The 72,089-nt window shown below is 47.0% G+C and overlaps 3 protein-coding genes and 2 non-coding genes across 5 annotated transcripts; 2 read left to right on the top strand and 3 right to left on the bottom strand.

The window, feature by feature from the left end:
• Window positions 1–13,527: 13,527 nt before the first annotated feature.
• On the top strand, window positions 13,528–13,601 carry TRNAN-GUU (transfer RNA asparagine (anticodon GUU)). Its single transcript has one exon. It is a non-coding gene; the product is annotated as a tRNA-Asn (tRNA).
• Window positions 13,602–17,924: 4,323 nt separating this feature from the next.
• On the bottom strand, window positions 17,925–18,027 carry LOC125511703 (U6 spliceosomal RNA). The gene has a single exon (XR_007285065.1). It is a non-coding gene; the product is annotated as a U6 spliceosomal RNA (small nuclear RNA).
• A 6,968-nt stretch (window positions 18,028–24,995) lies between these two features.
• On the top strand, window positions 24,996–28,438 carry LOC125510230 (ras-related protein Rab11A). The gene is made up of 2 exons (XM_048675351.2): window positions 24,996–25,658; window positions 27,815–28,438. The coding sequence occupies exons 1-2, from the start codon at window positions 25,396–25,398 to the stop codon at window positions 28,293–28,295; spliced, it is 744 nt and encodes a 247-aa protein (XP_048531308.1). The 5' UTR covers window positions 24,996–25,395; the 3' UTR covers window positions 28,296–28,438.
• A 179-nt stretch (window positions 28,439–28,617) lies between these two features.
• Window positions 28,618–32,175, bottom strand: LOC125510231 (Rhodanese/Cell cycle control phosphatase superfamily protein). The gene is made up of 6 exons (XM_048675352.2): window positions 31,866–32,175; window positions 31,717–31,763; window positions 31,330–31,422; window positions 30,792–30,930; window positions 30,600–30,702; window positions 28,618–28,874 (listed from the first exon to the last, which is right to left on the bottom strand). The coding sequence occupies exons 1-6, from the start codon at window positions 32,053–32,055 to the stop codon at window positions 28,763–28,765; spliced, it is 684 nt and encodes a 227-aa protein (XP_048531309.2). The 5' UTR covers window positions 32,056–32,175; the 3' UTR covers window positions 28,618–28,762.
• Window positions 32,176–32,416: 241 nt separating this feature from the next.
• Window positions 32,417–33,770, bottom strand: LOC125510229 (Phosphoenolpyruvate carboxylase family protein). Its single transcript, XM_048675349.2, has one exon. It carries the CDS (start codon window positions 33,636–33,638, stop codon window positions 32,616–32,618), a length of 1,023 nt encoding a protein of 340 aa, XP_048531306.1. The 5' UTR covers window positions 33,639–33,770; the 3' UTR covers window positions 32,417–32,615.
• Between the last annotated feature and the right edge of the window lie 38,319 nt (window positions 33,771–72,089).

A 72,089-nucleotide genomic window follows, 5' to 3' on the forward strand; every position in this document is an offset into this window, starting at 1 on the left:
CTGTTTTGCACCCGTTGTATTTGAACGTAGAGCCTATCACACCCGATCATCACGTGGTGTCTCAGCACGAAGAACTTTCGCAACGGTGCATACTCAGGGAGAACACTTATACTTTGATAATTTAGTGAGGGATCATCTTATAATGCTACCGTCAATCAAAGCAAGATAAGATGCATAAAAGATAAACATCACATGCAATCAATATAAGTGATATGATATGGCCATCATCATCTTGTGCTTGTGATCTCCATCTTCGAAGCACCGTCATGATCACCATCGTCACCGGCGCAACACCTTGATCACCATTGTAGCATCGTTGTCGTCTCGCCAAAACTTATGCTTCCACGACTATCGCTACCGCTTAGTGATAAAGTAAAGCATTACAGCGCAATTGCATTGCATACAATAAAGCGACAACCATATGGCTCCTGCCAGTTGCCGATAACTCGGTTACAAAACATGATCATCTCATATAATAAAATTTAGCATCATGTCTTGACCATATCACATCACAACATGCCCTGCAAAAACAGGTTAGACGTCCTCTACTTTGTTGTTGCAAGTTTTACATGGCTGCTACGGGCTTTAGCAAGAACCGTTCTTACCTGCGCATCAAAAACAATAACGATAGTTTGTCAAGTTGGTGCTGTTTTAACCTTCGCAAGGACCGGGCGTAGCCACACTCGGTTCAACTAAAGTTGGAGAAACTGACACCCGCCAGCCACCTGTGTGCAAAGCACGTCGGTAGAACCAGTCTCCGTAAGCATACGCGTAATGTCGGTCCGGGCCGCTTCATCCAACAATACCGCCGAACGAAAGTATGACATGCTGGTAAGAAGTATGACTTATATCGCCCACAACTCACTTGTGTTCTACTCGTGCATAACATCAACGCATAAAACCTGGCTTTGATGCCACTGTTGGGGAACGTAGTAATTTCAAAAAAAATCCTACGCACACGCAAGATCATGGTGATGCATTGCAACGCGAGGGGAGAGTGTTGTCTACATACCCTCGTAGACCGGAAGCGGAAGCGTTAGCACAACGCGGTTGATGTAGTCATATGTCTTCACGGCCCGACCGATCAAGCACCGAAACTACAGCACCTCCGAGTTCTAGCACACGTTCAGCTCGATGACGATCCCCGGACTCCGATCCAGCAAAGTGTCGGGGAAGAGTTCCGTCAGCACGACGGCGTGGTGACAATCTTGATGTTCTATCGTCGCAGGGCTTCGCCTAAGCACCGCTACAATATTATCGAGGATTATGGTGGAGGGGGGCACCGCACACGGCTAAGAGAACGATCACGAAGATCAACTTGTGTGTCTAGAGGTGCCCCCCTGCCCCTGTATATAAAGGAGCAAGGGGGAGAGGCCGGCCGGCCCTTGGGGCACGCCAAGGAGGGGGGAGTCCTCCTCCTAGTAGGAGTAGGACTCCCCTTTCCTAGTCCAACTAGGAAGAGAGAAGGGGGAAGGAAAGAGAGGGAGAGGGAGAGGGAAAGAGGGGCCGCGCCCCCTCCCCTAGTCCAATTCGGACTCCCCATGGGAGGGGCGTGCCACCTCCTGGGCTGCTGCCCTCTCTCTCCCCTCAGGCCCACTAAGGCCCAATACTTCCCCGGGGGGTTCCGGTAACCCTTCCGGCACTCCGGTTTTCTCCGAAATCACCCGAAACACTTCCGATGTCCGAATATAGCCGTCCAATATATCGATCTTTATGCCTCGACCATTTCGAGACTCCTCATCATGTCCGTGATCATATCCGAGACTCCGAACAATCTTCGGTACATCAAAATATATAAACTCATAATGAAACTGTCATCGTAACGTTAAGCGTGCGGACCCTACGGGTTCGAGAATAATGTAGACATGACCGAGACACGTCTCCGGTCAATAACCAATAGCGGAACCTGGATGCTCATATTGGCTCCTACATATTCTATGAAGATCTTTTATCGGTCAGAGCGCATAACAACATACGTTGTTCCCTTTGTCATCGGTATGTTACTTGCCCGAGATTTGATCGTCGGTATCTCAATACCTAGTTCAATCTCGTTACCAGCAAGTCTCTTTACTCGTTCCGTAATACATCATCCCGCAGCTAACTTATTAGTTGCAATGCTTGCAAGGCTTATGTGATGTGCATTACCGAGAGGGCCCAGAGATACCTCTCCGACAATCAGAGTGACAAATCCTAATCTCAAAATACGCCAACCCAACAAGTACCTTCAGAGACACCTGTAGAGCACCTTTATAATCACCCAGTTACGTTGTGATGTTTGGTAGCACACAGTGTTCCTCTGGTAAACGGGAGTTGCATAATCTCATAGTCATAGGAACATGTATAAGTCATGAAGAAAGCAATAGCATCAAACTAAACGATCAAGTGCTAAGCTAACGAAATGGGTCAAGTCAATCACATCATTCTCCTAATGATGTGATCCCGTTAATCAAATGACAACTCATGTCTATGGCTAGGAAACTTAACCATCTTCGATCAACGAGCTAGTCAAGTAGAGGCATACTAGTGACACTATGTTTGTCTATGTATTCACACATGTATTATGTTTCCGGTTAATACAATTCTAGCATGAATAATAAACATTTATCATGATATAAGGAAATAAATAATAACTTTATTATTGCCTCTAGGGCATATTTCCTTCAAGGTGCACCCGACATATGGGCTTGGGTAGCACGATCAATGGTTAGAATGGTGATTTGTTATCCAATACTCTAAGAATGAATTGCGACCATTATCTCCAAAGTAATAGGGTTGCTAGGAGTACAGAATCCAAGCAACACCGTTCACTTGTTGGCATTCCGGTTAGAATCAACATTGGGACCAAGAAAGAATGGTGATGGTGAGAAGTATCACCTATATCAAGAATTCTTAAGAGGTGGTGAAATTCCCACAACATTCTTGACATAAAAAGAAGGTGATACTTCAAGGTAAAGGAGAATAAAAGCTGGATAGCAAGGATCTCCAGGTATACCCAAAACACGAACAAGTTTGTGTTGAACAGAAGGCAATAAAGCGGTCGATGATAACACCAATCATCGAAGACAAGGATGTTATTTATCATCATGAATTCAATTGATATCTTGGAAGACCTCGGAATGTTGATGATGATCATGACACAATTGTCGAGGGGTTTCCAGTAGTTGTAACCGATCGGCGATGACATCAACTCAACGGAATGATGAAGCAAAAAGTTATTGAAACCATAGGTACGACACAAACTTTAAATCAAGCTTGTTGTTCGAGGTGAAACGATAAGACAAGGAGGATCGACGTAAGATTTGCTCATCGCTGAAAGTTATGCTCCGGGAACAAGGACCAGGTAGCACAATTAAAATCAGCATGGTAATGATATAGCCAATTAGGCTAGGAATGATGTGATCGAGTATTAAATTTGTAAGCAATGAAGAGTTCTAATACTTGTTGAATCGCAACGCGAGCTCGATTCAGTTATCGATGTCTTTGAGTGTTTAATAACTCAGAGCCCGTGAAAAAAAATGAATCAGTGAGAATGTAGTAAGTGATGAAGAACTCATAAGAAGTTATGCAGTTTCGTGATAATCTCGAGATACCAGGGGGTAATACTCAACGACGGATCAAAGTAGAGGTTGGACCGGGGTATTGATCCACAGAAGTCAAGTGCTTAAACTTGCGCGAGAAATGGGATCAAAGAACATATGGTTGGAAGCACGATTGCAAAGGATCAATTCACCGATACCAAAGCATATTATATCAAGGAAATAGTTATTATTACAAGAAGCTTTCATGATAGGATCTACATCGTGTCCATGGGCATGAACACAAAGTTCAAGGTCGACTCCCACTTCTTCAATGCATAACCTTTCATTCACTGCTCTCGATAAAAAGGATTTCAGTGTCAAAACCTACCTGGTGAATTACCAGAGGAGTATGACCCGTGAAAACTTTCGGGTTCACACAGATTAAGGAAGGCATAGGTTCAACCCATCAGGGCCTCTTAGGAACATATACCACAAACTTCAGGAGTAAATAACACAAGCTCGAAAGCAGAGCATGTTCGACAAAGCAGAGGATACAATTTACCAAAGGAATTATGTATCCGAGAAAATACTCATAAAGTTATTGAATATGAAGGACATTGTCGGATAAAATCTAATAAAGGATCTGGTGGTCCACAAGGGATCTGATGTGAGCATCGGTACTCAACCAGAAGAAGAAAGAAAGCTAGGAGATTAGATTATCGAAACAACTGACTAATTTGAAGCTCAAATGCAAAGGAATTATGAGCTCCAAATCAAGGGATCAGAACAAACGCTCTGGTTAAGGATGGATAAGTTGAATAGACTTAGGGGTACGATCGACGACAATTTGATTGGTCGAGAACCAGCTCTTCGTCAAAATGACGTCTGAGCCGGAAGGATAAATTCGAGGATTCGACTGAGGATTGCGTGCAATCACGGCATATTGTATCAAGGAGCTCGAAATTAAAGTGACGAAGGATACTAATGAATATTGCCTAGTCATATGGAACACAATCCTAATGCAAGCAAACATGTATTTGCAGAGCAATAGCGGGCAGAGGATTACCAGATGATCAGATAGTATTTCAATGTATCTTGTGAATCCTATGAACAATGGGGAAAGAACGGATACTCAGTAAGTGCGAGGAATTATCCGTAGGGGGTATTCATGTGGCAATAACTACAAGGCGGTAATCTCAAAGGATTCTAATAATAGAGAGAATTTCGGCATCTTGTAATAACAAGATCAACTGGGAATAAAAGTAAGAACGACAGGTGTATGTATTTATCCATAGGGATATTTCGATGGTAGGGAATTGCAAAGGCAACGAGCACAAAGTCTCGAGATAACATTGAGAGTATTTTCGAAATCCTTCGGTGCACGAAGCAATCATCTGGAGTAAGAGGCTCTCTGGTAGGAAGTAATTACGAGAACCTAGAGTTAGAGTTAGCAAAATCATTTAACCCGTATAGAAGAGAGATCAGAGTCCCAGAGTATAGACGAGGAGTAAAAGATCCTAATACCACCCAAATGGCGACGTGGGCCCGTAAGACACACAGCCATGTTAGTAAAAAAATTGTAATGTCTAGACTCGACTTCGGCCAAGGAGTGTGGAAGGGGGATTCCTACAGGCAGTCTGCTCTGATACCAACTTGTGACGCCCCCGATTTGATCGTACACTAATCATACACGCAAACATGTACGATCAAGATCAGGGACTCACGAGAAGATATCACAACACAACTCTACAAAAAAAAGTCATACAAGCATCATATTACAAGCCAGGGGCCTCGAGGGCTCGAATACAAGAGCTCGATCATAGACGAGTCAGCGGAAGCAATAATATCTGAGTACAGACATAAGTTAAATAAGTTTGCCTTAAGAAGGCTAGCACAAACTGGGATACAGATCGAAAGAGGCGCATGCCTCCTGCCTGGGATCCTCCTAAACTACTCCTGGTCGTCGTCAGTGGCCTGCACGTAGTAGTAGGCACCTCCAGTGTAGTAGGAGTCGTCGTCGACTGTGGCGTCTGGCTCCTGGGCTCCATCGTCTGGTCACAGCAATCGAGTATAGGAAAGGGGAAAAGGGGGAGCAAAGCAACCGTGAGTACTCATCCAAAGTACTCGCAAGCAAGGAGCTACACTACATATGTATGCATTGGTATCAATGAAATAGGGTAGTATATGTGGACTGAACTGCAGAATGCCAGAATAAGAGGGGGATAGCTAGTCCTGTCGAAGACTACGCTTCTGGCCTCCTCCATCTTGCAGCATGTAGAAGAGAGTAGATGGTAAGTTCACCAAGTAACATCGCATAGCATAATCCTAATCGGTGATCCTTCCCTCGTTGCCCCGTGAGAGAGCGATCACCGGTTGTATCTGGCACTTGGAAGGGTGTGTTTTATTAAGAATCCGATTCTAGTTGTCATAAGGTCAAGGTACAACTCCTGGTCGTCCTTTTACCGAGGGACACGGCTATTCGAATAGATAAACTTCCCTGCAGGGGTGCACCACATTTCCCAACACGCTCGATCCTCTTTGTCCGGACACACTTTCTTAGGTCATGCCCGGCCTCGAAAGATCAACACGTCGCAGCCCTACCTAGGCACAACAGAGAGGTCAGCATGCCGGTCTAAATCATATGGCGCAGGGGTTTGGGCCCATCGCCCATTGCACACCTGCACGTTGCGAACGCGGGCGGCGAGCAGACCTAGCCTCCCTTATACAAGAGCAGGCGTTCCAGTCCAACCCAGCGCGCGCCGCACAATCGCTGACGTCACGAAGGCTTCGGCTAATACCACAACATCGAGGGCCCATAATTGTTCCCGCGTAGTTGGTTAGTGCGTATAGGCCAGTGGCCAGACTCAGATCAAATACCAAGATCTCGTTAAGCGTGTTATGTTGAAATAACCGCAGACGTCGACCAGGGCCAGGCCCACCTCTCTCCTAGGTGGTCTCAACCTACCCTGTCGCTCCGCCATAAAGATCCACTCAGAGGGCCGTCGGGACAAACGTCCTTTCGGACCCAATCCGTGAATCACTCGCGGGTACTCTACGAGCCGACCCGTCTTTAGTCATCACATGTATCATGTATATGTATATAAGTATATACCCGTGATCACCTCCCTAGTGATCACGGCCCGATAGTATAGCACGGCAGAAGGACAAGAATGTAGGGCCACTGATGATAAACTAGCATCCTATACTAAGCATTTAGGATTGCAAGTAAGGTATCAATAACTGTAGCAACAATGACAGGCTATGCATCAGAATAGGATTAACGGAAAGCAGTAACATGCTACACTACTCTAATGCAAGCAGTAGAGATAAGAATAGGCGATATCTGGTGATCAAAGGGGGGGCTTGCCTGGTTGCTCTGGCAAGTAGGGGTCGTCAACAGCGTAGTCGATCGAGGCACCAGCAGCGGCATCAGTCTCGTAGTCTACCGGAGAGAAGAGGGGGAAGAAACAATGAATACAATGCAAACAGATGCATATCGATACATGACATGACAAGTAACGGTACTAGGTGTGCCCTAACGCAGTAGGAGGTGATACCGGCCAAGGGGGAAAACAACCAGGAAAGTATCCCGGTGTTTCGCGTTTTCGGACAGATGAACCGAAGGGGGAAGTTGCATGTTCGCTATGCTAGGGATATGTGGCGGACGAACGGGCTGCGTATCCGGATTCGTCTCGTCGTTCTAAGCAACTTTCATGTATAAAGTATTTTCATCCGAGTTATGGTTTATTTTATATTAATTTTCAAAGTTTTAAATATTTTCTAAAATTTCCGGATTTAAATTAATTTGAAAACTAAAATACCTAAACTGCTACTGGTACACAGAGAAGTGTACCCAATAGTGTGCAAGAGGCTGACATTTGGGGTCCAGTGGGCTGAGTCAACATGTACAGTCAGCAGTTGACCAGGGTCAGCGGGGCCCGCATGTCATTGACTCTTACTCCCTCCGTTTTGAATTACTTGTCACAGGTATGGATGTATCTAGATGTATTTTAGTTCTAAATACATCCATTTCTGTGACGAGTAATTTGGAACGGAGGGAGTACTTTTTAACAGGGTTGTGTTTTAATTTAATTTATCCTAATTAGTAGGTGGGGCCGTGTTATTAGTGTCTATTAGAAGTTAGCTAATTTGATTAATTAGATTAGTTCCTAATCTAATCTGTTGGGGCCGTGTGTCGGTGGCACGTGCCAGCCACTATGTGGCTGTGCTCACGCACGAGCACACCCTGAGGCGGGGAGCCGGCGGTTGGCGAACATGGCATCCGGCCACGGCGGAGCGGCTCTGGGGACTACGTGAGCAGCTGCGGCTAGAGCCATCGCGGGCGGGGCCAGTGGCAGGCGGTAGCGGCATGGGCGTGCGGTAGGGGCGACCAGCAACGGCGGGGGCGTACACATGGCAAATGGATGTATTGTGCGTGCAGATTCTAGAATGTTAACTCTAGCTCAGTAAGAACATGAAAGTTGTACGACAGGATTAAAACCTGACTCTCCTGTACACCCTCATGTTCATGTTCTTATTAAGCTAGAGTTAACATTCTAGAATCTGCATGCACAATACATCCATTTGCCATGTTCTTTTCTGCTATGTTTCACTTCCAATATGATATGTGTTTACTTATGTATCATACACCTTTCGTTATATGGATTTATTCATTTGATATCCAGCATCCGGCAGATAGCTTTAACCTAAATGTTGTGACAAGTGCCTCGCATTGCTACCACTATTTTCTCTTTAGTATTTTATTAGCGCATCAAACTTTGTTCCCTAGATGATCAATTTGTTTCTACTGTTTGTGAAATCCCTTATTTTGTACTCCCTCCATCCCAAAATAATCAGATTAAAGTAGTCTATTATAGCCCATGGGCCAGAAACTTATTTTGTGACGGAGAGAATATGTGACTCACTATCGTACTATAGTACATATTTTCAAATATGTCAGTGTATAGCATGAAGTTGATACTTGTTCGGTTGTAGGATTCAAACAAAATATGGTACTTCTTTTTGCAGGTTATTTGTTTGACATACATGACAAATACTCGCTCAACGACCTCTCTTTGACAATTTCCGGCCCATGGGCTATGATAGGAGATTTCAATCTGATTCTGCGCCCTGCTGACAAATCAACTGCGAACTTCAACTCGAGTGAGGTTCTCCTTTTTTCTGATGCTATTCAGACAATGCAGATGCAAGACCTCCCTCTTCTTGATCGGCTGTTTACATGTCTAACCAACAGGACTTGCCCACTTTAGTGAGACTTGATCGTGCGTTGGTTAACATTGCCAGGGTTCAAAAATTCCCAGATAGCTCTCAGACCTTTACTGATCCATGTCTGACCATGTTCCCATCCAACTTGCTGCCGCTACTCAAATCCTGAAACCTGCGATTTTTCGTCTTACCAACGCTCTTCTTGCAAACTCTAGTTTCTGGAATCAGGTTGCTACAAATTGGGCCAGCGTCAGTTCGCGGCACTGCTTGAGGGGTTTGGTAGCCAAAATGCTAGACTTACGAAAGAAACTACGTACGCTTACGTAACTTGACTAACAACTAATCCCTCCGCCCCCCTATTTCAACTGGGTGGGGTCCCTCCCCTAATTCCCTTCAACAGAAAAAGGACACCTAAGCTGTTACGTTAGTTTACGTACAATAGCTACGTAGGTGTAGCATTGCTCGTTTGGTAGCTATGCTTGCCTTATGCCTCAAGCGCACTCATGATGGGACTGAAAAATGGTCGGCCAACTATTGTCTCCCTTCCATCCTGGCCAAGAATTGCCATACAACCATCAATCTCCTGGACAAGCTCCAGGAATCTCGTCTGCTTTCTGTCCTTGAGCTTTAGCTTAGGACGGCCGTGAAACTTGCTCTCCATCGCCTTAATGCTGAATTGGTGGCATACTTGAGGCAAAGGGCTAAGATTAGAGACTACGTTCTGGGGGATGAAAATTCTGCTTATTTGCACGTTTGCGAGTTGGTTCGATACATTAAAAACTAAATTAAATCTCTAGTAGTGGCTGGCTCCACCTTCACCTCTCACTTAGACAAAGAGCGCATCATTTTGGACTTTTACAAGAACCTAGTTGGGATCACTCCGTCACGTTCTCCTTCGATCTAGCTAATCTGATGACCGGCTCCTCGCTCTCTGTTTCGCAAGCTAGGGACATCGTGAGACCTTTCACGATGGACGAGATCGAACTTTCTCTTTGGGGTATGAATGACAATGTTAGTCCCGGCCAGGACGGCTCTGTTCATGCGTTCAATCTAGTCAAGGAAGACTTGCTTAAAAATCTTCTACTCCCTCTGTTCCTAAATATTTGGTTTTTTAGACATTTTAAATAGACTACAACATAAGGATGTATGTAGACATATTTTAAAGTGTAGATTCACTCATTTTGCTTCATATGTAGTCACTTGTTGAAATCTTTAGAAAGATAAATATTTGGGAACGGAGGGAGTAAGTGATTTTCATAATTGTTCGGCCGGCTTGCGGCGCATCAACAAAGCATATATTGTGTTGTTGCCTAAAAAGTTGGGTGCTAAGTTGCTAACCAACTTGAGAACTACAGACCGGTCTCCCTCCAGAACTGTGCGGTCAAGATTGCATCCAAATGCTTAGCTAACAGAGCGCAAGGTTTCATGCCTGATTTTATTCACCAAGGCCAAACAGGTTTTCTCGGGGTAGAGGAATAGCTGATGATTTCCTCCATGCTGCTGATATCGTTCAACCTTGCTTCGAAAGAAAAATCCGAACCATTGTTTTAAAGCTGGACTTTCATAAAGCTTTATTTTCGAGAAAACGCAAAAATATTTTGTTTTTCATTTCATTGAAAAGAAGAGGAGTTCAGTACAGCCTCCCATGAGGGGAAGATACATGATAGTTGTTTAGTGTACATCCCAAGTTGTCGGGTAACAGCATTCGGAGACCAAGGGCTCCAGCCCTAGACATAGGGTAGCTTCCTCCTTGATGCGCGCGATGGGTTGGAGGCAGAGGGGATGGTGCCATCGAAGACGCACGCTTTCCTTTGCTTCCAAACCATCCGTGGGTCAGAAGCGCGGCTGAGGCAAGGCCCTTGCGCAGCGGCTTGGGGGTGGAGTGCTTGGCGATTTCCCACCAACTATCGAGGGTTGCGTCAGGCTAGGGGGGTGGCACGTCAATCGCAGCCAGGAGAAGATGTCGTGCCAGACTTGACATGCAAAGGGCCAGCTGACAAGGAGATGCTAGATGGTTTCCATGGCCTGGTCGCATAGGAGGTATTTGGGGTGGTGTTGCAGTTTGCGATCCAGCAGCGATCTTTATTGGCCAACCAGTGGAAGAACTTGACGCGAGGAGGCGCCCAACTCTTCCAGATCAGTTTTCAAGCATCGCATGCAGTGAAACCGTGGAAGGTGGCGCTGTAGCGGGAACTAGCGGTGTAAATGCCTTCGGTGCTCCTTTTCCAGGTGTCCACAAAGCTTTTGATTTCGTCTCTTGGGATGCTATGACTGCTATTTTACTTGCCAAAGGCATCCCTTTGCTTTGGGATCACTGGATCAACCTCATAAACAACACTACAAACTCTGCTATTCTGCGAAATGGGAAACCTGGCCCATGGTTTCCTTGCCGGCGTGGTCTAAGACAAGGAGACCCTCTATCACCCTTCCTTTTCATTGTGGTCGCTGACGTGCTCCAACGCGTGATCATCCATGCCTCTGAATATGGCATGCTCACTCATCCTCTCAATAACTCTTTGTCGTGTCCGTTCCTTCAATATGCTGACGACACGTTGATAGTTCTTCCGGCGGTTGCGAAGCAACTTCATCACCTAAAACGGCTGCTCTTACAATTTTATGAGGCCATTGGGCTCTCTATAAATTTCCACAAAAGTACTTTCTCTCCAATTCACATCGCCCCGGCTACCTCTCTTAACCTTGCTGAGATCTTAGGATGTCTTGTGGCCGGTTTCCCTCAATCTTACCTAGTTTGCCCCTCAACTTCCAAACTAAACATTTATGTTTTCCTTTTTATCATTGATAAAATTGATCTCCGCTTGGCGGGTTGGCGGGGCCTTCTGCTTACGTTGGCCGGTAGGGCCATCCTTGTTCGTGCGGCTCTTCGTGCCCTTCCTATATATGCTATGAGTGCGTTGCTGCTGCCAGTTGGGACACTCCAGGAAATCGACAAAAGTTGCCATGCATTTTTTTTGGTCTTGGCAAGACACCACTACGGGCGGACAATGCAAAGTAGCGTGGGACCTTGTGTGTGCTCTGTTTTCAAATGGGGCGCTCCAGGAAATCGACAAAAGCTGCCATGCATTTTTCTGGTCTTGGCAAGACACCACTGCGTGCGGACAATGCAAAGTAGCGTGGGACCTTGTGTGTGCTCTGTTTTCGAATGGGGGTCCATATGAATGTGTGCCTTCTCCCCAGACATCTTTCTAGACTTCATGACTCTGGTTCCATGCCTCCTCCAAACTACATCGTTAACAAGTATGGATGGTCCCCTATTTGTACGTTGGGCAACGCCGCCACGCCGGTTTGTAGGATATTTTCAAAAGCCTGAATTTCTTCCGGTCCATCACCTCTGTTAAAATCGGCGATGGGGTACCACCTCATTCTGGAATGATCTTTGGCTACCCAACCACCAATTCATGCTCTCTTTTCACACTCCAACAAACAGTCTGCCTCCATTGCTTGGGTGCTTGCTTCTGCGAAGCTGAACCTTGATCTTACCCCTAGATTATCCCATGCAGTGAAAAATGATCTGGCTACATTATGTAGTATTATGGCTTCAGTTAATTTGAATTTGCAGGTTCCAGACAACATGGTGAGCAGGCGAGAGGGCAAGACCCATTCGACAAAATTAGCTTATAAAGCGATCTGGCATGAGCAACCAACCGACTAAATGGTGACTACAATATGGAAGAACTATGCGTTGAACAAATGCAGAATCTTCATTTGACTACCACACAAATATCGTGTTTAAACCAACAAGAGGAGACTTCGTAGATCAATCGCTGCCTCTGATGCTTGCTTATTGTGCGGCGCCTACGATAGCATCACACACCTCGGCTGTGCCTTGCTTCGACCTCTCTGGGACGAGCTTGACAGCCTATATGATGGCATGCCCGGCAGCCTCGGTGACGTCTGGCTGCGAGCTCTGATGGACAAAGTTCGCTCTACCGTTCTCATTGCAATTCTCTGGAACACCTGTAAGTGTTGTAATGCTAAGATTATTTGAAATAAGACTCTTCACGCACCACATTGCTAGGGTTGCGGCTGATGACCTGGCGCTATGGTCACACAGATGCAAGAATATCCAACGACAAGCTCTACTACGGGACCGGGGCTCTATGTTGTCACACCTTGCTGTGAGATTGTAATTTCCCCCTCCCACCCACCCCACCCCCTAACTCAAATCTTTATTAAGCCCGGCGCAGACGAGTCAAAAAAAAATACTCACTCAAATTGGACCTTCAATTCTTTCATGGTCCGAGGTCAACTGATGCATCTTTGTGGGTTTCCGTTTCTTCAATATCAATTTGAACCTTCAATTCTTCCTTTGTTTTTGTTTCCTCATGAACGAGAATGGACAACTTGATTGTTTCTCGGGCCTAACTGATATGCTATGATGAGCCAATATTAAAATTGGAATTGGAATTGGTATTATAAGTTACATGTTGAGATGCTCTAGTTTGTTATTTTGCATTGTAACTTATCATGTATATGTGTGACCCATACAAAACAGTATGCGACAGTGGATCAAACATTCAAACTTTTGTGAGCATCCAAAGGTTTTTTATTACAAATGTTTAACATAAGTAAAAGGTTTATGTGTCTGGTGGGTGTATTATGTCGATCTCCAATCTCATGGATTGACATCAATATTTAGAAAATTGATACATTTTGCAATCACTTGAGATGGAATTCGCCATCGAAGAGATCACATAGCTTTTGTATGTTATATATCTTGCCTTAGTGATATTATGTAGAGTTAAATACTTTTTATATCAAAATAGCTGGAATAGCTCAGTTGGCTAGAGCGTGTGGCTGTTAACCACAAGGTCGGAGGTTCAAGCCCTCCTTCTAGCGAGTTTTTTCCCACTAGGTGTTGGATTCGTCATAGCTATTTATCCCATCATGCCTTGTATGGTTCTCCCTACTATATTCTCTGCTCCGGTCATGTCATGTGCTTATTTCAACATATAAACTCAAGATTGTTGGGTAATCTATTTATTTTGTATGAACAAGACAGTATGCAGGACTGCTTGTATAATGATCAATGCCTATAATTAAACATGCCTTTACAGATACCTTTTATTGGTTCTTATGGGCCTTCTCTTCCTTCAGATGCATCAAACACTCTGCATGTTGAAAGTCTCCCATCAAATTGTACTAGACAGGAAAATTGCACGTATCCTTTTATGTATATGATCTTTTGCTATTTTATTTTGAGTTTATTTGTCATTTTGTTCATAAGTGAACTATATTTTATGTTTATGTTCGTTCCAATTTATGTCTCAATCTTTTCTTTTGTGTTTTTGTTTTCGCCATTTAGTGCTTCAGCTCCTTGAGTCTTGCTTCTCTAGATATATTTCGCCCTTTTACCGGGTTCTCTGAAGGCTGGTCAAAGAGGATGTAGATGTGTAATAGCTTATGTTGTCTAAGAAACTCCTGCCTTAGTGTTTTCTGTCATGAAGTCTCTGCGAGGTGAATATAACATTTTTGTTAGCCTAAGTTGTGTCTTACATTCTAGAAGTAATAGAATGGAAAGGTCCATTATTGCTAGATCACTCATGGCGTATGGTTATCTGGTTGGCCAAAGTGTGGGGGACACAGCTGTGGCAATTTTAGCTAAAGAGCATGACAAGTGGGCTAGGTGAAGTGTGTATGAACTGAACACAATCGATCTTGCATTCTTTGCCTGAGTAACCAACAACAGACAACATCTTTGGACAAAGCAGAATTTAGCCTATCTTCAAGATAACCACCTAAAAAGAGCACATGCACATGCCATGTCATGGTCCTTGCATAATTAACAATAAAACTATATTGAGTGAGTATTGGTCATGTATGTCGAACAAATAACCTGCAAAAAGAGGCATCATATTTTGCTTGAAGCCCACAACCGAATAAGTATCAACTTCATGCTATACACTGACATATTTGAAAATATGTACTATACATAGTTGGTACAGCCACTGAAGTGTTGTTCGTCTCTGTTTTTCGCAGATGCGGAGATGTCCATGAACTCGTGTCTCTGTTTTGCAGACGTGGAGATGGAACAAACTAAATCACACTTGTCGAAAATTAACTGAGACCTGTAGGTGTTGATTCAAACTTCAGTCAGCTATGAGTATTGCCCTGCTGGTGCTAGAAACAATTGGTGTCTTGCTGCTCTGTGGCAGTGTTGTCTGCAACACAGTTGCTTGGACAGTTGGAGGCTCATTTTAGTGTAACTGAAAAGTGCTACTGAAGTATGGAGAAATTGCTCACTAGAGATAGCCTGGTTAAAATGCATTCACTTGTTGATTTATCTTGTCTGTTCTGTGAAGAACCAGAGCCTTGCACTGTGCTATCGCTACTGAAGTATGGACAAATGTGAGTGCTTTTGACTGGGATTAACCCAGATGTTACATGCGAATCCATTGCTAGATGGTGGGTTAGTAACAAAAAGCACCGAGCTATAAATCTTTTACATGCAGCAAACTCTCTGGTTTCTTTGGAAAAATAGGAATGGGCTCTGCTTTAACAGAAGTTCGGGGACTAATTTGCAGGTGATTCTGATGAGAAGCATTGCGGTAGCATGCTCTCAATGAGCGATCTAGTGATCAGGGCTTGCAAAAAAAAAACGCATGGTGGAAATCATTTGCATCTTTTTGGTTGCTGGCCAGGAGCACACCTCCGATGATGTGGCCGGATCTCGGTTGAGGAAGACAGACTCATGGCTTGAAAATCTCCTCAGCGACAAATTTGCTATAGAAGATGCTGAATCTTCAGACTGGGAGGCCATCATAGCTGGTCTGGTGAAATATGCAACGGAATCATCTCTGAAGTAAGATGGCCCAGGGTTGAGAGATTGTTTCAAAGTTGTAGTGTGTGTGCTATTATATCCCATAACCCTGTCGGACGGTTTTTGTTTTCCTTTTATTGAATTTGCATTGGCTCGGATGGGCATGGGCGCTTCGGCCTGCTGCCGCGAACGCCCATGCATGTAGTATAACTGAACGATGGTTGGCTTCGTTTCTGTGAAATGGAGCCGGGGCTGGAGGCCGCCTTCTCTTGAAAAATGAGGCATAACTTGTGTGAGATTCACGTGTCATGTCCGTCGATTTCATGCTTTTTTAGGGGCACGTACGTTCTATGTATTAGAAATTCAGAATAACTGGACTCCCGACTCCTCCCGTGTCGCCCCTGCGCGGGGGGAACCCTAGCGCCGCCGCGTCCTCGTCCCTCCCCCGACCTCTCCTCCTCGCCGCCGCCAGGGCGCGCCGCCGGGCAAAGCCCGGTCGGTGTCGGCGGCGGCGGGATCTCTTCTCCCACGACTCGCTGAATCTGGTGCGGGCGGATCGCGGCGGTTGTTGGCGGGGTGCGTCGGCGCGGGCTTGGGGGCGACGGCAGGACTCACGCTCGCGGTTTCCCTGGTGTGTGTGGGAGTCCGCTCAGGGCGCGCCGGCCCTCGGCAAGCGGTGGCGGGCGCTGGGCTCTCGGCGGCGGTGGTCCCTGTGCGCGGTCGGCGGCTCCGTCTCTAACCCGGACGGTGCGGGGGATGGCGGCGGCCCGGCGTGGCCGGCGATCTGGATGCGGTGGTGCCAGCGGCTCGCTGATGTACCGGTGCTCCAGGGTTCTGCCTGGTGGTGCTGGTGGTGACGGCGGCCCGTGCACGAGAGTTGGATCCCTTCGAACAGATCTGGGTGAAAACTTGCCTTCGGCGTCTGCTAAGGCCGACGGTGGCAGCGCTATCTGCGTTGTTCCCTTCTTGAAGGCATCGCCGTGGAGAAGTTCAAAGCCACTCTCTGCTACCTCCGGGGGAAACCCTAGATCGGATGACGGCGGCACTCTGGTGTTGTTCCTCCCTTGGGGGCGTCATTCTTGAAGGTACACACGTGATTGAGGGACCAGAGGACGGATTCTTTGGTGAAGCGGTGATTCATCCTACACACTGATGGCGACGGATCTTGACGGTGTGGCGCAGTGTAGACTCGGAGTTCATTGTGAGAGGATGGACTCGTGCAGGAGGACGACGCTGTCGGGCGTCGTGGTGGCGTCGATGGCAGAGAGACCTGACACGGTACATGCAACTGTACAGCTCTGAAGATGGATTGGTGGCAGGTGGCTGCGGCGGCCTCCTACCCGGCAGGCGTCCTGGTTAAGGAGTGCGACGGACTGGTAGGTGCCTCATACCAGGCAGGCGTCCTGGTTGGGACCTCAGGTCTTAGATGTTTAGGTTTGGCTGCTGTTTGGTATTAGGTTCAACTATATGTGCCCCTTCATCAATTGGATAGGTGTAGTAACAGTTGTTGTTTAGACGGTGGATTTAGTCTTGCTGTTGTGTGGCTTTGTAAGGTCTTATGAAAATAATTAATAAAGTAACCGTATGCATCGTCCAGATGCAGAGGCTGGGGTCATTTTCCTTTTCTTAAAAAAATCAGAATAACTGTAGGGTCCTTGTATATGCGTGATAAGTAGCTTTGCTAGGCTAGGTAGGACGCTGAGCTTTAGTGGGGGTGAAAAAATTGATCCACGTACAATATGAGAGGCACATTGCTCGAACACGGCCGCACAAGGTTTTTTTGGGACCGCAAGAGGGTGAGAATGTGGCCATCTATACACATGGTGATAAAATAAAACATACAACTACTCCTGGGTCAAGTTGGTCTTGCTGTAGCACCATACACAAGAAAACAAAATCAAAGACAAAATGATATACAGGTAATAAGATGTGATTTAAAAAGAGATTACACAATGTAAAAGCAGATATAAGTCGTTGCAAGAGAAATGGACTGATTTACAAATGTATTTTACAAGATTAGACTGATTTCTGCCCAAAACGATGCGGATGTTCGAGGGCGTGTACTTTTATGAAGGCGGCCTAACGAACAAGTAAACACACCAACATACAAGTCCAAAGACTTGGTTAGCAGAAAAGGGACTAGTGAAAGGACCTGCTTGTAAAGATATTGAAGAATGGAAGGACATAAATAAAGGCCTGACCGCCTGGGTGTATATCTGCAAGATAGCAGGGACCTTCGCCCGAAAACAAATCTGTACGCCAAGGACTTGATAAGAAGAAAGGGGGGTGGTGGAAGGACCTGCTTGTACAGAGAAAGACCAGCTCGTAAGGTAATAACTACAGAAGAGGAAAGGCCAGGGGCCTATCTGTAATATACCGGGGACCGGCGCGCAAAATCTCGAAAAAATTTGGACCATTTCTCGATTTGTGCGTGTCATCCTTGCGCAGGGGCCATGCTAATCTTCTCTGTATCGTTCCAATTTTATCGGATGTCCCCGAAGGGACGATGGGGCTGCAAGCGTCGGGCTTATAAACTGGTCGACCCGTCTTTCGCTAGGCGAGGTGGTACTAAACAGGGTTGTTCGCTGCGCTCAGCAACCACCAGGACCGCGGGACGCCACCAAACGGCCAGTGGGCTGTATCCTCGTGTAGACTTGATCCTCCCTCAGCCGGCCCACTTAAGGAATCGAGCCGGAGCATTTCCCATATGGCCTGCTGCGGGCCCAACTTGAGGAGCCGAGCCGGAAATCAAAAATGAGGATTTGCTCGAAAAAACAAATCGAAATGAGGTGTGCTCACGTGAGGTTCATGTGTCATGTCGATTGATTTCATGCTTTGGGGGCACGTAGGCGCGATGTATCGTCTCGACCGTACATATATGGTAGAGTAGAGTACATGGGTGTCGTCTACGGCAGGCATGTATATGTGGTTGTTTTTCACGTGAAGAAAGCTACTACTGCTGGTGGTGCTTGTTGATGGAGTGAATTCTGTCCGTGGACGGTTCTGTGCTTCCGGTGCAAGGACTGGGCAGTCTATCTAAGTCTAAGGCATCATCGGGGAGAATGTCTGGTACTCCCACTTCTAGGATGCTCCTGGTGCTTCAAACTCACCAGCATATTTTTAAATGGTTGAAAAAATTTAAAAATAAAAATCTAGCACATAGACACGACATCAATGTATGTTGTCAAAAAAATTCAAAACATTGCTCGAGATACAAGAACGACAAAATCGACATCAATGTGATAATGTGCCAAATCTAAAGCCCAACTTATGTTGTGTAGTACTCTCTCCGTTCCTAAATATTTGTCTTTCTAGACATTTCCGATGACTACTACATACGGATGTATGTAGACATATTTTAAAGTGTAGATTCACTCATTTTGCTCCGTATGTAGTCATTTGTTGAAATGCCTAGAAAAATAAGTATTTAGAAACGGAGGGAGTATTTACTATCGAATTTGTCATTTATGTTTCTAAAGCTATGTTTTGAATTTTGATTTCGAATTTTGTGACAACATATATTGGAGTTGTGTCTATATGATGGATTTTTTTCAAAAAAATAAAATATTTAAAAATGTGCTACCGAATTTGAAACATCGGGAGCATCCTAGGAATGGGAGTACCAGATATTCTCCCGACATCATCGGTCGTACTCGTAAAGAGAGGCTTTTTTTGCGGGAACTCGTACAGAGAGGCTGCGCTGGCTCCATGCGCATCGAAACGGTTAGCTAACCAACGACGATGTGTCAGAAATTCAGAATGACTGCAGTGTCCTTGTACGTGCGCGATTGACACTACTACTATAGTCGCTTTGCTAGGCTAGGCTAGGCAGGGCGCGGAGCCTGACGGGCATTGATTTGCCGGCACGGTGCACGTACCATACCATGCACGTACATGTATGGATGAATTGCATATGTCTCCCTCACCATGGCGCCACTGCAGCCTGTTTTTTCTTTTTTTTTAAGAATTTTTCATTTATATGACGAATCAGTACAAAGCAGTTGACCCGCAGCGATGTCTTTTCTGAAAGCGGCAGTCAGCGGTTAGCAACTTAGCATTTGCTTGCTTGCTTGTGCAGTGTGCTCGTAACTAACAAGGGTCCAAGTGTGTCGACACGATCGACAGACTTAATACGTCCTGAAAACACGTCGCTCTTCTCGAATCGTTCGTTGACGAGAAGAAACGAAGAAGGAGAAACCCCGGCACGGTCTTGGCTGCTCGTCGGCTTCAGAACCGTCGTCGCCGGCTTCAAACCCCTGAAAAAGCTGTTGCACCGTTGATTCCGCCGTCCTGGCGACCATGCACCTCGCCTACACGCGCTACGCTACGCGGGCTGATTTTTCCACCGCGACTGGCTGCTGCCGCGCGTACGTGACGCATAGGCGCACGCACGGGGACCCAAAGCGAGAGACAGGGACGGGACGGCAAAGCGAAGAGCCCCCTCTGCGGTCCAAAGTGCGACCCAAAGCCGGCCTGCTGTGGCCACGAGAGGGAGCAAAAGAAACTCCGGCAGAAGCCTTTTTCTTTCTGTTTTGTTTACCTGAACTCCGGCAGAAACCTTAGCCTGGAAGCGAACGAGCCCGCGGCCGGGCGACGTTTCTTCATCGGTCGGTACACGGCAACGAACGGATTTGTCTGTCTGTCTGTCAGTCACCACTACCGGACCGTCTTGCATGCCAAACCACATCGTAGCTACTGAGTACGTTAGGGCATCTCCAGCCGCGTCCCCAACAGGCCCTCTCCAGGCCCTCTCCAGACGATTTTGCTGCGCCGGCGCTAAAAAAAGGCCTCAGTCGCGTTTCCAGAAGCCCGTTTTTCGCTGGCTCGGGCCAAAACTGATGCCGGCGGACCCAGGCCGAACCCGGCGCCCTGGGGGGCGCTTGGGGAGTCGGCACAAGCGAAAAAGGCACGTGGGCCCACCCTGAAGGCGAACCGAGGGCCTTTTCCCGCCGTTTCTTGACGTTTTTCCCTCGCATCTCTCCCGCTCGCTCGCCTTCCTCCCGCCATTCTCTCCCTTTCTCCTGCCAAACCCCCTCCCGCTCGCCTTCCAGTCGCCGCCATGCCGCCGAAGAAGTACGCCATGCCGCGCGCGGCGGCAACCGCGACTGGCGCCGTGGCCCAGCCGAAGCAGAGGAAGCCGAGGGCGCCGCCATCGAAGCCACCGAGCCTGTCGAACGCCGAGTGAAGGGTGGAAGTTCAGCGGCACGAAGCAGTCACCGCCGACAGGCGGAACAGGGCCATAGCTAAGAAGGCCCGCGACAACGCGGCGCGCGCGGCGGCGTCTTCCTCATCGGTCGACCAGGCGGGGATGAATCCACCCGTCGTCAGCCACGCCCAGTACGCGCCCTGGGGACAGCAAGGCGCCGGATCTCCATGGGGTTCATCGTCGCCCGGCTACGCCGACGGCGACGCGCACGGTGGGTTCAACCCAAACGTGACCTTCCCTCATGGTCACCCCGCTACGCGCATGCCCTCGCCCGCCTTCGTCGGCGTGCAGTACCCTCCATACAACTACTCGCCGCCCGCCGCCTACGCGTCCACGCCGACGCCCCATCTCTACCGTGGACCGCTGCCCTTCTCGCACCTCGGCGACGCCGACGACACGGGAGCCGACATGGACGACATCATCGCGACAGGATCGACCGCGGCCGCCACGTCTCCCGGATTCGCCACCCAGGACGAGGTAGTGGATCTCAGCGGCGACATGGAGGCTGAGCTCGGCTACGTCTACGGCGAGGACGCGCAGGAACCCGAGGAGGAGGAGGAGGACGAGGACGAGGAGGAGGAGGAGCCGGCTCCTGTTCCGACGAAGGGGCGCCAGAAGAAGAAGAAGCGGGCGGCTAGGTCAGGCGAACCGCGCATCAAGTGGACGTCCAAGGAGGAGGAATGCCTCGCCGAAGCATGAAAAGTCGTCTGCCTCGACCCGTCCACCGGCGTGAACCAGAGCTTGGAGACGTACTGGGACCGCATCAAGGCCGAGTTCGACGAGCGGAAGCTCGTCGACCCCTACTTCAAAGGCGTCTACATGCAGCGCGGCTCCAAGGCGATGGCGAACCATTGGGGGTGTATCCAGTTGGCGTGCAACAAATGGCATGGAATCGTCGAGGAGGTCGCGGCTCGCCCGGAGAGCGGCGCCAGCGTTGAGGATCAGGTACGCACGCCGTTCGCCCGCATATCTTCGTCGTCTACGCCCGCCGCCCGTCAACCGTTCGTCCCTCCGCGCAGCTGCTGCGTATGTTCGCCATGTATCGGGGCGACAACCAAGACGCCGACTTCAAGCACCTCCACGTCTACAAGCGCATTGACAAGTGCGAGAAGTGGGCGGAAGTCCGACGTGCCGTCGACAAGGCCAAGGAGACATACAAGCCGGACGCGACGACTCCGGGCGCGTCAGAGGGGCGGCCGGACGGCCACAAATTGGCAAAGAAGGGGAAAAACGCCGACGCGGCAACCGCGCGAGTGCAGGAGTCCATCGAGCATTGCCTCGCCGACGCCCAGGCCCGGGCCGTCCTACGCGAAGAGAAGACCGAGGCGCGGTGGTCGTTGCTGATGAAGGACAACGCCATCAAGCTCGACCTGCTCCGGACGAACGTCGCCGCGAAGAAGAGGAACACCGACATGGCTTTTCTGATGGGCGGGGCGGACATGCTCCAGAGCAACGACGAGAAGCTCAAGGCGTGATACCTGGTGTAGCGCGGCCTCATCCTGAACGAGCTGCCGACGGCAACGCCGACGACGCCCACGACCACACGGACGCCAAGCCCGAACGACGCCTCTACATCGCCACCCAGCAGTGCCGAAGCCGCGCCGACACAGCCCAGCACCGAAGCAGCTCCGACACCGCCGAGCCCGCGCACGCCGACTCCATCAACACCTGGAGCCGACCCCGCCGAGTGAATCATTGCGCACGCGAACTTGCGGCGGCGGCGCTCTGTTTTTTGTAACGCCAGACTACGTCCGATCGCCGGATTTGCGGCGTCTTTTGAGAGCGGGAACGACCAAGTTTAAATTTCCCGCATCCTGGGGCCGGCGCGTGGGGGCGTGACTGGGAGCTAGGTCGCTCCCAGGGGCCGAACTAGCGCCGGCACGCCCCCAGGCCGCTCTATTAAGGCGCCCTGGGGGGCCGAACGGCTGGAGATGCCCTTAGAGCAACTCCGATGAGGCGATCTATTTCGTCCGTCTGCGTCCGTTTGAATCGGCGCGGATAAAAGTGACAGTCCAACGTGCTGATCCAAGTTCAAATCATGTCCGTTTTGCGTCCGCGCAGACGCATTTGCGGCTCAAATTTGCGCCCCAAATGCGTCGGCGCGGACGCGGAACGGACGCCACGCGCGCCTTCTCGACGTCCGCCGCGTCTCCACCTGGCGGCTGTCCAACTACCTGCTGCCCACACGGTCAGCTTAATGTATGACCATGGGCCCATGCGTCATCGACGGCGGTTGTCCTTTTTTAAGCCGATCGTGTGGCGGGGTCATCCTCATCCAAACTCGGTGTCCACATCTAGCCAGCTCTACTCCCCCGTCGCCAGCAAACCCTAACCACCACCACCACAAAGAGATGGGGCTCTTCTTCGGTGCCGACAGCAGCAAGGCCAAGGGCAAGGCCCCCACCATCCCTTTTCCCTTGGAGTTCCTCCCGCCGCCGGCTCGCCTGCAGAGGCAGCGCGTGAACATGCCAGTGCACCAGGCGAAGTGGCGCTGGCAGCACCGCGTGCCTCTGCCGTACCCCGACGTCACCCTGCCGCACGGCTGGCATCTGGATCCAGAGAGGATCCCAGTACCGGCGGCGCCGCGGTCGGCTAGGGCGCACGCGGAGGAGGTGCGACGCTGACGGGCGTTGCTGACGCCGGAGCAGCGTCGCGACGCCACCTACGCCTCCGACTCGCCGAACTGGAAGAGATGGTTCGCCTTCGAGCACGAGGAGGCGAGGCGCCGCGGCGTGCGCGAGGTCGACCGCAGCCTGCCGCCGCCCCCACTCGTCGTCCGCGAGGAGGACCAAGCGACGGAGGACGCCTACCAGGTGGCCCTTGCAGCCGTCTACCGCGAGAGCGAGGAGGACGAGCGGCGCAGGATGGAGGCGGCGGAGGAAGAGGAGACTCGGTACGAGGCGGCCATGGCGCAGGCCATTGCCCTCTCCGTGGCCGGCAACTGCGTGCTGCCGCCGGTGGCCCCGTCGTCCCCTCCCCGACGCCGCGTCAAAGGCCGCAGCCGGAGCCCGAGCCGGAACCGTCCCCCATCGAGCGCTACTCCTGGATGGGAGTACTGCATGAGTGGTTGTCCGCGCCACCGGTTTGGGGGCGGCGCAGGCGCAGGAGGCGGCATACCTCGAGATGTGGCGCCAACGACGGCTGGCCAAGGAGCATCGTCGCGGCGAGTACGAGGAGATGCTCGAGCGCGACCTCGAGGAGGAGCGGCGTGAGGCTGAGGAGGAGGCGCGCCAGGGCGTGGCTGCATAGGTGGCCGCACAGTTCCCCACGTCGGCATTGCCCGTGCCGGAATAGCCCCCCGCGCCGGAACAGCTGCGCGCGGCCTGGAACACGACGTTCCCCTGGGCCGGCCCTGCGCCAACGCTCATCGACCTCACCGACCCCGAGGAGGAGGAGGAGGAGGAGGACGACGCCGCCGCCTAGGGCAGCGCCGCCTTGTAGTTTAGATTGTTTTTATTTTTCTTAAATGCTAATGTAGACGCGTGGACTCTCGCCGACCTTCGTGGCCGGCTGTAATGTTTAATTAATGTTGTTTTTGTCAATATGCATGTGTTTTTTTTTCTTAGCACTGTCAAAATGGGTCGGGCCAGCATTGGACGCACACGTTGACACAAACGCGAAAGCGGACGTCCGTGTCCGCCTGGCTGACCCAAGTGTGAGTGGTTGTCCGCGCCCGTTGGAGTTACTCTTAGGTGCCGTAAAAAAAACCAGGTGCTAGAAGACATTAAGATCTAGACATGGTAGTGCTTTGCGTATTTTCTGATCGTAGCATGAAGGCGTTCATGGCGCACTATCGTCTCTTTCTTTTTATGCAGGGAAGTACCTCGCCGGCCGGCACCGTTTCGGTTTATTATCCGTAGTGTGCTCCGGCTGCTCTGCATGCTACGAAAGGGAAAGGAGCCAGCAGTACCATTTTTTATTTTTATATAGAAAAAAAGGAGTAGTACTCCCCCCGTCATTTCCGGACGGACGGAGTAGCACCGTAGCAGTTATCGTTCTGCAGAGCGGATTGATTAGAAGACAGTACTAGTACTTACTGAATTAAGAGACTGATTAGAAGAGGGTGGTACTCTACGTAGCGTGCGTGCAAGCTTCGCGTACACCGTGGCGCCGTGCGGCCGTGGACACTACAGAGAGGTGCAGTAGCGTACGTACCCTCCCTCAAAAAGAAAGCAAGGAGATAAACAGAGGAAATTGATTAAATCATAAAGAGAAAAGGAAGGAGTAGTACGCGGCAGGGTGCCCCAACCTCGCGCAGAGATCCTCCCTTCCCTCCGAAAGCGGGACACGCACGGAACACAACGGGCAAAGGCTGCTGGTGCACTAGAGTAGGAAGCAGTAACCCTCCCTCATCAAAAGCAGTACTGCATGCCACGCCATGCCCCTGTCCTCCTCCTCCTCCTCCTGCATGCCATGCCACACCAGCACCACATACTAGATATCCCTCTGCCGGCCAAGCCAAGCATACTGGATAGATACTGATTGGGATTTATAGACACCTTTTCCCTCACACAGTGCGCACATCATATCAAGAATCGATCCAGAAGAGGCCATCATCAGAGGATAAAGGGGTGACCAAGACAGGCGAGGGAGCTGGGATCAAGAAGGCTTCTTCATTTGCTCGATCATCGAGAAGAAGAGCTGCAGTCAGCGGGAGGGAGCTAGCCATGGTGTCTCGGGGGAAGGAGGAGGAGGAGGAGGCGGCCGCCGGGTGGGAGGGGGAGAAGGAGGGGGAGATCGACTACGTGTTCAAGGTGGTGGTGGTGGGCGACTCGGCGGTGGGCAAGACGCAGCTGCTGGGGCGCTTCGCCAAGGACCAGTTCTTCCTCGACTCCAAGTCCACCATCGGCGTCGAGTTCCAGACCCGCACCCTCACCCTCCACCACAAGCAAGTCAAGGCGCAGATCTGGGACACCGCCGGGCAGGAGAGGTACGTACGCCCCTAACCCCGTCTTCCTCCTCCAGCCCGGTCGCCTAACTCTGTTCTTCTACTACTGTTTTGAATTTCTCGATCGCAAACATGCAATCCTCGTTCCCGGGACATGAAATTCTGGGCGGCACGCCTAGTTTCAACTTTCAAACTACGTGACGTGCTGGTCATCTCGTCTTAGCGTTAGCTGCCCGACACCCTCCGCAACAATCTCTTGTTGGTGCCAGAGCAAGCACGCAAACTTTGCTGCATACATACATACACTTGCTTAATCTTTAGCACTAGCTAGCACCTTCTTTCCAAAGCTTTAGTTTTACAAACATTGGGTGGCTCTGTAGTTCCGCCAAGGACAAACAAAAGTTTGCGTGCGTGTTTTCTGTATTTGGCCGCGTCCACACATGATTAGTGGAGCACATGCAGCCAAGAGCGATTAGTATTTTACCACTTAGAATAAGCAGTTAGCTATCTCAAAAACAATCAACAACTAAAAAAAGCGATCAATATTTTGGACCAGTGACTTGTTTCCGGATCAGGGGATCGGTCGATCGAGGCACGATGCCGGTCGGCCTCATCCCCCATCACATGCATTTAATCCGGCGATCACCAAATGGATCAGCGCAGCACGCAAGCTAGATAAGATGGAAATGCCGAGTGGTAGGCAGCTTTCTTCCTTTGGGGAAGGGAGAAGGCGAAAGCTACGGCTGCATTCAAATGCGGCGGCCACATGTCGATCCTGCTGCTGCTGATGCTGCTAGTAGTAAGGACGATTCTTCAGGCCACTAGAGCACGCCGACCTCTGAAAGCGATCTCTTCTCAGAGGAGAAGGAAAAGAAAAGAAAACTCTACTGCGCCTTTTCCTCCTTTCTAGGAATAGACCATCGGCGTAGTGGGGCGATCATACGTGCCCCAATTTGCGCCCGGATTATGACCTCTTTTGTACACGTAACGCCCGCAGGAGCTTTAGTGGCATGATTTTTATTTACATGGTTTCTCTAGATGTCACTGGAGTTGCTTTTGAGACATGGGTGCATTTTGTTCTATTTTCCTAGATTTAGCTTTAAAAGTCCTAGTTTCTTGAAATCTTGAAAATTATGAAAATACTTACGGAGGAAGGTCTAACAGATAGAAACACGCCCCTATAAACTAAAATAATTTATGACAATTTTTGTAACCCGCGCGTAAATCAGAAACGACTACCATACTAAATCAGAAATGTGCTGCAAAAAAAAAACATTTTATGACTTTCACACTAGTAGTGATTTTTCATCGGGTTTATAAGACTTTATTTAAAAACTTATTTGTGCCTATGACTAGAGTACCATTTCTCTACATATTATTCTATCTAGTCTGAAACATATGATGTTTTTATATGGTTATTTATCACACTTTGTATTACTTTTTCTACTACTATATTTAAGTAAAGTTTTAGAAATATCAGACTACAAAACTGTTTATTATCTCTGACAAATACAATATTATTGATATCAAACTAATCAAAGTATGTTTTGATTAATTAGTCATCAAAGATAGAATCTGTTTGTCAATGTGGCAACCACATTAAGCTTCCATTTTCTCAAAGGAAAAAACATCGCATTCGTGAAAGAAAAAGACATCAAGATGACCAGGTTCGCATAGACCGAAAACATCGGCGAAGACCGCTTTGAAGCTAGTTGAAAATTGTTTTAGAACCATTAGTGCATGCCGACCTCTGGAAGTGATCTCTTCTGGAAAAAAAATTCTACTCTCTCCGTCCCATAATATAAGAGCATTTTTTACACTAATAATGCTTTTATATTATGGAACGGGGGGTCCAAATTTGCATAGACTAAGCATCGGCGAAGACCGCTTTGAAGTTAGTTGAGGTTTCAAAAGTGAACAGTCTCGTGCTTAATTCTAAAATTCTGTTAGGACCGCTTGTGTGTTCTAGGGTGAAAACTGAACCGGAAGCGAAGTCCAGGGTTGAGGGTTCAATAGTCAACGCTGGACTTTTCTTCCAAACCAAAAAAAAAACACGTAGACTTTTCCAAACAAGGAATTTTCTTCACAAATTCGAGCACTTTGACATGTTGAAATGCGAAATGTTTGACTGATTTTTTCTTACTGAAAAACAGAGTGCGTGTGACTGACAATTGTGCATGCGCGTGTGTTGGGAGCAGGTACCGGGCGGTGACGAGCGCCTACTACCGGGGCGCGCTGGGCGCCATGGTGGTGTACGACGTGACCCGGCGCGCCACCTTCGACCACGTGCCCCGCTGGGTGGAGGAGCTCCGCGCCCACGCCGACGGCTCCACCGTCGTCGCGCTCGTCGGCAACAAGGCCGACGCGCCGCCGCACCGCCGCGAGGTGCCCGCCGACGAGGCCGCGCGGTTCGCCGAGGAGCAGGGGCTCTTCTTCTCCGAGGCGTCGGCGCTCACGGGCGACAACGTGGAGCGCGCCTTCCTCGCGCTCCTCGAGGAGGTCTTCGCCGTCGTCTCCCGCCGGGCGCTGGAGCTCGACGAGGCGCGGCGGACGCGCAACGGCGGCGGTCACGACGGCGAGACGCTGTCGCTGAGGGGCACCACGGTGGACCTGCACGACCCCATCATGGAGACCAGCGCCATGAAGAAGACCGCCTCCTCGCAGTGCTCCTGCTCGTGACCGGCGGCGACATGATCGACGACGTGCAATGATTCATACCGTATTACACCATGCGTTCCCGAAGACAGAACAAGTTTAGACATGTAAAGCATTTGTTGTACATACATTGTGATAAGAAATGGTTGGATTCATTTGCCTCTTCATCTGTGAGACTGTGAGATTGATCAGAACTTCTTTTCCTCCCAAAGATCATTCACAGGGCTTGTTAGGGATGCATGGGATTCACATGAATTTCGCCAAAAACAGCAGCTCAATTCAAACAACACTGAGCGTAAGTTCGACATCCGAGAGAAATCTAGCGCACCTTCATACCAGCAAAAAGTAAAGATGGGAAGGATATGAGATTTTCTCAAAACTAGTGCGGACAATTTTATCCGTAACGCGCAACATTACAACTCATCGCAAACTGCTGCCGTATGAACAACAACAATATCGGAGCAACTAATAACTGACAGGTCATTTCCTGCTCAATCTTCTTCAGATGGCAGGTCTTCCTTGAACCATGTGTAGAGGCCTCCGTCCAGATGGAACACGTTCTTGTAGCCGTTTAGCACCAGCAGGTACGCCGCTATCAGAGACCTGCCAGGGTCGAAGCATAATCAACTAAATTAAACATCGGTGCTCACAAGTTTATCTATGAGTGTCCACGCAGAGCAATGCATACTTCTAAAGAAAATGCCGTTTTCTTCTTAAAGTTGCAATTCAAGAACTAGAAAATGATCTCAGCGTGGCTTTTCAAACTACAGGAATGAAAAAGCTGAATGACAATTCTCCAGCTGCCATCATGAATTTGCATCAATTATTATAAATTTGAAGTTTATAGCATTGCAGTTGCAAGAAATTAATACTGCTGGTTCTCAAATGTGATTTACCAACCTGGAAAAAGAAAAAACTACTCCCTCCATTCCAAAATAAGTGTCATGGTTTTAGTTCAATTGGAACGGAGGGAGTAATATCTAAATCTCAATGGTCAAACACATCAAGAAATGAGAGCAATCCAGAAATGGGGGAACAAGCGAAAACTATCTACTGGGGTTAACAACCACTTAACAAGTACTAGCCCCCTCAACTTTGCTGCATATGGATGTGCAGTACGGCATGGATTGAAAACTGTGTCTGGTCTTAGCCTGACTGACTACGCTTGACGTAAGCAAATTCACGATACTGAATTTGGTGCATTTTACACAAAATACTTTGCAGATTTTTTTAGAAAGAATGCTGTTAGCATCCATTCCTGGATAGATTTTTTTCCAAAACACTTTCTCAAAAAAGACCGGTAGGGGCAGAGCTATTTTTTCGAAAAGGAGGTTCAACCCCCGGCCTCTGCATCATATGATGTACACAACCATCTTCATAAAAAATAGTTCTCGTTAACAATCGCAACAGTACACAAAAGATAAACAAGGCCAAAACACAACTGGCTGATAACAGGATTACATGACTCACACACATAACCTATCATTGGATCGCCATCCTAACCGATTGAACGTATCTTGTGCGACGGTCTCCCAAGGGAGACGGAGACCGTAGCAGAGAGCAGGGGAAGAGCCTGGTGGCATTTAATTAAGTAGAGGCTGCGAGACGCTGAATTCTACCACTGAGATTTGAACACGTGTCAGCTTGAAGATGACACTGCCCTCCCAGGCTCCCACTACTTGGCCAAGAGCACATCCACAAATAGCATGGTTTTTAATACTTGGTTAATTTTATTGGTCGAGTAACTGGACCAATTAACAAATATCTGCTTAATATATCACAGAATCATCTATGCTTGCTCACAGGATAATATATTAGTAATAGTATTGAAAATTCAGTCATGACCAATCAACCACCAGTGTTGACAGTAAGAAAATAACTAAACAAAACCCATGGTAGAAACAAAGAGAATGTTCAAATTGCAAAACAAATTTTCACTAACAGAGAACCCCGACAACAGAGAATATCTTTTAATGCGAAGATTGGTTAAACCTAGTAACAAAATATGCACAGATCTCATTTCACGGAAGATGCAAGAAATTTTGCTTAAGCCAAATCACATTAATAAACAGTATCAGCAGTTCAGCACGTTCATGACAATTGGAAAAGGACCGACAATCCATGGAAATAAAAAAAGTTTAACAATAAATAATACTCCCTCTGTTCTATATTACATGTCGTGGTTTTAGCTCAACCATGACAAGTACTCCCTCCGTTCCAAATTACTCGTCGTGGTTTTAGTTCAAATTTGAACTAAAACCACGACGAGTAATTTGGAACGGAGGGAGTAACATGGAACGGAGGGAGTATATGGGCAACATAATATACCTAGATTGCTTCCCATCAGGTAGATTCTGTGTTGGCTTCATTGTTCCTCCTGCTGAACATGCTACAATTATCTTTGAATCTTTATTAAGTTTTTCTTCAACGCCTGCACAAAGATGGCATATGCGTCTGATTGCCAGTACATGTATAAATGGTGAGGACACAGCAAACAGAAGTACAAAAAATGTTACGTACTTTTTATGAACTCAGGATTCTCTTCTGTTCCTGCAAATATGCCAAAGAAAGCAAATGCAGCCCTCCTTGCAATATCCCATGCTGTCCACTCCTTTATTAATCTGTATATTTGTACATTAACAGCACCAGGTGGGTGAGCCTGCACAAAAATAAATCCATAACTGTGGTGCAACTTTCCCAGATTGAAATATAAAATTTCATTGTATGAAGCAGCACAATATGAAAACAAACTTTTGACATTTTTTTAGGCATCATTGGAGAGGATTTGATCACTGTTAGCCGTTTAGGTCCTACTAAGCAGACTTCTAAATTTATGTTGGCTATTTGCATCAGCAACATATATTATATCTCCAGTTATTATATAATTGTGCATTGTACTCATCATAGTGCTGTCGATTCAATACATCATCATTGATACACAATTTGCTTCAGCTATCATTTCGGGTTGATAAAAGACACAAAAAAGATAAGTAGGCAACAATGTAAAAGTAAGTTTCTGCCCTAAACCCAAGAGCTTGAGACAGCAACTTTAAGATACCTGTTTGAACTCTGCTTCTGGTCTGACATCGAGAATTACAAAGTTGTTTTCGTTTTGAAGGCGCAGTGCTTCCTTCACATCAACACTACGTACCTGCAAAAACAAACAGGAGAAACACCTCTGATGTAAATGGCGGCTGCTAAGCATAGAATGCTCATCTTCAGTCAACAGTAAATTAAGCTAATAAACATATGAATCAACAGGAATAGGTAGGTAAGTCCTCATAAATGTCACAACAGTGCCTATTTCACATATAATCTATAATTGTTCTACACATACATATGTTACTCTAACCCTCTTCATAAGACTTAAGGTTAAGAAGTTTGCAGCAACCTTTCATATATGTTTAATGCAAAAATAGTTAACAGTCAGAATGGAGGTTATTACCCGCTTCTCTACTAGGAGTTGCCGTTTGATCTTCCATTCTTCTTCAGCTGCAAAAAAAAGGGGGTTAACATGCCAAGATAGCATCATGCATAAACAGAGTAACGAACAGTTCCATATCAAGTAAAAGGAGCCAAGCGTATTCACAGTACCTGGAGATTTCGCAGTCTTAGTGGCAGCACATGTTATCCGCAGCGAGCGCACACCATGCGCCCGGTAATGTTTTGCCGCCTCTAATGGGCGCCAAGAATGACCAGATGAGAAGTCTGAGCTGGAGGATATCCTTGACGAGCAAGGAAGGTTGGCTTTCACTATGGAGCTAGCTGCGATCATCGTGGTCATGAGATAAAGAACAGCAAAACTTGGGGGGGAATCAGAAGAGAGCCTAGCTAATCCTAAGGCTGCATCCTGTTGCTGGAAGGAGATATTTTTTGGATGTGCAAGTGTCCAAAGGACCTAAATGGTTCTGGATGGGATGTCCCAGCATATCTGAATTAGTGGTTGAGGTTGAGCAAGTGTTGAGATGGACAATCTGGAGTCTGGCTATGGGCTTGCCCTGACCCCACAAAACAAATTCACCATCAATCTTTTATTGGAAAAACTTACCACTGCTTTTCACTTGCCATGAAGTAATTTCTGGTGTTTGGCTCATACAAATTTCTAGCTTTCCACAAATAAAATGGAACAGACGGACACAGCAGCATTTCACTAAAATCCAACTCTTTATTAGGTACTCGCCAATTACCACCTACAAATGGGAACAGTAAGGTGCCCAAACAGATTTGCTCCCTAAAACCCGAATCATCGACTAAACAAGAGTACACCAAAGTCCAGAAAATGGAGACCCTAAAAGTTTCAATTCAGAACACAAGCAAATGAAGCCATCACCAGTTCCCCAGTGCTCATTCACTCCAGTATCCATCTTCCTTCTCATCCTCCTCCTCACCCTCTGCTTCACCAATCTCCATTGACGCCTCCTTGAACCGCTTGACATCCTCCAATGCCGCCTTCCGGAACAACCCAATGTCCACTGCACCTGCAACCATATGGTATCCCCTGTGCTTGAGCTGCTCAGCTGGGTCATTGGGCATCGCAAACCCACCCAAGTAAGCCGCATTGGTTTCCGGAGCAGCATCCTTCTTCTTCCTGGCCTCCAGCACCTTCCTCTCAGCCTCCCTCAGCGCCGCTCGCACCTTCCTGTTCCCGGGATCCCACAGGTACCCCATGCTCGCCGACAGGTCGAGCGGGCCCATCTGGACGACGTCGACCCCTTCGACGGCGGCGATGGCGTCGATCTCCGCAACGCCGGCGGCAGTCTCGACCTGGCAGATGATGAGGGTGTCGTCCTCGCAGCGGGAGAGGTAGGAGTCGTCGAGGCCGTAGGCGGATGCACGGACGATTGGGTAGGCAGCGCCACGGACGCCGCGGGGCGGGTAGCGGCAGTGGGATACAGCCTCCGCGGCAGCGGCCGGAGACTCGACGGCGGGAAGCATGAGGCCCGCGGGGCCGAGGTCGAGCGCCTTCTTCGCCCAGACGGGGCAGGCCTCCGGGAGGCGGAGGACGGCGGGGGTGCGGGCGGCGTCGAGGGCGCGGAGGCAGGCGAGGGCCTCCGTGATGCCGCCCGGCCCGTGCTCCATGTCGACGACCACGTAGTCGTAGCCGGCGAGCGCGGCGATCTCGGCGAGCGTGGGGGAGAAGGAGAGGAGGAAGAGGCCGTAGAGGGTGTCGCCGGCGGCGAGGCGGGACTTGAGGGACGGGACCGGGGCGAGGAAGTCGGAGGCCGCGGACGCGGAGGCGGAGATGGCCCCGGCGGCTCCGGAGCGCCTGCGGGGGAGGAGGGAGAGGCGGGGCGGGGTTGTGGGCTTGGGTTTCGGCCCGAGGAGGAGGTGGGAGACGGACGCGGCGGCGGCGATAGAGGCGGCCATGTGGGCCAGTCGGCGGTGAGCGGCGGCTTCGCTGGTGGTTGGGGGATCTGCGACTGACGAGGCCGGCGGCGGCGGCCGGGGAGTGTGGGGGGAGTGAGCGAGCGTCGTGTCACTTGTCACGTGCCGCGTGGATCTGGCTCGGCTGGATCCGCGGAGCACGCGCCGGTGGGCGCTAGCCGTCGGATTTTGGCGGTCCTTGGTGCGATCTACGGACAGCAAATGTCCAACAACTCCCCTGAAGAAAATGGTTGGTAAATTGATGCTTGTTTCTCCTTGATCTATTCAATGCTCCCTTCGCTCCATAATATAAGACGTATTTTGACACTACTAGAGTAGTAGTCATATAATGTAATTCCTTGATGAGTTTGTTCGAGCCATTCGCTCACATGGACATAGTCAAAGCGGTATTTGACCTGCAAATGGGTCCTGCGCTGCTACTCGGGCTCATCTCTAGCCGTTGCCGCCTCCTCCTCCTCCACAAAAAAGCTAGGGTTTTGGCCTCCCGTCGGCGCCGTCGCAGGTCCGCCTCCTCTTCGGTGGCTAATGTGGATACTACGCCAGGTTGATCTTTGTTTTCTGCATGCAATACTCTTATTTACAATGGATGGCAGCGCACATGATTTCTCTACTGTATTGTCGGTGAAACTGATCATCTGTTGCATTTGACTGGCTGATAGGCCCTGCACTTGGCCTTTTCCGGACGAGGTGGATGCCACATACAACGTAATGTGACGTGAAGCCATCAGACTTTGGGGAGGACGTTTGTCTCCCTGGAATATGACTTTGTGATTCAGACGTCTGCATGGTAAAGTAGCACCCAAAGTTTTAAACAAGAGAGTAAAGTGGCTGAAATGTGTTGGCCATGGCATTTTGGCCCACCATAAAGGCGGGATAGCGCAAATGTGCATGTTGGCGCGGCGAACAGGCACCAACGCCAGACCAATGAACGAGAAAACAGAAATGGACGTACCGTGAAGCTTCTAGAAGGTTTCGAAGGATCCCGGAGGGGTCCGGAAGTCCACAAGTAGGTCCACCATGACCCAAGGGCTGGCATGGTGAAAGGATCGATATGGTTGACTAGAGGGGGGTGAATAGGCAACTAACAATTTTTAGCTTTTCTTTACCAAATTAAACTTTCCATCAAAGTAGGTAGTCTAGATGTGCAACTAGGTGAGCAACCTATATGATGCAACAACAACAAGCACACAAGCAAGAACAGAAGTAACACTAATAAGCTTGCACAGTAAAGGTATGAGATAACCAAGAATGGAGCCGGTGAAGACGAGGATGTGTTACCGAAGTTCCTTCCTTTTGAGGGGAAGTACGTCTCCGTTGGAGCGGTGTGGAGGCACAATGCTCCCCAAGAAGCCACTAGGGCCACCGTATTCTCCTCACGCCCTCACACAATGCGAGATGCCGTGATTCCACTATTGGTGCCCTTGGAGGCGGCGACCGGACCTTCACAAACAAGGTCGGGGTGAAGGAAATATGCCCTAGAGGCAATAATAAAGTTATTATTTATTTCCTTATAATCATGATAAATGTTTATTATTCATGCTAGAATTGTATTAACCGGAAATATAATACATGTGTGAATACATAGACAAACAGAGTGTCACTAGTATGCCTCTACTTGACTAGCTCGTTAATCAAAGATGGTTATGTTTCCTAACCATGGACAAAGAGTTGTTATTTGATTAACGAGGTCACATCATTAGTTGAATGATCTGATTGACACGACCCATTCCATTAGCTGAGCACCCGATCGTTTAGTATGTTGCTATAGCTTTCTTCATGACTTATACATGTTCCTATGACTATGAGATTATGCAACTCCCGTTTACCGGAGGAACACTTTGGGTGCTACCAAACGTCACAACGTAACTGGGTGATTATAAAGGAGCATTACAGGTGTCTCCAAAGGTAGATGTTGGGTTGGCGTATTTCGAGATTAGGATTTGTCACTCCGATTGTCGGAGAGGTATCTCTGGGCCCTCTCGGTAATACACATCACATAAGCCTTGCAAGCATTACAACTAATATGATTAGTTGTGAGATGATGTATTACGGAACGAGTAAAGAGACTTGCCGGTAACGAGATTGAACTAGGTATTGGATACCGATGATCGAATCTCGGGCAAGTAACATACCGATGACAAAGGGAACAACGTATGTTGTTATGCGGTCTGACCGATAAAGATCTTCGTAGAATATGTAGGAGCCAATATGGGCATCCAGGTCCCGCTATTGGTTATTGACCGGAGACATGTCTCGGTCATGTCTACATTGTTCTCGAACCCGTAGGGTCCGCACGCTTAAGGTTACGATGACAGTTACATTATGAGTTTATGCATTTTGATGTACCGAAGGTTGTTCGGAGTCCCGGATGTGATCACGGACATGACGAGGAGTCTCGAAATGGTCGAGACGTAAAGATTGATATATTGGAAGCCTATGTTTGGACATCGGAAGTGTTCCGGGTGAAATCGGGATTTTACCGGGTTACCGGGAGGTTACCGGAACCCTCCGGGAGCCATATGGGCCTTCATGGGCCTTAGTGGAAAGGAGAAAGGGGCAGCCCAAGGGGGCTGCGCACCTCCCCCCTCCCCTAGTCCTATTAGGACTAGGAGAGGTGGCCGGCCACCCCTCTCCCTCTTTCCCCCTTGGGAATCCTAGTTGGAATAGGATTAGGGGGGGAGTCCTACTCCCAGAAGGAGTAGGACTCCTCCTGCGCCCTCTCCCTGGCCGGCGCCCCCCCTACCCCTTGGCTCCTTTATATACTGAGGCAGAGGCACCCCAGAAACACACAAGTTGATCCACGTGATCTATTCCTTAGCCGTGTGCGGTGCCCCCTGCCACCATATTCCTCGATAATACTGTAGCGGAGTTTAGGCGAAGCCCTGCTGCTGTAGTTCATCAAGATCATCACCACGCCGTCGTGCTGACGGAACTCTTCCCCGACACTTTGCTGGATCGGAGTCCGGGGATCGTCATCGAGCTGAACGTGTGCTCGAACTCGGAGGTGCCGTAGTTTCGGTGCTTGATCGGTTGGATCGTGAAGACGTACAACTACTTCCTCTACATCGTGTCATCGCTTCCGCAGTCGGTCTGCGTTGGGTACGTAGACAACACTCTCCCCCTCGTTGCTATGCATCACATGATCTTGCGTGTGCGTAGGAAATTTTTTGAAATTACTACGAAACCCAACAGTGGCATCCGAGCCTAGGTTATTTATGTTGATGTTATATGCACGAGTAGAACACAAGTGAGTTGTGGACGATACAAGTCATACTGCCTACCAGCATGTCATACTTTGGTTCGGCGGTATTGTTGGACGAGACGACCCGGACCAACCTTACGCGTACGCTTACGCGAGACCGGTTCCCTCGACGTGCTTTGCACATAGATGGCTTGCGGGCGACTGTCTCTCCAACTTTAGTTGAACCAAGTATGGCTACGCCTGGTCCTTGCGAAGGTTAAAACGGAGTCTACTTGACAAACTATCGTTGTGGTTTTGATGCGTAGGTGAGATTGGTTCTTACTTAAGCCCGTAGCAGCCACGTAAAACTTGCAACAACAAAGTAGAGGACGTCTAACTTGTTTTTGCAGGGCATGTTGTGATGTGATATGGTCAAGGCACGATGCTGAATTTTATTGTATGAGATGATCATGTTTTGTAACCGAGTTATCGGCAACTGGCAGGAGCCATATGGTTGTCGCTTTATTGTATGCAATGCAATCGCGATGTAATGCTTTACTTTATTACTAAACGGTAGTGATAGTCGTGGAAGCATAAGATTGGCGAGACGACAACGATGCTACGATGGAGATCAAGGTGTCGCGCCGGTGACGATGGTGATCATGACGGTGCTTCGGAGATGGAGATCACAAGCACAAGATGATGATGGCCATATCATATCACTTATATTGATTGCATGTGATGTTTATTTTTTTATGCATCTTATCTTGATTTGATTGACGGTAGCATTATAAGATGATCTCTCACTAAATTATCAAGAAGTGTTCTCCCTGAGTATGCACCGTTGCCAAAGTTCGTCGTGCCCAGACACCACGTGATGATCGGGTGTGATAAGCTTTACGTCCATCTACAACGGGTGCAAGCCAGTTTTGCACACGCAGAATACTCAGGTTAAACTTGACGAGCCTAGCATATGCAGATATGGCCTCGGAACACGGAGACCGAAAGGTCGAGCGTGAATCATATAGTAGATATGATCAACATAAATGATGTTCACCATTGAAAGCTACTCCATCTCACGTGATGATCGGTTATGGTTTAGTTGATTTGGATCACGTAATCACTTAGAAGATTAGAGGGATATCTATCTAAGTGGGAGTTCTCAAGTAATATGATTAATTGAACTTAAATTTATCATGAACTTAGTACCTGATAGTATCTTGCTTGTTTATGTTGATTGTAGATAGATGGCTCGTGCTGTTGTTCCGTTGAATTTTAATGCGTTCCTTGAGAAAGCAAAGTTGAAAGATGATGGTAGCAATTACACGGACTGGGTCCGTAACTTGAGGATTATCCTCATTGCTGCACAGAAGAATTACGTCCTGGAAGCACCGCTGGGTGCCAGGCCTGCTGCTGGAGCAACACCAGATGTTATGAACGTATGGCAGAGCAAAGCTGATGACTACTCGATAGTTCAGTGTGCCATGCTTTACGGCTTCGAATCGGGACTTCAACGGCGTTTTGAACGTCATGGAGCATATGAGATGTTCCAAGAGTTGAAGTTAATATTTCAAGCAAATGCCCGAATTGAGAGATATGAAGTCTCCAATAAGTTCTATAGCTGCAAGATGGAGGAGAACAGTTCTGTTAGTGAGCATATACTCAAAATGTCTGGGTATAATAATCACTTGATTCAATTGGGAGTTAATCTTCCGGATGATTGCGTCATTGACAGAATTCTCCAATCACTGCCACCAAGCTACAAGAGCTTCGTGATGAACTATAATATGCAAGGGATGAACAAGACTATTCCCAAGCTCTTCGCAATGCTGAAAGCTGCGGAGGTAGAAATCAAAAAGGAGCATCAAGTGTTGATGGTTAACAAAACCACTAGTTTCAAGAAAAAGGGCAAAGGGAAGAAGAAGGGGAACTTCAAGAAGAACGGCAAGCAAGTTGCTGCTCAGGAGAAGAAACCCAAGTCTGGACCTAAGCCTGAAACTGAGTGCTTCTACTGCAAGCAGACTGGTCACTGGAAGCGGAACTGCCCCAAGTATTTGGCGGATAAGAAGGATGGCAAGGTGAACAAAGGTATATGTGATATACATGTTATTGATGTGTACCTTACTAGAGCTCGCAGTAGCACTTGGGTATTTGATACTGGTTCTGTTGCTAATATTTGCAACTCGAAATAGGGACTACGGAATAAGCGGGCACTGGCAAAGGACGAGGTGACGATGCGCGTGGGAAACGGTTCCAAAGTCGATGTGATCGCGGTCGGCACGCTACCTCTACATCTACCTTCGGGATTAATATTAGACCTAAATAATTGTTATTTGGTGCCAGCGTTGAGCATGAACATTATATCTGGATCTTGTTTAATGCGAGACGGTTATTCATTTAAATCAGAGAATAATGGTTGTTCTATTTATATGAGTAATATCTTTTATGGTCATGCACCCTTGAAGAGTGGTCTATTCTTATTGAATCTCGATAGTAGTAATACACATATTCATAATGTTGAAGCCAAAAGATGCAGAGTTGATAATGAAAGTGCAACTTATTTGTGGCACTGTCATTTAGGTCATATCGGTATAAAGCGCATGAAGAAACTCCATACTGATGGACTTTTGGAACCACTTGATTATGAATCACTTGGTACTTGCGAACCGTGCCTCATGGGCAAGATGACTAAAACACCGTTCTCCGGTACTATGGAGAGAGCAACAGATTTGTTGGAAATCATACATACCGATGTATGTGGTCCGATGAATATTGAGGCTCGTGGCGGATATCGTTATTTTCTCACCTTCACAGATGATTTATGCAGATATTGGTATATCTACTTAATGAAACATAAGTCTGAAACATTTGAAAAGTTCAAAGAATTTCAGAGTGAAGTTGAAAATCATCGTAACAAGAAAATAAAGTTTCTACGATCTGATCGTGGAGGAGAATATTTGAGTTACGAGTTTGGTGTACATTTGAAAAATTGTGGAATAGTTTCGCAACTCACGCCACCTGGAACACCACAGCGTAATGGTGTGTCCGAACGTCATAATCGTACTTTACTAGATATGGTGCGATCTATGATGTCTCTTACTGATTTACCGCTATCGTTTTGGGGTTATGCTCTAGAGACGGCCGCATTCACGTTAAATAGGGCACCATCAAAATCCGTTGAGACGACGCCTTATGAACTGTGGTTTGGCAAGAAACCAAAGTTGTCGTTTCTTAAAGTTTGGGGCTGCGATGCTTATGTGAAAAAGCTTCAACCTGATAAGCTCGAACCCAAATCGGAGAAATGTGTCTTCATAGGATACCCAAAGGAAACTGTTGGGTACACCTTCTATCACAGATCCGAAGGCAAGACATTCGTTGCCAAGAATGGATCCTTTCTAGAGAAGGATTTTCTCTCGAAAGAAGTGAGTGGGAGGAAAGTAGAACTTGATGAGGTAACTGTACCTGCTCCCTTACTGGAAAGTAGTACATCACAGAAAACTGTTTCAGTGACACCTACACCAGTTAGTGAGGAAGCCAATGATAATGATCATGAAACTTCAGATCAAGATACTGCTGAACCTCGTAGATCAACTAGAGTAAGAACCGCACCAGAGTGGTACGGTAATCCTGTTCTGCAAGTCATGCTACTAGATCATGATGAACCTACGAACTATGAAGAAGCGATGGTGAGCCCAGATTCCGCAAAGTGGCTTGAAGCCATGAAATCTGAGATGGGATCCATGTATGAGAACAAAGTATGGACTTTGGTTGACTTGCCCGATGATCGACAAGCAATTGAAAATAAATGGATCTTTAAGAAGAAGACTGACGCTAATGGTAATGTTACTGTCTACAAAGCTCGACTTGTCGCAAAAGGTTTTCGGCAAGTTCAAGGGATTGACTACGATGAGACCTTCTCACCCGTAGCGATGCTTAAGTCCGTCCGAATCATGTTAGCGATTGCCGCATTTTATGATTATGAAATTTGGCAGATGGATGTCAAAACTGCATTCCTGAATGGATTTCTGGAAGAAGAGTTGTATATGATGCAACCGGAAGGTTTTGTCGATCCAAAGGGAACTAACAAAGTGTGCAAGCTCCAGCGATCCATTTATGGACTGGTGCAAGCCTCTCGGAGTTGGAATAAACGTTTTGATAGTGTGATCAAAGCATTTGGTTTTATACAGACTTTCGGAGAAGCCTGTATTTACAAGAAAGTGAGTGGGAGCTCTGTAGCATTTCTGATATTATATGTGGATGACATATTGCTGATTGGAAATGATATAGAATTTCTAGATAGCATAAAGGGATACTTGAATAAAAGTTTTTCAATGAAAGACCTCGGTGAAGCTGCTTACATATTAGGCATTAAGATCTATAGAGATAGATCAAGACGCTTAATTGGACTTTCACAAAGCACATACCTTGACAAAATTTTGAAGAAGTTCAAAATGGATCAAGCAAAGAAAGGGTTCTTGCCTATGTTACAAGGTGTAAAGTTGAGTAAGACTCAATGCCCGACCACTGCAGAAGGTAGAGAGAATATGAAAGATGTTCCCTATGCATCAGCCATAGGATCTATCATGTATGCAATGTTGTGTACCATACCTGATGTGTGCCTTGCTATAAGTTTAGCAGGGAGGTACCAAAGTAATCCAGGAGTGGATCACTGGACAGCGGTCAAGAACATCCTGAAATACCTGAAAAGGACTAAGGATATGTTTCTCGTATATGGAGGTGACAAAGAGCTCACCGTAAAAGGTTACATTGATGCAAGCTTTGACACTGATCCGGACGATTCTAAATCGCAAACCGGATACGTGTTTACATTAAACGGTGGAGCTGTCAGTTGGTGCAGTTCTAAACAAAGCGTCGTAGCGGGATCTACATGTGAAGCGGAGTACATAGCTGCTTCGGAAGCAGCGAACGAAGGAGTCTGGATGAAGGAGTTCATATCCGATCTAGGTGTCATACCTAATGCATCGGGTCCAATGAAAATCTTTTGTGACAATACTGGTGCAATTTCCTTGGCAAAGGAATCCAGATTTCACAAAAGGACCAAACACATCAAGAGACGCTTCAACTCCATCCGGGATCTAGTCCAGGTGGGAGACATAGAGATTTGCAAGATACATACGGATCTGAATGTTGCAGACCCGTTGACTAAGCCTCTTCCACGAGCAAAACATGATCAGCACCAAGGCTCAATGGGTGTTAGAATCATTACAGTGTAATCTAGATTATTGACTCTAGTGCAAGTGGGAGACTGAAGGAAATATGCCCTAGAGGCAATAATAAAGTTATTATTTATTTCCTTATAATCATGATAAATGTTTATTATTCATGCTAGAATTGTATTAACCGGAAACATAATACATGTGTGAATACATAGACAAACAGAGTGTCACTAGTATGCCTCTACTTGACTAGCTCGTTAATCAAAGATGGTTATGTTTCCTAACCATGGACAAAGAGTTGTTATTTGATTAACGAGGTCACATCATTAGTTGAATGATCTGATTGACACGACCCATTCCATTAGCTGAGCACCCGATCGTTTAGTATGTTGCTATAGCTTTCTTCATGACTTATACATGTTCCTATGACTATGAGATTATGCAACTCCCGTTTACCGGAGGAACACTTTGGGTTCTACCAAACGTCACAACGTAACTGGGTGATTATAAAGGAGCATCACAGGTGTCTCCAAAGGTAGATGTTGGGTTGGCGTATTTCGAAATTAGGATTTGTCACTCCGATTGTCGGAGAGGTATCTCTGGGCCCTCTCGGTAATACACATCACATAAGCCTTGCAAGAATTACAACTAATATGATTAGTTGTGAGATGATGTATTACGGAACGAGTAAAGAGACTTGCCGGTAACGAGATTGAACTAGGTATTGGATACCGACGATCGAATCTCGGGCAAGTAACATACCGATGACAAAGGAAACAACGTATGTTGTTATGCGGTCTGACCGATAAAGATCTTCGTAGAATATGTAGGAGCCAATATGGGCATCCAGGTCCCGCTATTGGTTATTGACCGGAGACATGTCTCGGTCATGTCTACATTGTTCTCAAACCCGTAGGGTCCGCACGCTTAAGGTTACGATGATAGTTACATTATGAGTTTATGCATTTTGATGTACCGAAGGTTGTTCGGAGTCCCGGATGTGATCACGGACATGACGAGGAGTCTCGAAATGGTCGAGACGTAAAGATTGATATATTGGAAGCCTATGTTTGGACATCGGAAGTGTTCCGGGTGAAATCGGGATTTTACCGGGTTACCGGGAGGTTACCGGAACCCCCCGGGAGCCATATGGGCCTTCATGGGCCTTAGTGGAAAGGAGAAAGGGGCAGCCCAAGGGGGCTGCGCACCTCCCCCCTCCCCTAGTCCTATTAGGACTAGGAGAGGTGGCCGGCCACCCCTCTCCCTCTTTCCCCCTTGGGAATCCTAGTTGGAATAGGATTGGGGGGGAGTCCTACTCCCGGAAGGAGTAGGACTCCTCCTGCGCCCTCTCCCTGGCCGGCGCCCCCCCTCCCCCTTGGCTCCTTTATATACTGAGGCAGAGGCACCCCAGAAACACACAAGTTGATCCATGTGATCTATTCCTTAGCCGTGTGCGGTGCCCCCTGCCACCATATTCCTCGATAATACTGTAGCGGAGTTTAGGCGAAGCCCTGCTGCTGTAGTTCATCAAGATCATCACCACGCCGTCGTGCTGACGGAACTCTTCCCCGACACTTTGCTGGATCAGAGTCCGGGGATCGTCATCGAGCTGAACGTGTGCTCGAACTCGGAGGTGCCGTAGTTTCGGTGCTTGATCAGTTGGATCGTGAAGACGTACAACTACTTCCTCTACGTCGTGTCATCGCTTCCGCAGTCGGTCTGTGTTGGGTACGTAGACAACCCTCTCCCCCTCGTTGCTATGCATCACATGATCTTGCGTGTGCGTAGGAAATTTTTTGAAATTACTACGAAACCCAACACGGGGCTCTCTCCACAACTTAATTGGAGGATCCCAACTAAACCGCGGAGCTTCACCATAATGGAATGTGGCTCCGAGGTGACCTCAACCGTCTATGATGCTCAAACACCCAAGAGTAACAAAATCCACACAAGAAAGTATGGGGGAAGCAAAAATCCTTTGGTGGAAGTGTAGATCTAGGTCTCCTCCTTTAATCCCTAGCAAATCAACAAGTTTGAGTGGCTAGCAAGAGAGATCGGGCAAGAGAGCTTGAGTAGCATTAATGGTGGAGTAAGAGAGGTTAAAGGTAGTTGTGTTAGGTGGAAGAAGCACCCTTATATAGCAACCCTAAAAATCCAACCGTTATTGTGTTTTCAGTACTGCAGCGGTATAGCCGCTCCTTGTCTCGGTACAACCGAGACTCACAGTTTACGTGCAGAACCCTACCAGGCGGTACAACCGGGCGACCAGGCGGTAGTACCGGTTGAGGAGAAAAAATGGACCAACCCCCCAGCCACCGCTCAACCACCGCATAGGAACAGAAGGGAGTCACCCCTGAGTGCGGTAGTCGAGCGGTACAGGCCGGTGCAACCGCATGGCCTTGAGCGCTCGGGCGGCTAAGTCCTGAGCGGTAGAACCGCTCCGGACACCGGTGGTACCGGTACGACCGGACCAACTGGGCCACCACCGCCCGAGTACCACATCAAAATAGAAGCCTGACCGGTACTTGGGAGGTGCCTGGCCGAAACAACCGCCCTAGTCTTTGCTGAGCATGTTGGCGGTACCACCGCCCGGAAGCAGCGGTACAACCGCTCGATCAAAACTGGTCAGCACCAAGACCCAACGGTACAACCACTCCAGAGAGAGGTACACCCGCTGGGAACCCACAATAAGCAGTAGGAAAGAAAGGGGAAGAGCTCTCTCTCACAGTTTAGGAAGGCAAGAGAGGGTGAGGTAAGTGTACGCGAAATGATGCCCCCAACACTTTCCAATGTGGATTCCCTCTTGATAGTACGGGTTCCCTACGACCAAAAGAGATAAAAACAAGTAGAAAACACCATCTTCGATCTTTTTCTTTCAGAGAGAATAGCTAACCGAAGAAGGCCTAAATACCGAAACCTGAAACACTTAGCACAAGATTAGACCAACAAAGGGTTGTCATCATCATCCAAAACACAAAGTAGGGAAATGTCCTTACAATCTCCCCATTTTTGGTGGATGATGACAACACCACGATTTGCAAGTGAAAAGTCTAGAAAATGTAGACGGGACTCCCCCTAGATGTGTGCCCCAAATTGAGAAGGCTATTTGAGAGCACACATTAGGGACAAGACTCCCCCTAGATTTTATAGACTCGCCACTCCTACTAAACATGGTGAGCAATAAGACCATAATATGAAGGTAAAGATAATAATGGAATACATAACAATATCACCGATAATAAAGATAGATAGCTAGATAAGCACATGTCTTACACCATGCAAGAAGAGATAAGCAACAAGATTAGCACATCCTGAGACCTATAAAACGGTCTCCCCCTTTGGCATCAAGACACCAAAAAGGAAAAAGAGCGAAGCTAGCGTCCCAAAGCTCGATCATCCTCCTCTGACTCCTCGGTAGCATCTAGATCTGCATCATCATCAGACTCGTCATCATCGTCGTGATCGGATTCCTCCAAGATATCATCCGTTGCAGCAAAGGAGGTGGAAGGCTGGCGAGGGACCTCATCATCAGACCACGTGCTGTGAGCAGAGATCCAGCACTCCTCCGATGTGATGCTCTTCTCAGAACCACTATGGACAGGCATGTTGAGGTGCTTCATCATCGCAATCTAACGACGCCGAGCAAGCTTCTCATTGACATGGGCCTCATACAACTTCTTCCGAATATCCGTCTGGAGGCAGAAAGTCTTCTTCACCTTGGCTGTGAGCTTGGCCACCCACAAGGGCTTGGCCCCTAGCTCCATCTCAAAATCCTCATCGTACAAGGTGGCATAGACATCCTCGGGAGCATCAGCAGGGAAGCGAGGCTCGGCGTGTTTCTTCTTCTTGAGGAGCTTGACTTCATGAACAGTGATATTATCAGGAGAAGTGAGAGTCTCTCCAGGACGGCGAACCTCCCATACTGAGTTCAGAAAGCACATGACAAACGGAGCATAAATGGCAACCTTCATGTAGATGACCATGTTGTACATATTGTGCCACAGCCAGTTGGACACATCAAACATTTCCCAGAGCCCACCTTGGTCTTCATTGCAACCATCAAGTCAACAAGATAGCCATGGATTTCATCTTGATTTCCCACCTTGGGCAGAAGCACATTGTGAAACACACGATGCACGATGTCATAGACCTTCACCAAATCCTTAGATTCTCCAATAATACCACGACCCCGAATGTACAGAGGGGAAAGCTTCTCCTTAGGCATGGAGTCGGGATGGTCATGAGGGCGAATGCCACCCCTTCCTGCCAAACCGGTATCGTCATACCCAATAGCATTGCAAAAGGCCCTCCAGGGCACTTGGAAGAGCTCATCACAGCACATGAACGTGAGAGTCCGAGCATCATCTTCTCCAAAGTGAACATTGGCATAGAACTGATGGACAAGCTGAACATCGAAGTCACAATTAACTGATATGAGCTTGACCAGATCGAACTCCTCACAGAGAGCCAAGGCTTCACCAAAGTACTCCAAGTTGTTCCTCCAATGGTCAAGATCGATGGTCCACTGCTTGGCATACCTGTTCTTGTTGTGCTCAAAGAGTTCATGAACGATCCGCACTTGCATCTCATTTCGGAACTGAACGGTGGTCCAACGGGGAGCAATGGGAACCTCATAAGGATTCTTCGAGCGAAAGGCTTCCCAATCCTTGGCTTTCCAACGGTGCAAGGGCAAAACCACACGTTGCTTGGCAGCGGCAGACTTCTCACGGCGAGTAGGTTGGTGGGAATCACAACCTCTTCTTCGTCATCAGACACAACCGGGCGCAAGGTCCTTCGTGTCCTCTTCTTGGTCTTGCGAGGAGCAGAGCGAGAACTAGAGCCACCGTCATCCATGGGAAGAGATCGGGAAGGAGGAGGCCTCCTTGGAGAGGATCCATGGAGACCCCACGGATCCGAAGCGCGAGAAGCACTTCGGGGCAGAGGCAATGGCGACCGGTGGCTAGGGCACAAGATGGGAAGGGCTGGGAAGAAAGGAAAAAGAAATCCCCTCCAGCCCCGACAGGTATAAATAGGCCCAAAGTCGTGTGGCGGTTGTACCGCTCAAGGAGGCGGTTGTACCGCTGCCTGGTACGAGCGAGTGGTTGCGGGCGATACTTCCGTCGCCAAGAGGCAGTGGTAGTACCGTCGTAACCAACCGGTAGAACCGGCCAGACGGGCACCCTAGTGGTTGAGCGGTGGAACTGCTCAAGCACCGCTGGGAGACCGCCTGGAGTGCACCAGCGGTAGAACCGCCTGTGACCCCGGTTGTACCACCCGGTCACCATCACCAAAGCCATGGTCAAGTGTGTGCAATTAGACTAGATGGCTCGAGAAAAGGGAAGGCTTGGGATAGAGAAGACACGGGGAAAAAGGTGGGTCTCCAAGATCCAAAAAAACGAAAGAGAACCACACTTGGAGACCCCAACACCTAGAGCCTAAGAAAACAAACTAAGGCAAGGACAAGAAGGACAAACACAAAGCACAACACTATCAAGAGGGTCGGTGGTCGTAGCCACCTATGTATGAGTCAATTGGTATGGCACCGCGAAGAATTATCCTTGGGCCCATGACCAAAACTCGTCTTTAAACAAGATAATGTGAAAGAGTTGATCAATTTATGCATAATGGGGGGAGGAAGAGTTCATTGAGAGAACAACACTCCCCCTATGTCCATGCCTACATCTAAACAAGATAACAAGTTGAGTATGGTGGTGTGTGCAAGGGTTCAAGCAACATTGCTCGAATCAATGATATTTAGCTCATTCCTTAACTCACGAAATCTTGCTTCATCCAAAGGCTTCGTGAAAATATCTGAAAGGTTGTCATGAGTGTTGACATAGTTGAGCTCGATCTCCCCTCGCCTAATATGATCCCGGATGAAGTGATACCGGATCTCAATATGCTTCGTCTTGAGTTGTTGCACCGGGTTGAGAGAAATCTTGATTGCATTTTCATTGTCACACCAAAGAGGCACTTTGTCACAAGTGACACCGTAATCCTTTAGAGTTTGCCTCATCCATAAAAGTTGTGCACAACAACTACCAGCAGCCACATACTCCGCTTCCGTGGACGAGAGAGACACACAACTTTGCTTCTTGGAAGACCAACTCACCAAAGAGCAACAAAGAAATTGGCACCCTCCGGAAGTGGACTTCCTATCCACTTTGTCTCCCGCCCAATCCGAGTCCGAATAACCTACAACCTTGAAGTTTTCTCCTCTTGGGTACCATAAGCCAAAGTTTGGGGTATGAGTCAAATATCGAAAGATTCGCTTGACCGCCACAAAGTGACTTTCCTTAGGTGCGGCTTGAAACCATGCACAAATACCCACACTCAACATGATATCCGGTCTAGATGCACAAAGGTAAAGCAAGGAGCCAATCATGGAGCGATATACCTTTTGATCCACCGCTTTACCATTGGGATCAATGTCAAGTTGGCACTTGGTGGGCATGGGAGTGGAAGCCGGCTTGACATCACTTAGCTTGAATCTCTTGAGCATGTCTTGAGTGTATTTGGCTTGGTTGATGAAGGTTCCTTCTCTCCTTTGCTTCACTTTGAACCCGAGAAAGAACTTCAACTCTCCCATGGAAGACATCTCGAACTTTGAGGTCATGAGAGCGGCAAATTCCTCATTGAAAGCTTTGTTAGGGGAACCAAAGATAATATCATCAACATATAATTGGCACACAAACAACTCCCCTTTGACCTTCTTAGTAAAAAGAGTGGGGTCGATTATGAAGGAAATATGCCCTAGAGGCAATAATAAAGTTATTATTTATTTCCTTATTTCATGATAAATGTTTATTATTCATGCTAGAATTGTATTAACCGGAAACATAATACTTGTGTGAATACATAGACAAACTAAACGTCACTAGTATGCCTCTACTTGACTAGCTCGTTGATCGAAGATGGTTATGTTTCCTAACCATAGACATGTGTTGTCATTTGATTAACGGGATCACATCATTAGGAGAATGATGTGATTGACATGACCCATTCCATTAGCTTAGCACCCGATCGTTTAGTATGTTGCTATTGCTTTCTTCATGACTTATACATGTTCCTATGACTATGAGATTATGCAACTCCAGTTTGCCGGAGGAACACTTTGTGTGCTACCAAACGTCACAACGTAACTGGGTGATTATAAAGGAGCTCTACGGGTGTCTCCAAAGGTACATGTTGGGTTGGCGTATTTCGAGATTAGGATTTGTCACTCTGATTGTCGGAGAGGTATCTCTGGGCCCTCTCGGTAATGCACATCACATAAGCCTTGCAAGCATTGCAACTAATGAGTTAGTTGCGAGATGATGTATTACGAAACGAGTAAAGAGACTTGCCGGTAACGAGATTGAACTAGGTATTGAGATACCGACGATCGAATCTCGGGCAAGTAACATACCGATGATAAAGGGAACACCGTATGTTGTTATGCGGTCTGACCGATAAAGATCTTCGTAGAATATGTGGGAGCCAATATGAGCATCCAGGTTCCGCTATTGGTTATTGACCGAAGACATGTCTCGGTCATGTCTACATTGTTCTCGAACCCGTAGGGTCCGCACGCTTAAGGTTTCGATGATAGTTATATTATGAGTTTATAAGTTTTGATGTACCGAAGAAGTTCAGAGTCCCGGATGAGATCGGGGACATGACGAGGAGTCTCGAAATGGTCGAGATGTAAAGATCGATATATTGGACGACTATATTCGGACATCGGAAAGGTTCCGAGTGATTTGGGTATTTTCGGAGGTACCGGGGAGTTACGGGAATACGAGGAAGAAGCAATGGGCCTTAATGGGCCTTAGTGGAAAGGACCAAGAGGTGGCGCGCGCCCCTCCCAAGCCCAGTCCGAATTGGACAAGGGGTTTGGGGCACGGCCCCTCTCTCCCTTCCTTCCCCTCTTCCCCCCTTTCCCCCCTTCTCCTAGTTGGACTAGGAAAGGAGGAAACCTACTCCAACTAGGAGTAGGAATCCTACTCCCTGGCACGCCCCTCCTAGGGCCGGCCTCCTCCCCCTTGCTCCTTTATATACGGGGGCAGGGGGGCACCCCTAGACACACAAGTTGATCCACGTGATCGTTTTCTTAGCGTGTGCGGTGCCCCCTTCCACCATAATCCTCGATAATATTGTAGCGGTGCTTAGGCGAAGCCCTGCAACGGTAGAACATCAAGATCGTCACCACACCGTCGTGCCGACGGAACTCTTCCTCGACACTTTGTTGGATCGGAGTCCGGGGATCGTCATCGAGCTGAACGTGTGCTAAAACTTGGAGGTACCGTAGTTTCGGTGCTTGATCGGTCGGGCCGTGAATACGTACGACTACATCAACCGCGTTGTCATAATGCTTCCGCTGTCGGTCTACAAGGGTACGTAGATCACACTCTCCCCTCTTGTTGCTATGCATCACCATGATCTTGCGTGTGCGTAGGAATTTTTTTTGAAATTACTACGTTCCCCTACAGTGGCATCCGAGCCTAGGTTTTATGTGTTGATGTTATATGCACGAGTAGAACACAAGTGAGTTGTGGGCGATATAAGTCATACTGCTTACCAGCATGTCATACTTTGGTTCGGCGGTATTGTTGGATGAAGCGGCCCGGACCGACATTACACGTACGCTTACGCGAGACTGGTTCTACTGACGTGCTTTGCACACAGGTGGCTGGCGGGTGTCAGTTTCTCCAACTTTAGTTGAACCGAGTATGGCTACGCCCGGTCCTTGCGAAGGTCAAAACAGCACCAACTTGACAAACTATCGTTGTGGTTTTGATGCGTAGGTAAGATTGGTTCTTGCTTAAGCCCGTAGCAGCCACGTAAAACTTGCAACAACAAAGTAGAGGACGTCTAACTTGTTTTTGCAGGGCATGTTGTGATGTGACATGGTCAAGACATGATGAGATATAAGTTGTTGTATGAGATGATCATGTTTTGTTGAATTTATCGACAACTGGCAAAATCCTTATGGTTGTCTCTCTATTGCATAAGATGCAAGTGCCCAATAATTGCTTTACTTTATCGCTATGCGATAGCAATAGTTGCAAGAGCAATTGTTGGCGAGACGACCATGTGACGACACATTGATATAGATCAAGATGATGGAGATCATGGTGTCATGCCGGTGACGATATAGATCATGATAGTACTTTGGAGATAGAGATCAAAGGCGTAAGATGATGATGGCCATATCATGTCACATATTTTGATTACATATGATGTTTATCTTTTATACATCTTATTTTTGCTTTGTTTGACGGTAGCATTTTAAGATGATCTCTCACTAATTATCAAGAAGTGTTCTCCCTGAGTATGCACCGTTGCGAAAGTTCTTCGTGCTGAGACACCACGTGATGATCGGGTGTGATAGGCTCTACGTTCAAATACAACGGGTGCAAAACAGTTGCACACGCGGAATACTCAGGTTATACTTGACGAGCCAAGCATATACAGATATGGCCTCGGAGCACGGAGACCGAAAGGTCGAGTGTGAATCATATAGTAGATATGATCAACATAGTGATGTTCACCATTGAAACTACTCCATCTCACGTGATGATCGGACATGGTTTAGTTGATTTGGATCACGTGATCACTTAGAGGATTAGAGGGATGTCTGTCTAAGTGGGAGTTCTTAAGTAATATGGTTAAATTGAACTTAAATTTATCATGAACTTAGTCCTGATAGTATTTTGCAAATTATGTTGTAGATCAATAGCTCGCATTGTTGCTTCCTTGTGTTTATTTTGATATGTTCCTAGAGAAAACTAAGTTGAAAGATGATGGTAGCAATTACACGGACTGGGTCCGTAACTTGAGGATTATCCTCATTGCTGCACAGAATAAATTATGTCCTTGATGCACCGCTAGGTGACAGACCTATTGCAGGAGCAGATGCAGACGTTATGAACATTTGGCTAGCTCAATATGATGACTACTTAATAGTTTAGTGCACCATGCTTAACGGCTTAGAATTGGGACTTCAAAGACGTTTTGAACGTCATGGACCGTATGAGATGTTCCAGGAGTTGAAGTTAATATTTCAAGCAAATACCTGAGTTGAGAGATATAAAGTCTCCAACAAGTTCTATAGCTAAAAGATGGAGGAGAATCGCTCAACTAGTGAGCATGTGCTCAGATTGTCTGGGTACTACAATCGCTTGAATCAAGTGGGAGTTAATCTTCCAGATAAGATAGTGATTGACAGAATTCTCTAGTCACCATCACCAAGTTAGTAGAACTTCGTGATGAACTATAGTATGCAAGGGATGACGAAAACGACTCCCGAGCTTTTCATGATGATGAAATCGATGAAGGTAGAAATCAAGAAAGAGCATCAAGTGTTGATGGTTGACAAGATCACTAGTTTCAAGAAAAGGGCAAAGGAAAAAAGGGGAACTTCAAGAAGAACAACAAGCAAGTTGCTGCTCAAGTGAAGAAGCCCAAGTCTGGTCCTAAGCTTGAGACTAAGTGCTTCTACTGGAAAGGGACTGGTCACTGGAAGCGGAAATACCCCAAGTGATTGGCGGATAAGAAGGATGGCAAAGTGAACATAAGTATATTTGATATACATGTTATTGATGTGTACTTTACTAGTGTTTATAGCAACCCCTCAGTATTTGATACTAGTTCAGTTGCTGATTAGTAACTCAAAACGGAAGTTGCAGAATAAACAGAGACTAGTTAAGGGTGAAGTGATGATGTGTGTTGGAATTGGTTCCAAGATTGATATGATCATCATCGCACACTCCCTTTACTTTCGGGATTAGTGTTGAAACTAAATAAGTGTTATTTGGTGTTTGCGTTGAGCATGTATATGATTTGATCATGTTTATTGCAATACGGTTATTCATTTAAGTTAGAGAACAATTGTTGTTCTGTTTACATGAATAAAACCTTCTATGGTCATACACACCAACGAAAATGGTTTGTTGGATCTCGATCGTAGTGATACACATATTCATAATATTGAAGCCAAAAGGATGCAAAGTTAATAATGATAGTGCAACTTATTTGTGGCACTGCCGTTTTAAGTCATATTGGTGTAAAGCGCATGAAGAAACTCCATGCTGATGGAATTTTGGAATCACTTGATTATGAATCACTTGATGCTTGAGAACCATGCCTTATGGGCAAGATGACTAAAGACTCCATTCTCCGGAACAATGGAGCGAGCAACTGACTTGTTGGAAATAATACATACTGATGTATGTGATCCGATGAGTGTTGAGGCTCACGGCAGGTATCGTTATTTTCTGACCTTCACAGATGATTTGAGCAGATATGGGTATATCTACTTGATGAAACATAAGTCTGAAACATTTGAAAAGTTCAAAGAATTTCAGAGTGAAGTGGAAAATCATCGTGACAAGAAAATATGGTTTCTACGATCTGATCGCGGAGACAAATATTTGAGTTACGAGTTTGGTCTTCAATTAAAACAATGTGAACTAGTTTCACAAATTCGTGCCACCTGGAACACCACAGCATAATGGTGTGTCCGAACGTCATAACCGTACTTTATAAGATATAGTACAATATATGATGTTTCTTACCGATTTACCACTATCGTTTTGGGGTTATGCATTAGAGACAGCTACACTCACATTAAATAGGGCACCATCTAAATCCGTTGAGACGACACCGTATGAACTATGGTTTGGCAAGAAACCTAAGCTGTCGTTTCTTAAAGTTTGAGGTTGCAATGCTTATGTGAAAAAGTTTCAACCTGATAAGCTCAAACCCAAATCGGAGAAGTGCATCTTCATAGGATACCCAAAAGAAAATGTTGGGTACACCTTCTATCACAGATACGAAGGCAAGACATTCGTTGCTAAGAATGGATCCTTTCTAGAGAAGGAGTTTCTCTCGAAAGAAGTGAGTGGGAGGAAAGTAGAACTTGATGAGGTAACTGTACCTGCTCCCTTATTGTAAAGTAGTACATCACAGAAACCGGTTTCTGTGACACCTACACCAATTAGTGAGGAAGCTAATGATGATGATCATGAAACTACAGAACAAGATACTACTGAACCTCGTAGATCAACCAGAGTAAGATCCGCACCAGAGTGGTACTAGATCATGATGAACCTACGAACTATGAGGAAGCGATGATGAGCCCAGATTCCGCGAAATGGTTTGATGCCATGAAATCTGAGATAGGATCCATGTATGAGAACAAAGTATGGACTTTGGTTGACTTGCCCGATGATCGGCAAGCCATTGAGATTAAATGGATCTTCAAGAGGAAGACGGACGCTGACAGTAGTGTTACTATCTACAAAGCTAGACTTGTCGAAAAAGGTTTTTGACAAAGTTCAAGGTGTTGACTACAATGAGATTTTCTCACTCGTATCGATGCTTAAAGTCTGTCCGAATCATGTTAGCAATTGCCACATTTTATGAAATCTGGCAAATGGATAACAAAACTGCAATCCTTAATGGATTTCTTAAAGAAGAGTTGTATATGATGCAACCAGAAGGTTTTGTCAATCCAAAAAGTGTTAAGAAAATGTGCAAGCTCCAGCGATCCATCTATGGACTGGTGCAAGCATCTCGGAGTTGGAATATACGCTTTGATGAGTTGATCAAAGCATATAGTTTTATATAGACTTGCGGTGAAGCCTGTATTTACAAGAAAGTGAGTGGGAGCACTACAACATTTCTGATAAGTATATGTGAATGACATATTGTTGATCGGAAATAATGTAGAATTATTCTGCAAAGCATAAAGGAGTGTTTGAAAGGAGTTTTTCAAAGAAAGACCTCGGTAAAGCTGCTTACATATTGAGCATCAAGATCTATAGAGATAGATCAAGACAGTCAAAGAAAGAGTTCTTGCCTGTGTAACAAGATGTGAAATTGAGTAAGACTCAAAGCCCGACCACGACAGAAGATAGAAAGAGAGTGAAAGTCATTCCCTATGCCTCAATCATAGGTTCTATAAAGTATGCCATGTTGTGTACCTATTGTATACCCTACACTATTTTTGGCAAGGGAGTACAATAGTGATCTAGGAGTAGATCACTGGACAGCGGTCAAAATTATCCTTAGTGGAATAAGGAAATATTTCTCAATTATGGTGGTGACAAAAGGTTCGCCGTAAAGAGTTACGTTGATGCAAGCTTTGACACAGATCTGGATGACTCTAAGTCTCGATCTAGATACATATTGAAAGTGGGAGCAATTAGCTAGAGTAGCTCCGTGCAGAGCATTGTTGACATAGATATTTGCAAAATATTTACGGATCTGAATATGACAGACCCATTGACTAAAATTATCTCACAAGCAAAAACATGATCACACCTTAGTACTCTTTGGGTTTTAATCACATAGCGATGTGAACTAGATTACTGACTCTAGTAAACCCTTTGGGTGTTGGTCACATATCGATGTGAACTATGGGTGTTAACCACATAAAGATGTGAACTATTGATGTTAGATCACATGGCGATGTGAACTAGATTATTGACTCTAGTGCAAGTGGGAGACTGAAGGAAATATGCCCTAGAGGCAATAATAAAGTTATTATTTATTTCCTTGTTTCATGATAAATGTTTATTATTCATGCTAGAATTGTATTAACCGGAAACATAATACTTGTGTGAATACATAGACAAACTAAACGTCACTAGTATGCCTCTACTTGACTAGCTCGTTGATCGAAGATGGTTATGTTTCCTAACCATAGACATGTGTTGTCATTTGATTAAGGGGATCACATCATTAGGAGAATGATGTGATTGACATGACCCATTCCATTAGCTTAGCACCCGATCGTTTAGTATGTTGCTATTGCTTTCTTCATGACTTATACATGTTCCTATGACTATGAGATTATGCAACTCCCGTTTGCCGGAGGAACACTTTGTGTGCTACCAAACATCACAACGTAACTGGGTGATTATAAAGGAGCTCTACAGGTGTCTCCAAAGGTACATGTTGGGTTGGCGTATTTCGAGATTAGGATTTGTCACTCCGATTGTCAGAGAGGTATCTCTGGGCCCTCTCGGTAATGCACATCACATAAGCCTTGCAAGCATTGCAACTAATGAGTTAGTTGCGAGATGATGTATTACGAAACGAGTAAAGAGACTTTCCGGTAACGAGATTGAACTAGGTATTGAGATACCGACGATCGAATCTCGGGCAAGTAACATACCGATGACAAAGGGAACACCGTATGTTGTTATGCGGTCTGACCAATCAAGATCTTCGTAGAATATGTGGTAGCCAATATGAGCATCCAGGTTCCGCTATTGGTTATTTACCGGAGACATGTCTCGGTCATGTCTACATTGTTCTCGAACCCGTAGGGTCCGCACGCTTAAGGTTTCGATGATAGTTATATTATGAGTTTATAAGTTTTGATGTACCGAAGAAGTTCGGAGTCCCGGATGAGATTGGGGACATGACGAGGAGTCTCGAAATGGTCGAGACGTAAAGATCGATATATTGGACGACTATATTCGGACATCGGAAAGGTTCCGAGTGATTCGGGTATTTTCGGAGGTACCGGGGAGTTACGGGAATACGAGGAAGAAGCAATGGGCCTTAATGGGCCTTAGTGGAAAGGACCAGGAGGTGGCGCGCGCCCCTCCCAAGCCCAGTCTGAATTGGACAAGGGGTTTGGGGCGCGGCCCCTCTCTCCCTTCCTTCCCCTCTTCCCCCCTTTCCCCCCTTCTCCTAGTTGGACTAGGAAAGGAGGAAACCTACTCCAACTAGGAGTAGGAATCCTACTCCCTGGCGCGCCCCTCCTAGGGCCGGCCTCCTCCCCCTTGCTCCTTTATATACGGGGGCAGGGGGGCACCCCTAGACACACAAGTTGATCCACGTGATCGTTTTCTTAGCCGTGTGCGGTGCCCCCTTCCACCATAATCCTCGATAATATTGTAGCGGTGCTTAGGCGAAGCCCTGCAACGGTAGAACATCAAGATCGTCACCACGCCGTCGTGCTGACGGAACTCTTCCCCAATACTTTGCTGGATCAGAGTCCGGGGATCATCATCGAGCTGAACGTGTGCTAAAACTCGGAGGTGCCGTAGTTTCGGTGCTTGATCGGTCGGGCCGTGAATATGTACGACTACATCAACCGCGTTGTCATAACGCTTCCGCTGTCGGTCTACAAGGGTACGTAGATCACACTCTCCCCTCTCGTTGCTATGCATCACCATGATCTTGCGTGTGCGTAGGATTTTTTTTTGAAATTACTACGTTCCCCTACAGATTAGCCCAACATCAAAACCACGGTCTTGTAACAACTCGGTAAGGTGGTCATACCACGCACGTGGGGCTTGTTTAAGGCCATAGAGTGCCTTATCGAGTTGATACACATGACCGGGAAAGTAGGGATCCTCGAACCCGGGGGGTTGCTTGACATATACCAATTCATTAATAAGACCATTAAGAAAAGCACTCTTCACATCGATTTGTTGTAACTTAAAGTTATGATGAGAAGCATATGCAATCAACATGCGAATGGATTCAAGACGAGCAACAGGAGCAAGGTTTCACCGTAGTCGATACCCTCGACTTGGGAGTAGCCTTATGCTACTAAACAAGCCTTGTTGCGAATGATAATCCCATGAGCATCTTACTTGTTCTTGAATATCCACTTGGTTCCAATGACATTGTGGTTCCCCGTTGGCCCTGGCACCAATCTCCACACTTTGTTGCGCTCGAAGTTGTTGAGTTCTTCATGCATGGCATTGAGCCAATCCGGATCTTCGAGCGCCTCATAGACCTTTTGGGGTTCAACACACGAGACAAACGCGTGATGTTCCCAATAGTTTGCTAATTGTCTACGAGTGCTTACCCCCTTTCTTAAGCTTCCAAGCACATTTTTCATGAGATGATCCTTGGTGGAGAGCTTGGAAGCAATCTTGGCAGCACAACGCTCCAATTCCTCCTCGGGGGTGAGACGAGGAGTGGTCACTTGATCATCTTGAGCGCCGTCCTGAGCTTGTCCTTGATCTCGAGGAAGCTCTCGATCTTGAACTTGCTCGGAGGAGAAAACTTGACATTGGGCATCACTTGATTTTACAACACCATCTTGAGATTGACCTTGCCCTTGGTCTTGTTCTTGAGGTTGAGGGCCTTCACTTTGTTCTTCGGAAGCATGTGGGTTTTGGGTTGGTGAAGGTTCTGAAGGAAATATGCCCTAGAGGCAATAATAAAGTTATTATTCATTTCCTTATATCATGATAAATGTTTATTATTCATGCTAGAATTGTATTAACCAGAAACATAATACATGTGTGAATACATAGACAAACTTAGTGTCACTAGTATGCCTCTACTTGACTAGCTCATTAATCAAAGATGGTTATGTTTCCTAACCATGAACAAAGTGTTGTTATTTGATTAAACGAGGTCACATCATTAGTTGAATGATCTGATTGACATGACCCATTCCATTAGCTTAGCACCCGATCATTTAGTATGTTGCTATTGCTTTCTTCATGACTTATACATGTTCCTATGACTATGAGATTATGCAACTCCAGTTTGCCGGAGGAACACTTTGTGTGCTACCAAACGTCACAACGTAACTGGGTGATTATAAAGGAGCTCTACAGGTGTCTCCAATGGTAGATGTTGGGTTGGCATATTTCGAGAATAGGATTTGTCACTCCGATTGTCGGAGAGGTATCTCTGGGCCCTCTCGGTAATGCACATCACATAAGCCTTGCAAGCATTGCAACTAATGAGTTAGTTGTGGGATGATGTATTACGGAACGAGTAAAGAGACTTGCCGGTAACGAGATTGAACTAGGTATTGGATACCGACGATCGAATCTCGGGCAAGTAACATACCGATGACAAAGGGAACAACGTATGTTGTTATGCGGTCTGACCGATAAAGATCTTCGTAGAATATGTAGGAGCCAATATGGGCATCCAGGTCCCGCTATTGGTTATTGACCGGAGACGTGTCTCGGTCATGTCTACATTGTTCTCGAACCGTAGGGTCCGCACGCTTAACGTTACGATAACAGTTATTATGAGTTTATGCATTTTGATGTACCGAAGATTGTTCGGAGTCTCGAATGTGATCATGGACATGACGAGGAGTCTCGAAATGGTCGAGACATAAAGATTGATATATTGGAAGCCTATGTTTGGATATCGGAAGTGTTCCGTGTGAAATCGGGATTCTACCGGAGTACCGGGAGGTTACCGGAACCCCCCCGGGAGCTATATGGGCCTTAGTGGGCTTTTAGTGGAAAGGAGAAAGGGGCAGCCCAAGGTGGGCCGCGCGCCTCCCCCTCCCCTAGTCCTATTAGGACAAGGAGAGGTGGCCGGCCCCCTCTCTCTCTTTCCCCCCTCAAGGAATCCTATTCCAACTAGGATTGGGGGGGGGGGGAATCCTACTCCCAGAGGGAGTAGGACTCCCTTGGCGCGCCCTCCTTGGCCGGCCGCCCCTCCCCCTTGGCTCCTTTATATACGGAGGCAGGGGGGCACCCTAGGACACACAAGTTGATCCTTGAGATCGTTCCTTAGCCGTGTGCGGTGCCCCCTGCCACCATATTCCACCTCGATCATATTGTAGGGGTGCTTAGGCGAAGCCCTGCGACGGTAGAACATCAAGATCGTCACCACGCCGTCGTGCTGACGGAACTCCTCCCCGACGCTTTGCTGGATCGGAGCCCGGGGATTGTCATCGAGCTGTACGTGTGCTAAGAACTCGGAGGTGCCGGAGTAACGGTGCTTGGATCGGTCGGATCGGAAAGACGTACGACTACTTCCTCTACGTTGTGTCAACGCTTCCGCAGTCGGTCTGCGTGGGTACGTAGACAAAACTCTCCCCTCTCGTTACTGTGCATCATCATGATCTTGCGTGTGCGTAGGAAAATTTTGAAATTACTACGTTCCCCAACAGTGGCATCCGAGCCAGGTTTTATATGTTGATGTTATATGCACGAGTAGAACACAAGTGAGTTGTGGGCGATATAAGTCATACCGCCTACCAGCATGTCATACTTTGGTTCAGCGGTATTGTTGGATGAGACGACCCGGACCAACATTACGCGTACGCTTACGCGAGACCGGTTCCCCCGACGTGCTTTGCACATAGGTGGCTTGCGGGCGACTGTCTCTCCAACTTTAGTTGAACCGAGTATGGCTACGCCCGGTCCTTGCGAAGGTTAAAATGGAGTCTAATTGACAAACTATCATTGTGGTTTTGATGCGTAGGTGAGATTGGTTCTTGCTTAAGCCCGTAGCAGCCACGTAAAACTTGCAACAACAAAGTAGAGGACGTCTAACTTGTTTTTGCAGGGCATGTTGTGATGTGATATGATCAAGGCATGATGATTAATTTTATTGTATGAGATGATCATGTTTTGTAACCAAGTTATCGGCAACTGGCAGGAGCCATATGGCTATCGCTTTATTGTATGCAATGCAATCGCGATGTAATGCTTTACTTTATCACTAAGCGGTAGCGATTGTCGTGGAAGCATAAGATTGGCGAGACGACAACGATGCTACGATGGAGATCAAGGTGTCGCGCCGGTGACGATGGTGATCATGACGGTGCTTCGGAGATGGACATCACAAGCACAAGATGATGATGGCCATATCATATCACTTATATTGATTGCATGTGATGTTTATCTTTTTATGCATCTTATCTTGCTTTGATTGACAGTAGCATTATAAGATGATCTCTCACTAAATTATCAAGAAGTGTTCTCCCTGAGTATGCACCATTGCCAAAGTTCGTCGTGCCCAGACACCACGTGATGATCGGGTGTGATAAGCTCTACGTCCATCTACAACGGGTGCAAGCCAGTTTTTGCACACGCAGAATACTCAGGTTAAACTTGACGAGCCTAGCATATGCAGATATGGCCTCGGAACACGGAGACCGAAAGGTCGAGCGTGAATCATATAGTAGATATGATCAACATAACGATGTTCACCATTGAAAACTACTCCATCTCACGTGATGATCGGTTATGGTTTAGTTGATTTGGATCACGTGATCACTTAGAGGATTAGAGGGATGTCTATCTAAGTGGGAGTTCTTAAGTAATTTGACTAATTGAACTTAAACTTATCATGAACTTAGTACCTGATAGTATCTTGCTTGTTTATGTTGATTGTAGATAGATGGCTCGTGCTGTTGTTCCGTTGAATTTTAATGCGTTCCTTGAGAAAGCAAAGTTGAAAGATGATGGTAGCAATTACACGGACTGGGTCCGTAACTTGAGGATTATCCTCATTGCTGCTCAGAAGAATTACGTCCTGGAAGCACCGCTGGGTGCCAGGCCTGCTGCTGGAGCAACACCAGATGTTATGAACGTCTGGCAGAGCAAAGCTGATGACTACTCGATAGTTCAGTGTGCCATGCTTTACGGCTTAGAATCGGGACTTCAACGACGTTTTGAACGTCATGGAGCATATGAGATGTTCCAGGAGTTGAAGTTAATATTTCAAGAAAATGCCCGAATTGAGAGATATGAAGTCTCCAATAAGTTCTATAGCTGCAAGATGGAGGAGAACAGTTCTGTTAGTGAGCATATACTCAAAATGTCTGGGTATAATAATCACTTGATTCAGATGGGAGTTAATCTTCCAGATGATTGCGTCATTGACAGAATTCTCCAATCACTGCCACCGAGCTACAAGAGCTTCGTGATGAACTATAATATGCAAGGGATAAACAAGACTATTCCCGAGCTCTTCGCAATGCTGAAAGCTGCGGAGGTAGAAATCAAGAAGGAGCATCAAGTGTTGATGGTTAACAAGACCACTAGTTTCAAGAAAAAGGGCAAAGGGAAGAAGAAGGGGAACTTCAAGAAGAACGGCAAGCAAGTTGCTGCTCAGGAGAAGAAACCCAAGTCTGGACCTAAGCCTGAAACTGAGTGCTTCTACTGCAAGCAGACTGGTCACTGGAAGCGGAACTGCCCCAAGTATTTGGCGGATAAGAAGGATGGCAAGGTGAACAAAGGTATATGTGATATACATGTTATTGATGTGTACCTTACTAGAGCTCGCAGTAGCACCTGGGTATTTGATACTGGTTCTGTTGCTAATATTTGCAACTCGAAACAGGGACTACGGATTAAGCGAACACTGGCAAAGGACGAGGTGACGATGCGCGTGGGAAACGGTTCAAAGTCGATGTGATCGCGATTGGCACGCTACCTCTACATCTACCTTTGGGATTAATATTAGACCTAAATAATTGTTATTTGGTGCCAGCGTTGAGCATGAACATTATATCTGGATCTTGTTTAATGCGAGACGGCTATTCATTTAAATCAGAGAATAATGGTTGTTCTATTTATATGAGTAATATCTTTTATGGTCATGCACCTTTGAAGAGTGGTCTATTTTTGATGAATCTCGATAGTAGTAACACACATATTCATAATGTTGAAGCCAAAAGATGCAGAGTTGATAATGATAGTGCAACTTATTTGTGGCACTGCCGTTTAGGTCATATCGGTATAAAGCGCATGAAGAAACTCCATACTGATGGAATTTTGGAACCACTTGATTATGAATCACTTGGTACTTGCGAACCGTGCCTCATGGGCAAGATGACTAAAACGCCGTTCTCCGGTACTATGGAGAGAGCAACAGATTTATTGGAAATCATACATACCGATGTATGTGGTCCGATGAATATTGAGGCTCGTGGCGGATATCGTTATTTTCTCACCTTCACAGATGACTTAAGCAGATATGGGTATATCTACTTAATGAAACACAAGTCTGAAACATTTGAAAAATTCAAAGAATTTCAGAGTGAAGTTGAAAATCATCGTAACAAGAAAATAAAGTTTCTACGATCTGATCGTGGAGGAGAATATTTGAGTTACGAGTTTGGTGTACATTTGAAACAATGCGGAATAGTTTCGCAACTCGCGCCACCCGGAACACCACAGCGTAATGGTGTGTCCGAACGTCGTAATCGTACTTTACTAGATATGGTGCGATCTATGATGTCTCTTACTGATTTACCGCTATCGTTTTGGGGTTATGCTTTAGAGACGGCCGCATTCACATTAAATAGGGCACCATCAAAATCCGTTGAGACGACGCCTTATGAACTATGGTTTGGCAAGAAACCAAATTTGTCATTTCTTAAAGTTTGGGGCTGCGATGCTTATGTGAAAAAGCTTCAACCTGATAAGCTCAAGCCCAAATCGGAGAAATGTGTCTTCATAGGATACCCAAAGGAGACTGTTGGGTACACCTTCTATCACAGATCCGAAGGCAAGACATTCGTTGCTAAGAATGGATCCTTTCTAGAGAAGGAGTTTCTCTCGAAAGAAGTGAGTGGGAGGAAATTAGAACTTGACGAGGTAACTGTACCTGCTCCCTTATTGGAAAGTAGTACATCATAGAAAACTGTTTCTGCGACACCTATACCAATTAGTGAGGAAGCTAATGATGATGATCATGAAACTTCAGGACAAGATACTACTGAACCTCGTAGATCAACCAGAGCGAGATCCGCATCAGAGTGGTACGGTAATCCTGTTCTAGAAATCATGCTGCTAGATCATGATGAACCTACGAACTATGAAGAAGCGATGGTGAGCCCAGATTCCGCAAAATGGCTTGAAGCCATGAAATCTGAGATGGGATCCATGTATGAGAACAAAGTATGGACTTTGGTTGACTTGCCCGATGATCGGCAAGAAATTGAGAATAAATGGATCTTCAAGAAGAAGACTGACGCTGATGGTAATGTTACTGTCTACAAAGCTCGACTTGTCGCAAAAGGTTTTTGACAAGTTCAAGGGGTTGACTACGATGAGACTTTCTCACCCGTAGCGATGCTTAAGTCTGTCCGAATCATGTTAGCGATTGACGCATTTTATGATTATGAAATTTGGCATATGGATGTCAAAACTGCATTCCTGAATGGATTTCTGGAAGAAGAGTTGTATATGATGCAACCGGAAGGTTTTGTCGATCCAAAGGGAGCTAACAAAGTATGCAAGCTCCAGCGATCCATTTATGGACTGGTGCAAGCCTCTCAGAGTTGGAATAAACGCTTTGATAGTGTGATCAAAGCATTTGGTTTTATACAGACTTTCGGAGAAGCCTGTATTTACAAGAAAGTGAGTGGGAGCTCTATAGCATTTCTGATGTTATATGTGGATGACATATTACTGATTGGAAATGATATAGAATTTCTGGATAGTATAAAGGGATACTTGAATAAGAGTTTTTCAATGAAAGACCTCGGTGAAGCTGCTTACATATTAGGCATAAAGATCTATAGAGATAGATCAAGGCGCTTAATTGGACTTTCACAAAGCACATACCTTGACAAGATTTTGAAGAAGTTCAAAATGGATCAAGCAAAGAAAGGGTTCTTGCCTGTGTTACAAGGTGTGAAGTTGAGTCAGACTCAATGCCCGACCACTGCAGAAGATAGAGAGAAAATGAAAGATGTTCCCTATGCTTCAGCAATAGGCTCTATCATGTATGCAATGCTGTGTACCAGACCTGATGTGTGCCTTGCTATAAGCTTAGCAGGGAGGTACCAAAGTAATCCAGGAGTGGATCACTGGACAGCGGTCAAGAACATCCTGAAATACCTGAAAAGGACTAAGGATATGTTTCTCGTATATGGAGGTGACAAAGAGCTCACCGTAAGAGGTTACGTTGATGCAAGCTTTGACACTGATCCGGACGATTCTAAATCGCAAACCGGATACGTGTTTACATTAAACGGTGGAGCTGTCAGTTGGTGCAGTTCTAAACAAAGCGTCGTAGCGGGATCTACATGTGAAGCGGAGTACATAGCTGCTTCGGAAGCAACGAACGAAGGAGTCTGGATGAAGGAGTTCATATCCGATCTAGGTGTCATACCTAGTGCATCGGGTCCAATGAAAATCTTTTGTGACAATACTGGTGCAATTGCCTTGGCAAAGGAATCCAGATTTCACAAGAGGACCAAGCACATCAAGAGACGCTTCAATTCCATCCGGGATCTAGTCCAGGTGGGAGACATAGAGATTTGCAAGATACATACGGATCTGAATGTTGCAGACCCGTTGACTAAGCCTCTTCCACGAGCAAAACATGATCAGCACCAAGGCTCAATGGGTGTTAGAATCATTACTGTGTAATCTAGATTATTGACTCTAGTGCAAGTGGGAGACTGAAGAAAATATTCCCTAGAGGCAATAATAAAGTTATTATTTATTTCCTTATATCATGATAAATGTTTATTATTCATGCTAGAATTGTATTAACCGGAAACATAATACATGTGTGAATACATAGACAAACTTAGTGTCACTAGTATGCCTCTACTTGACTAGCTCGTTAATCAAAGATGGTTATGTTTCCTAACCATGAACAAAGTGTTGTTATTTGATTAAACGAGGTCACATCATTAGTTGAATGATCTGATTGACATGACCCATTCCATTAGCTTAGCACCCGATCATTTAGTATGTTGCTATTGCTTTCTTCATGACTTATACATGTTCCTATGACTATGAGATTATGCAACTCCAGTTTGCCGGAGGAACACTTTGTGTGCTACCAAACGTCACAACGTAACTGGGTGATTATAAAGGAGCTCTACAGGTGTCTCCAATGGTAGATGTTGGGTTGGCATATTTCGAGAATAGGATTTGTCACTCCGATTGTCGGAGAGGTATCTCTGGGCCCTCTCGGTAATGCACATCACATAAGCCTTGCAAGCATTGCAACTAATGAGTTAGTTGCGGGATGATGTATTACGGAACGAGTAAAGAGACTTGCCGGTAACGAGATTGAACTAGGTATTGGATACCGACGATCGAATCTCGGGCAAGTAACATACCGATGACAAAGGGAACAACGTATGTTGTTATGCGGTCTGACCGATAAAGATCTTCGTAGAATATGTAGGAGCCAATATGGGAATCCAGGTCCCGCTATTGGTTATTGACCGCAGACGTGTCTCGGTCATGTCTACATTGTTCTCGAACCGTAGGGTCCGCACGCTTAATGTTATGATGACAGTTATTATGAGTTTATGCATTTTGATGTACCGAAGATTGTTCAGAGTCCCGGATGTGATCATGGACATGACGAGGAGTCTTGAAATGGCCGAGACATAAAGATTGATATATTGGAAGCCTATGTTTGGATATGGGAAGTGTTCCGGGTGAAATCAGGATTTTACCGGAGTACCGGGAGGTTACCGGAACCCCCCCGAGAGCTATATGGGCCTTAGTGGGCTTTTAGTGGAAAGGAGAAAGGGGCAGCCAAGGTGGGCCGCGCGCCTCCCCCCTCCCCTAGTCCTATTAGGACAAGGAGAGGTGGCCGGCCCCCTCTCTCTCTTTCCCCCCTCAAGGAATCCTATTCCAACTAGGATTGGGGGGGGGAATCCTACGCCCAGAGGGAGTAGGACTCCCTTGGCGCGCCCTCCTTGGCCGGCCGCCCCCTCCCCCTTGGCTCCTTTATATACGGAGGCAGGGGGCACCCTAGGACACACAAGTTGATCCTTGAGATCGTTCCTTAGCCGTGTGTGGTGCCCCCTGCCACCATATTCCACCTCGATCATATTGTAGCGGTGCTTAGGCGAAGCCCTGCGACGGTAGAACATCAAGATCGTCACCACGCCGTCGTGCTAACGGAACTCCTCCCCGACGCTTTGCTGGATCGGAGCCCGGGGATTGTCATCGAGCTGTACGTGTGCTAAGAACTCGGAGGTGCCAGAGTAACGGTGCTTGGATCGGTCGGATCGGAAAGACGTACGACTACTTCCTCTACATTGTGTCAACGCTTCCGCAGTCGGTCTGCGTGGGTACGTAGACAACACTGTCCCCTCTCGTTGCTGTGCATCATCATGATCTTGCGTGTGCGTAGGAATTTTTTTGAAATTACTACGTTCCCCAACAGGTTCCACTTGAGTTGAACATTGTCCTTCTCCTTCGGCCACAAGGGGTTCCTCAATGGATAGGATATGACCAACGCCCATTCTTCTTATGGCTTGGGGAGGAATTTCATCACCTACATCACAAGTACCACTTTGCTCCACTTGGGAGCCGTTATTCTCATCAAACTCCACTTTACACATTTCCTTAATAAGTCCCGTGGACTTATTGAGAACACGGTAAGCATGAGAGTTTGTAGCATAACCAACAAATATGCCCTCATAAGCTCTAGCCTCAAATTTAGACAAACGGACACCTTTCATGAGAATGAAACACTTACACCCGAACACCCGGAAGTACTTGAGGTTGGGCTTGTTACCGGTGAGTATCTCATATGGAGTCTTGTTCAAGCCTTTGTGGAGGTAAGCCGATTAGATGCATGACACGCGGTGTTGATGGCTTTGGCCCAAAAGTTGTAGGGAGACTTGAACTCCGCCATCATGGTCCTTGCCGCATCCATCAACGTCCGGTTCTTCCTCTCTGCTACACCATTTTGTTGATGGGTATAAGGTGCGGAATATTGATGCTTGATTCCCTCATCACTCAAAAACTCATCCATGGTGTAGTTCTTGAACTCGGAGCCGTTGTCACTTCTTATAGTCGAGATCTTTGTATTGTGTTGTCGTTGAGCTTCATTTGCAAAGTCGATGACGGTTTGTTGGGTCTCGCTCTTCCTCTTGAAGAAATATACCCAAGTGTATCTTGAATAGTCATCCACAATCACCAAGCAATACTTTCTATCGCCAAGACTATCAAAGGATGGAGGCCCGAAGAGATCTAAATGAAGGAGCTCCAAAGGCCTCTTCGAGTAGATGATAGCCGTGGGAGGGTGAGCCTTCTCATGTAGCTTTCCTTCGATGCAAGCATGATCTTTGGCAAAACTAACATTTGTTAGTCCACGGACATAGTCCCCCTTGAGAAGACTTTGCAAAGATCTCATATTGACGTGGGATAAACGGCGATGCCAAAGCCATCCCACGTCAACTTTAGCCATTAGGCATGTCGCGGTCTTAGTGGGTCGCTCCGAAGAGTTAATCACATAGAGACCGTTCTCGACATGCCCAACAAAGGATACTTTAAGAGTCTTGCTCCACAAGAGGGCCACGATATCAATATCAAAGAAAGTGGCAAAGCCCATGAGTGCTAGTTGACGAACGGAAAGTAAATTGTATGCAAGGGACTCAACAAGCATGACCTTCTCGATCGTAAGATCATGAGAAATGACAACTTTGCCGAGTCCCAATACCTTAGAGGACGAGGCATCACCCCACTCGACGTTGGTGGGCATGGATGGAATCTTTTGCATGCCCACCACCAAGTCCTTGCTTCCAGTCATATGATTAGTAGCTCCACTATCGAGCAACCATGATCCCCCACCGGAAGCAAACACCTACAAGAGAACAATGCTTGGTTTAGGTACCCATTTTGTAATGGGTCCTTTGATGTTAGTAACAAGGGTCTTAGGAACCCAAATAGACCATTCAATGTACTCATAAGGAGAACCAACAAATTTGGCATAAACATGTCCATCTCTAGCACGGCACAACACATAAGAAGGGTTAAAGTCGCCGGCTTTGTTGGGAATGGAATTGTTGCCCTTCTTGGCATCACTACCCCTCACGGAGTTCTTCTCCTTCTCCTTAGTAGCACCCTCTCCCTCCTTCACAAAGTTTTGCTTGAGAGGAGGAGGTCGCTTGGCCTTGTCATTCTTCTTCTTGTTCTTGGACTTGGGCACGTACCCAATCCCTTCCTTGGCCACAACTCCCTTTTGGTTGGTCAAAAGGTCGTTGAGGTTCTTCTCGCCTTGTATGCAAGACACAAGACCTTTCTCAAGTTGCACCTTTAGCTTAGCATTCTCATCAACAAGATGCACATGCTCACAACATGGGTTAGTAGCATTTGCATTATCAATTAACATCATACGAGGAAAAGTGACTTTCTCCTTGGTTAGCTTTACTTGAAGTTGATCATGAGACTCTTTGAGGCTAGCATGAGCACCCTTCAAGACCTTGTGAGCCTTGTCAAGTAGATCAAACTCCTCTTTGAGTCTAGCAAGATCAACCCCAAGCTTGGCCTTCTCGGAGTTTAGCACACGAGAGACAACAAGAGCATGATCAAAATCTTTCTTTAACTTAGCATGATCAACGTTGTGTGACTCCTCAAGAGCCAAACGAAGACCACACTCTTCCTCAAGAGCATTGGAAAGATCTAAAATCTCATCTGCATAGTCACGACTATGCCCCTCCATCTTGGAGATAGTATCTTCGTGAGCTTCGATCATGTCATTGGCTTCACTAAGTTGTTCCAAGAGAGCAACAAAATGCTTCTTGGATTTACCCTTGAGTTTACCCATAAAGGACTCAAACTCATTTTCCTCCACATTAGATCGCTCATATTCATCAATGCAATTCGTCAAGGAAGGATTATTAATGATGGTAGTTTTGATGTTGGGGGTTACCTTGTTGGTGGCTTTATCCATGAGGCACTTGGCGGTAATGTTCTCATTGGGTGAGTCGAAGAGAGACACTTGTGGAGTTTTTGCAATGGCAACGGAGGCCATGGCAACCGACTCACCATCATCATCATCATCATCATCATCCTCATGGTACTCTTTTTGAACCACCAACGCCTTGTGAGGGGTCTTCTTGGTGAAGTTGCTCTTGTTGGGGAAAGACTTGGCTTTGTCCTTTCGGATGAGCTTGACACCATTGTCTTCCCTCTTCTCATACGTACACTCCGCAACAAAATGGGGGTCCCGAACTGTGCGCAGGGGGTCCCGAACTATGCGTCTAAGGCGGATGGTAACAGGAGGCAGGGGACACGATGTTTACCCAGGTTCGGGCCCTCTTGATGGAGGTAATACCCTACGTCCTGCTTGATTGATCTTGATGATATGAGTATTACAAGAGTTGATCTACCATGAGATCGTAGAGGCTAAACCCTAGAAGCTAGCCTATGGTATGATTGTATGTTGTCCTATGGACTAAACCCTCTGGTTTATATAGACACCGGAGGGGGCTAGGGTTACACAAAGTCAGTTACAAGGAAGGATATCTACACATCCGTATCGCCAAGCTTGCCCTCCACGCCAAGGAGAGTCCCATCCGGACACGGGACGAAGTCTTCAATCTTGTATCTTCATAGTCCAATAGTCTAGCCAAAGGATATAGTCCGGCTATCCGGAGACCCCCTAATCCCGGACTCCCTCGGTAGCCCCTAAACCAGGCTTCAATGATGATGAGTCCGGCGCGCAGATTGTCTTCGGCATTGCAAGGTGGGTTCTTCTCCAAATTCTGAATATCTGCTGAGTAGTGTCCGGCTCCCCATAAATGTTGCACTTCTTGGCTTCTGCTCCCAATAAGGGCTATTTTCCACGTGTCGAGCGAATGCGAGGAGCCAGGGAATTTTTACATTTGCCACCCTAGCCATGTAAGTAAACTATCTATTAAAGGGGCGAGGATTCTTAGATCTAAACCACACCATCCTCCCACGACGAGTATCCATCGGAGCGCGCTCGGAAAAATCCATTCCAACATGGCCGGCCATCGCAGCTCCTCCTCCCGCTCCCGTAGCCCTAAGCCCGGTGATTGGGAGAAGTGTTCTGTCCCACACAGCCAATTAGTAGAGTTACAGACCCAGGGATTTCTCCCTCCAGCATATATGGTCCCCGTTCGAGCTGGGCTCGCCACTTATAATGGTGGGGAGCAAGCGGAGAGCTTCCCCAATCCCTCTAAGGGGGAGGCGGTATGCCTTGTCCCTTATTTACTAAGGGGACTTGGATTTCCAATCCATCCGTTCCTCCGCGGGCTCCTGGAGTTTTACGGCCTCCAGTTGCATAATTTCACCCCCGCTTCCATATTACACATCGCTGGTTATGTTGCCATTTGTGAGCTGTTTCTGGGCTGCGAAGCTCATTTTGAGCTGTGGAAGAGGCTATTCTGCCTTGTGCCCCATGCACAGGAGGGGTCAATATATCAAGTGGGCGGAGCCGAAAAATGGCGCATCGCCGGTACCGGATACCTGTCCGGTACCCCGAAGAAGACGTCCGAAGACCGGCCTTCGGAGTGGTTTTACATGGAGGACGTCCCCCTTCCAGATCCTATTCAGAGGGGTCTTCCCGAGTTCGACAATGCCCCTTTGAAGAAACGCCGAAGCTGGCGCCCACGGAGCCCTCAGGAGGAAGATAACGGAGAAGTCCTTTACCTGATGGGCTGGATAAAAGTGATGGCTCAATCAGGATTGACAATAATCGAGGTTATGTCAATATGTATAATGCGGGGGGTGCAACCACTTCAATATCGAGGGCACCCCATGTGGCCCTTTAACGGGGAAGATGATGCCACCCGCTGTGGGCGTAAGGGACCGGACTCCGCTGCTGCTCTAGCAAAAAAATTGTCCGAGTTGTTCAAGGGAGAGGAAGAGGAGTTCATCTGTATTAAGCCACGGGATGGATTCTCCATGTACAACCCTCCAAGCTGGGTGAGCTGTCACTTTTTACTCCCAACCTTCCCGCATTCTTCGTCATAAATACTCACCTTGCCGTTTCATGGCAGGAACTGCGAAAAGCTGTAAGGGAGGTCAACAACCCACCTCCACAACCGGAGGACCCTGACCGGGCCCTCGATCCCAGACTCGAAGAGGATCCGGACATATTTGTGGAGCTGATCGATAGGACATTCTATCAATTGAGATGCGATGATGCCATGGTGGCCATCATAGCCGACTATCCTGGGCTACTCCCTGCATCGCAGGTAAGAAAAACCGGAGTCCCAACTTTCGAGAAGGATCCCCTTTTATGCACTTCACCTACCGCACACATATGGTGTTTTACAGGGAAGGCCCTCGGGACGCCATGCCAAACCCGCGGTGACTCGCCAACGAGGGACACCGAAGCCGGGTAGGCCAAAAAGGAAGGCGTTTAGGACTGAGACGCCGGTGCAGAGGTATGATACAGAACCTCGTTCCGTGGTTGTCGTCTTTCTTAAAATATAACGACGTCCATGTTTTCTGGTAGGAAAAACGCTCGCCGGAGAGGTTGCCGATCACGCCTCCACCAGTCGGGCTGCAAGGCTGAACATAGAGGCGGAAGCTAACACGGGGCGAACGCCGGATGCTCCTCCTACAGAGGATGCAGATAGATTATCTGCTACAAATTCCGAAGTGGAGA

Source organism: Triticum urartu, chromosome 5A (genome assembly GCF_056163025.1).
Source record: "Triticum urartu cultivar PI428250 chromosome 5A, HENAU_Tu73, whole genome shotgun sequence".
Classification (NCBI taxonomy): Eukaryota; Viridiplantae; Streptophyta; class Magnoliopsida; order Poales; family Poaceae; genus Triticum; species Triticum urartu.

What these genes read in the sequence shown, in the direction of transcription:
- LOC125510230 (XM_048675351.2), top strand. Translation starts at nt 25,396, where the DNA reads ATGGTGTCTCGGGGGAAGGAGGAGGAGGAGGAGGCGGCCGCCGGGTGG. An exon ending in GACACCGCCGGGCAGGAGAG is followed by an intron (nt 25,659 to 27,814) that starts GTACGTACGCCC and finishes TGTTGGGAGCAG; the next exon opens with GTACCGGGCGGTGACGAGCG.
- LOC125510231 (XM_048675352.2), bottom strand. Translation starts at nt 32,055, where the DNA reads ATGACCACGATGATCGCAGCTAGCTCCATAGTGAAAGCCAACCTTCCT. An exon ending in GAATCCTGAGTTCATAAAAA is followed by an intron (nt 30,703 to 30,791) that starts GTACGTAACATT and finishes ATCTTTGTGCAG; the next exon opens with GCGTTGAAGAAAAACTTAAT. An exon ending in CCTGATGGGAAGCAATCTAG is followed by an intron (nt 28,875 to 30,599) that starts GTATATTATGTT and finishes CGACCCTGGCAG; the next exon opens with GTCTCTGATAGCGGCGTACC.
- LOC125510229 (XM_048675349.2), bottom strand. Translation starts at nt 33,638, where the DNA reads ATGGCCGCCTCTATCGCCGCCGCCGCGTCCGTCTCCCACCTCCTCCTC.